At 40.7% G+C, this 56900-nt stretch overlaps 2 protein-coding genes across 2 annotated transcripts; both read left to right on the top strand.

The window, feature by feature from the left end:
* The first annotated feature begins 496 nt into the window (after nt 1-496).
* LOC131936547 (arginine kinase-like) lies at nt 497-7775 on the top strand. Its single transcript, XM_059293579.1, is given in 5 exon segments — nt 497-638; nt 3798-3992; nt 6024-6205; nt 6661-6804; nt 7511-7775. Coding segments are annotated over 5 exon segments (852 nt in total). The 5' UTR covers nt 497-572.
* Nucleotides 7776-23727: 15952 nt separating this feature from the next.
* On the top strand, nt 23728-49753 carry LOC131936562 (arginine kinase Oct f 2). The gene is made up of 7 exons (XM_059293601.1): nt 23728-23816; nt 25198-25398; nt 25916-26097; nt 26212-26355; nt 27454-27690; nt 47609-47716; nt 49166-49753. The coding sequence occupies exons 1-7, from the start codon at nt 23760-23762 to the stop codon at nt 49335-49337; spliced, it is 1101 nt and encodes a 366-aa protein (XP_059149584.1). The 5' UTR covers nt 23728-23759; the 3' UTR covers nt 49338-49753.
* The last annotated feature ends 7147 nt before the right edge of the window (nt 49754-56900 follow it).

Here is a 56900-nt window from a genome sequence, read left to right as displayed (position 1 = left end):
GGGCTATGACGTAAAGTACAAAGTAGACTCGCGGACTAAGCAACAATAAAATATGATTATGCTTTCAAACTGGGATTGAAGGAATTAGTACAAACTTTTGAGACGAAGGGGGCAAGTAAAATTTTGATTTTGATGTCTAGTTATAACATGTATGCAATTGATAATATATTAATATGTCTCTTTCGTGTGAAAGGGGGCGTTTTAATAAGTTTTGCCTCGAGCGCTAAATAACCTGGCGCCGGCACTGTGTACACCTGTTTATGGGACCCCGACATTCATGTCGTAGACTGCCAATCACAGTCGCCGTACCTGGTTTACACTTAAAATAAAGTGTCTAACTAATGATCTAATAATTAGTTATCTGTGTGTTCTTTTAATCTTGTTTAATTTCATTCTCTCTTATCTTCAGTGATAAAATGACGTAATTAAATACTGCGTTCGTTCAACTTTCGTGTTTTTTTAAACAAATGATTAAAGTTGATTAAAAAGCAGGATTCGAACGCAAAATCGACCATTTTGTTGTAGACCTAATTAATTTTTTTGAAATTTTGCAAATTAATTAACGAAACACTATGCCGTGGTGCTGCATACCCCAAAAGCCGGCTGAGAATGTTAATGAGTTGTACGATCGTCTTAAGGTGAGTGAACGTGAGTGTCATTCAGTTGTACGATCATGAAAGCATTGGAAAGGTGAGTGAATGAGAATGTCAATATACGCTAAGCTTGCAGTGAGTGACTAAGAACGTCAATGAACCGTACGCTAAGCTTACTGTGGGTGACTAAGAATGTCCATGAACTATACGCTAAGCTTGCAGTGAGTGACTAAGAATGTCCACGAACTATACGCTAAGCTTACTGTGAGTGACTAAGAATGTCAATGAAATGTACGCTAAGCTTGCAGTGAGTGATTAAGAATGTCCATGAACTATACGCTAAGCTTGCAGTAAGTGACTAAGAATGTCAATGAACTGTACGCTAAGCTTACTGTGGGTGACTAAGAATGTCAATGAACTATACGCTAAGCTTGCAGTGAGTGACTAAGAATGTCAATGAACTGTACGCTAAGCTTGCAGTAAGTGACTAAGAATGTCAATGAACTGTACGCTAAGCTTACTGTGGGTGACTAAGAATGTCAATGAACTATACGCTAAGCTTGCAGTGAGTGACTAAGAATGTCAATGAACTGTACGCTAAGCTTACTGTGAGTGACAGACGTTCAAACTCAGTCTAGACAAACGTCAACAATGGGTATTGTTCCTTATGAATATTTGAACCCCCCCCCCCCCCCCTCATCTCCAGACACACACACCCTCACCCCCCCCCCTCCTCCGACTGTCTCAGTATCGATCCTTCGTAACGATTAGCCTTACCCATTAGGTATCGTTTCCGTCCGTATCGTGTATACGATTATGTTGATCGGATACAGCTGTGTGGTATCTACCACAATAGAATAGAATATTACAACAGTTTGAATTATTGACAAATTTATGAACTAAATACTAATACAATATTACAATAGCTTTATTTAGATATGATTTTAAAATTAAAGTTAGAATATATCTGAAAAGACAATATCGTATCAATATCAACTTTTCTGAAGCTAAGTTATTAACGAAATAATTATTATTTTGTGGACGTTTTTGGATAAAGTATTCGATACTATTTGTTTTGGCTAGTATTGCTACTCTTCTGTAACCAATCCTAACCCTAAACCTGGCTCTTACATTAAGTTAGGCTAAAAAACCTCTCCACTGTATGCTTTTGTCTTTTTTGACATTTTAACCAACTTTTTCTTAGATTAGACGGCAGTTTGAAACTTTCGTCAAACTGCGCGTTTTTAATGTATGGTTTTAAAGGATTTATGTGACAGATTTTATAAAGTCTTTCTAAACACCCCACGTATCTCGTTCACATCAAACTGTCGAGAAGAAAACTGTGCTATATAATTTGTATTGTTGTAAAGTTCGCCTTCATACATGAAGGTCTACGGGACTAGTGAAGTAGCGTTCGCTTGTTAACTTATTGACTTTCGCACTTTTTTTAAACAGCACGAACATGTTTTATTTTATTTTTTTCAAACCTCAACCTCCACATTTAGGTCACGTGACCGTCCAATCGATGGCGACGAGACGACGGAGATAATAAAAATGTCAACAATGTTTGCCGATACCCGATCTAATCAATCAGACAATGCTCGCATCTGACGATAAACTTAATGCTAACTTGCAAGCTAACCTTTACTGTATGACGATAAACTTAATGCTAACCTTTACTGTATGACGATAAACTTAATGCTAACTTGCAAGCTATCCTTTACTATATGACGATAAACTTAATGCTAACTTGCAAGCTATCCTTTACTATATGACGATAAACTTAATGCTAACTTGCAAGCTAACCTTTACTGCATGACGATAAACTTAATGCTAACTTGCAAGCTAACCTTTACTGTATGACGATAAACTTAATGCTAACTTGCAAGCTATCCTTTACTGTATGACGATAAACTTAATGCTAACCGAAACTTAGAGGCTAACCTTTACTGTATGACGATAAACTTAATGCTAACTTGCAAGCTAACCTTTACTGTATGACGATAAACTTAATGCTAACCAAAACTTGCAAGCTAACTTTACTGCATGACGATAAACTTAATGCTAACTTTACTGCATGACGATAAACTTAATGCGATCTTGCAAGCTTACCTTTACTGTATGACGATAAACTTAATGCTAACCGAAACTTAGAGGCTAACCTTTACTGTAATCGGTTCGATTGTACCCCTAACTCGATACCCCATGTGAACGATATTTTTTGGTTTATTTCAGTTTAAAAATAAATTTAAAAAAACCTTAACATCAATTTATTAATGAGAGATCAGTACAACACAAATGTCAACATGATCTTGTATCAAGGTTGAACTAACCTTGTGACTGCAAAATATAAAATAGAAAGCAAAATTGTCAGCTGAGTTGTCTAAAAGCAAGATTGTCAGTAAAGTTGTGTAACCATGGCATTCTGAAGCGGAATGATGAATCAGTAGTGTAAGGAAAAAACGCAGGAAGTCAAGAGATTGCGCATCTTAAGCCGAGATATTGTGCATCTTCAGGCGGCTGTATAAATGGGTTGATCTTGCATTTTAATCTTTCTGACTCTTGAAATATAACTATCATCTGACTCCTATAATTTAAATAGCATCTGACCCTTGTAATGTATATCTCATTTAACGTGAGCTTGAAACTGCCCAGGCAGAATAGCATTTAATTTAGACAAAAAATTATACAAAATTAAACTGCGATGATAGAACTGCAATTTAAATATACAAAATTAAAATCTATAAACTTAATAAATAAATTAGGGCTTCATCATTTTATGCTATTAGAGTAAGCTAGAGAAGGGGTCAAATTAACAATTAAAAAACGCGTTGGGGATCGGGAAGGGAGGGTTATAACCTGAAACTCCGCACCGGAACTGCGTGATCGAGCGGTAGCGCACACAACTGCTAACCCAAAAGTCTAGATATCAAACCCTGGTTCGTGTCCGTAGGACGTCTCTGAGTCCACTCAGCTATGATAGGTACCTTACTCATGATAGGGAAAGTAAAAGCGGCTTGGTATAGTACTGACAACAATATCCCTTTATATGTTGACGTTACAGGAACTCTACTTCATCTGTCATTTGGACAGCCAGAACCAAAAGGGTCACTTTGTTAACACACCGTGCAACACCCAACCCAATGACACTAACATTGTAAAATGCCATGTAAAAACTCATGTAATAATTCTCTCCTGGAGCAGGCAAGCGACAGCAAGTCACTTCTGAAGAAATACTTGACACAGGAATGTTTCGACAAACTGAAGAAGAAGAAGACCTCCTACGGCGGGACTCTGGCTCTGTGCATCAAGTCAGGTTGTATCAACACGGACAGCAGTGTGGGCATCTACGCCTGCGACCCTGACGCCTACAACACCTACAGTATGTTGTTCGATCCGGTGAGTGGGTGGACGCTGAAGTAGGTGTGTGGTTGGTTGGCGGACAATGAAATAGGTGTCTAGTGGGTTGGCGGACGTTGAAGTAGGTGTCTGGTGGGTTGGCGGACGCTGAAATTGGTGTCTGGTGGGTTGACGGACGCTGGAATTGGTGTCTGGTGGGTTGGCGGACGCTGAAATTGGTGTATGGTGAGTTGGCGGACGCTGGAATTGGTGTATGGTGAGTTGGTGGACGCTGGAATTGGTGTCTGGTGGGTTGGCGGACGCTGGAATTGGTGTCTGGTGGGTTGGCGGACGCTGAAATTGGTGTATGGTGAGTTGGCGGACGCTGGAATTGGTGTATGGTGAGTTGGTGGACGCTGAAATTGGTGTCTGGTGCGTTGGCGGACGCTGAAATTGGTGTCTGGTGGGTTGGCGGACGCTGGAATTGGTGTCTGGTGGGTTGGCGGACGCTATAATTGGTGTCTGGTGGGTTGGCGGACGCTGGAATTGGTGTATGGTGAGTTGGCGGACGCTGGAATTGGTGTATGGTGAGTTGGTGGACGCTGGAATTGGTGTCTGGTGGGTTGGCGGACGCTGAAATTGGTGTCTGGTGGGTTGGCGGACGCTGGAATTGGTGTCTGGTGGGTTGGCGGACGCTGAAATTGGTGTATGGTGAGTTGGCGGACGCTGGAATTGGTGTATGGTGAGTTGGTGGACGCTGGAATTGGTGTCTGGTGGGTTGGCGGACGCTGAAATTGGTGTCTGGTGGGTTGGCGGACGCTGGAATTGGTGTCTGGTGGGTTGGCGGACGCTGGAATTGGTGTATGGTGGGTTGGCGGACGCTGGAATTGGTGTCTGGTGGGTTGGTGGACGCTAAAATTGGTGTCTGGTGGGTTGGCGGACGCTGAAATTGGTGTCTGGTGGGTTGGCGGACGCTGGAATTGGTGTATGGTGAGTTGGTGGACGCTGAAATTGGTGTATGGCGGGTTGGCGGTCGCTGAAATTGGTGTCTGGTGGGTTGGCGGACAATGACGCTGGAATTGGTGTATGGTGAGTTGGTGGACGCTGAAATTGGTGTATGGCGGGTTGGCGGACGCTGAAATTTGTGTCTGGTGGGTTGGCGGACAATGACGCTGGAATTGGTGTCTGGTGGGTTGGTGGACGCTGGAATTGGTGTCTGGTGGGTTGGCGGACGCTATAATTGGTGTCTGGTGGGTTGGCGGACGCTGGAATTGGTGTATGGTGAGTTGGCGGACGCTGGAATTGGTGTATGGTGAGTTGGTGGACGCTGGAATTGGTGTCTGGTGGGTTGGCGGACGCTGAAATTGGTGTCTGGTGGGTTGGCGGACGCTGGAATTGGTGTCTGGTGGGTTGGCGGACGCTGAAATTGGTGTATGGTGAGTTGGCGGACGCTGGAATTGGTGTATGGTGAGTTGATGGACGCTGGAATTGGTGTCTGGTGGGTTGGCGGACGCTGAAATTGGTGTCTGGTGGGTTGGCGGACGCTGGAATTGGTGTCTGGTGGGTTGGCGGACGCTGGAATTGGTGTATGGCGGGTTGGCGGTAGCTGAAATTGGTGTCTGGTGGGTTGGCGGACAATGACGCTGGAATTGGTGTATGGTGAGTTGGTGGACGCTGAAATTGGTGTATGGCGGGTTGGCGGACGCTGAAATTTGTGTCTGGTGGGTTGGCGGACAATGACGCTGGAATTGGTGTATGGTGGGTTAGAGGTTGCTAATATAGGTGTTATTTGGCTTGGCGGACGCTAGGTTGGTGGACGCTGAACAGGTCACGTTTCACATGATCGTAGCCAGGTAGCTGTGGCTAGACAATACACACACGCACACGCACACACACACACACACACACGTTTAGTGTGAAAACGTCGTGTCATGTAATATTTCCCGACGTCGCACGGCTACTTCACTTATACAATTATTTGTAGCCTGCATTGAATAAAATCAATAATTTTCGAATCTTTTACTATTTAATACGCACTAAACTGTTGCATACCAATCAAGCTAATTAGCCCCTCTGATCGGAACATTTCAGATCATCAAAGAATATCACAAAGTGACGACGATAGACCATCCCGTCTGCCACTTCGGCGATGAGAAGGACTTGGATTTCGGTGACCTTGACCCCAACTACGACTACATCTACTCCACCCGTGTGAGGGTGGGGCGGAACCTGGAACCCTACCCCTTCCCGCCCCTCATCTCGTGGGAAGCCAGGTATTGCTGTCTAATTTAACGCGCTCTTAAAACATGTGGTTTAATCCTTCCTGATTCTAATCATTGACGTATCTTTTTGTCTACAAACTCCCTTCATTTGACCGTTATGTTGGTCTACAAGTTCCCTCTGTTTGACCGATGTTTGTCTACTAGTTCTCTAAACTTGACCGTTATGCAGTTCTAAAAGTTCCCTATACTTGATCCCTATATTGATCTACAAGTTCCCTCTATTTGACCGCTGTTTGTAACTAGTTCCCTATACTTGACCGTTATGTTGGTCAACAAGTTCCCTATACTTGACTGTTATGTTGGTCTACAAGTTCCCTATACTTGACTGTTATGTTGGTCTACAAGTTCCCTATACTGGACCGTTATGTTGGTCTAAAAGTTCCCTATACTTGACCGTTATATTGGTCAATAAGTTCCCTATACTTGACCGTTATGTTCCCTTGCAGGTTGGAGATCGAAAAGAAAGCTGAAAACGCCGTCATGTCGTTTATGGGCGAGTTCCAGGGCGAGTACTACCCCCTGACGGGCATGTCCAGATTTAGGAAAAATATTCTTACAGACCACCATTTTCTCTTTAACGACAACAACAGGTAGGATGTCTGTAGGATTTACAGTGCTCGGTTGGTCAATGAGATTCTACATTATTTAAAGTTTCTCTGTACCTTTGTGGTTTACTTGTCTAGCTGTTTCTTGGCTGAATATGAGAGCTCTTTTGTGTTGTCAACAGTAATATTGGGGGTAATTTCCGTTAACAAAATTGAGCATCACCTGTTAATATGTTGTTCGCCGTATAGCCTCTAGACTCCGACTAGCCTGCTTTTCTATGTGGATATGTTTCCCAAGCCTTTGTCGATATAATAACAGTCGTATAGGAAATAGCAGTTATATTTTATTTTTTGAGTTCTCTTTCCTCATCTGTTTTGTGATCCAAACTGGGTTTCTATAGTTGTCTACCTTAAGTTCATCCGCTTGACAATACCGTTCCCTAGAACTCAATTTTGACAAATATCTCGAGTTGTTTTTTCCAAAAGTTCTCCTTAAAAAATTGCACCACACTAACATGATATTGCAAGCAAGTATATCTACATGTAAAAAACATATATATATATATATATATATATATATATATATATATATATATATATATATATATATATATATATATATATGTATATATATATATGTATATATATATGTATATATATATGTATATATATATATGTATATATATATATGTATATATATATGTATATATGGATATATATATATATATATATATATCCTGTATGTATGTAGGTTTTTGGAGGCCTCCGGTGCCTACGCAAACTGGCCCTCGGGGCGGGGTATCTTCCACAACACCAAAAAAACTTTCTTGACGTGGGTCAACGAGGAGGACCACCTGAGGGTCATCTCGATGCAGCAGGGCGGGGACCTGAAGGAGGTGTACCTGAGGCTGGTCATGGCCCTGGACGCCTTCCAGCTGAATGGGATGAAGTTTGCCTGGAGGGCGGGGCTGGGGTGAGTGACTCACGTCCCTATCATTCTGTTTGGTGATCATTAATTTTTTTTTGTTTTCTTTCAATTTTTAATTCTAAATTTATATTCATTTGGATGTAGCCGATTAATTGATTTTTTTTTAAATTTATAAAATTTAAAGCAACCAAAAATAAAACCTGTCCATGTTTTTTTTTAATTGGCATTATTTCGTAGACACACAACCTTTTTGACCTGGTCCCATTATGTCGAAAACACTGACTTGACCCCCCCCCCCCCACCCCCCTCTCTCTTACCCCCGGGGGAAATTACCTTTGGTTACATTTAGGAATCACACTCTGAAGTTCACCGAGTAACTAACGCCATCGGCTTTGTTTCCACTTTCTAGTAGCTTTACTACGTGGTGACCAGAAGAAAAAAAAATCATAAAGGAAAGTGATCTCCCTTGGGGTGAAATAATTACTTCCCTTTTTTCCCGTTAACAGGATTATCTCCCCCTCACCCGCGTAATATGTTTGTCTTTATGCTTACAGAAATATGTAGCTAAATTGCTAAATATTAGCAATAAGCAATAAATAAATCAACCCGATTATAATGGATTTATGTGCTACATTAAGTCATTAAACACTGGGTACTGAATATGAGTGTGTGATTATCAACACATCACTGTAAGCGGTTTTGTGATCATTTGTTTTCGCATGCAATCATAAAATCGTTTTCCAACATATACGCAAAGTGTGACATTTATTTCCATTTCCCAATTGAACTTAATAAATGGTTTTGTTATTTATTTCCGTTATCAAATGTAACTACGTAAATGGTTTTTTAAATTAATTTCCGTTATCAAATGTAACTATGAAAATGTTTTTTTTTTTTACTTTCTCGTATATACGAAGTATAGAGAAAGTCTTTTAATCGTGCAAAAAAAAAAATCGAGATTTTTACGAATCTCGACGTTTTACACCTCACTGATACGGAAAAACATAATTTTTCGATCTTGTCCGTATGTCTGTGTGTGTTTGTGTAAGTGTGTATGTATGTGTCTGTCTGTGTGTGTGTGTAAACACGACAACTTGAGTACCGTTACAGCTAGGTAGATGAAATTTCATTAATAAGTATTTTATCAAAATCATAGATCCGTTACAACTTTTGAGCGATTTCTGATAACCGGAAGTGGTACTTTTTCTACTTTGAATTTTCAAAAGCCTCTAACTTGCGTACTATTTCAGATAGATAAATGAAATTTAACAAGTAAGTAAAAGATCTATATCTCTACCTTCTGTCAAATTTTATAGTAATTTCCATTGACCAGAAGTAGTAATTTACGCTATTTCCGATTTCTCAAAAACGCAAGTGAATTTATAAAGTACTTTTAATATTCCGCACAAATATATACATCTTTATTCGGCGTTCGCGTGGTGCGCAATTCTTTTTTATGAGATTCTATTCTATTTTTAAAAGTTTAAGTATTTAAAATGGATTAAAAATCATAACTATGTCCCGAGTTACCATCCCCTGTTGTTTTATATACGAATATTCGAGAAAGTTTAGGGGAGATCACTACCAGTTTATTTAATTTATCTCCGTTTCAAATGTAACTATGTAAATGGTTTTGTAATTTTTTTTTACATTTGCCAGTTGAACTATATAAATGGTTTTCGAATGTATTTCCGTTTTTCGATGCAACTATAAAATGTTTTTTCCAGTTTTTCAACGCAAAGTGTGAACATTTAGTTCCATTTGCCAATTGAACTTAAATGGTGTTGTTAATTATTTCCTTTATCAAATGTAACTTTGTTATTTATTTCCATTTTTCAATTGAACTACATAAATTGGATTTCGAATGTATTTTCGTCTCATACAACTACATAAATGTTTTTTTGTTATTTATTTCCGTTTCCCTATGTAGCAATATAAATAACTTTCTAATTTATTTCCGTTTTGCAATTCTGTTTGTGATTTGTTTTCGTCGTTAGATGCAACTATATTAATATTATCGTAATTTATATCCGTTTTCCTATGTAACTATATAATTCGTTTTTGTTGTTTCTTTCTGTTGTCAAATACAATTCCATTAATCGTTTGGCAATATTTACTTCCTTAGTAAAACAAAAATTCTTTTTATAGATTAGAAATGAAAATAATTGTTTCATCTTTTGTTAGGCTGACAAGTTTTGTCAGTCAAACAAAACAAATTTAACTTTGTCAGATGAACAGGACAACTTTAACTTACTGCCAACAGATTTCCTCACATATTGAATTTATATATAGACTCAGACATCTAGAAATACACGATACATTGCTATTTAACTAATACAGACCCTGATATCACACCCGCTAAAATTTATAACAAACGGTTTCATAACTTCCGTTATGTATATTATGTATACTTTACGCTGGTAGATAAATATCTGTTGATATATATATATATATATATATATATATATATATATATATATATATATATATATATATATATATATATATATATAAATATAAATATAAAAGCAAGATGTAATCCTATTTAATTAACTGGACCAATAATTAGTCACGTGTTCATAAATCTTCTGCTCTCTGATGGCCTGTGAACGCGTCATAGGCAGCAGACAGACTGCTCTCTTTGTGAGTGGGGGAGGGGAGGGGGGGGGGGGGAAGAGGAGACTGGGGGGGGGGAATAAACGTGAGTGGAATAGAATCATACTGGCTGCATTTTGGACATTGACCGGATGTTGAAGGATTGTGGGATTTACAGGAGGGGAAGGTTTTGGTTGGTTCATGTTGACACAAGAAATATGGTCGTGTTGACATGGTGACATGGTGACACAAGAAATTTGGTCGTGGTGACATGGTGACATAAGAAATATGGTCGTGTTGACATGGTGACATGGTGACACAAGAAATATGTTCGTGTTGACATGGTGACATGGTGACACAAGAAATATTGTCGCGGTGATATGGTGACATGGTGACACAAGAGATATGGTCGTGGTGACATGGTGACATGGTGAAACAAGAAATAAGTTCGTGGTGATATGGTGACACAAGAAATATGGTCGTGGTGACATGGTGACATGGTGACACAAGAAATATGTTCGTGTTGACATGGTGACATGGTGACACAAGAAATATTGTCGTGGTGACATGGTGACACAAGAAATATGTTCGTGTTGACATGGTGACATGGTGACACAAGAAATATTGTCGTGGTGACATGGTGACACAAGAAATATGGTCGTGTTGACATGGTGACATGGTGACACAAGAAATATTGTCGTGGTGATAAGATGACATGGTGACACAAGAAATATGGTCGTGTTGACATGGTGACATAAGAAATATGTTCGTGTTGACATGGTGATATGGTGACACAAGAAATATTGTCGTGGTGACATGGTGACACAAGAAATATGTTCGTGTTGACATGGTGACATGGTGACACAAGAAATATTGTCGTGGTGACATGGTGACATAAAAAATATGTTCGTGTTGACATGGTGATATGGTGACACAAGAAATATGGTCGTGGTGACATGGTGACATGGTGACACAAGAAATATGTTCGTGTTGACATGGTGACATGGTGACACAAGAAATATTGTCGTGGTGACATGGTGACACAAGAAATATGTTCGTGTTGACATGGTGACATGGTGACACAAGAAATATTGTCGTGGTGACATGGTGACACAAGAAATATGGTCGTGTTGACATGGTGACATGGTGACACAAGAAATATTGTCGTGGTGATAAGATGACATGGTGACACAAGAAATATGGTCGTGTTGACATGGTGACATGGTGACACAAGAAATATGTTCGTGGTGACGTGGTAACACAAGAAATATGGTCGTGTTGACATAGTGACATGGTGACATGGTGACACAAGAAATATGTTCGTGGTGACATGGTGACACAAGAAATATGGTCGTGTTGACATAGTGACATGGTGACATGGTGACGTTGTGATATGGTGACACAAAAATATGGTCGTGGTGACATGGTTACATGGTGACATGGTGACATGGTGACACAAGAAATATGGTCTAGGTGACATTATATCAATTTTAGGGGTGACATTATAAAGGTTCGGAGTGTTACAATCAACGTCATTATAAATGTATCTTCCTAAACAGTTTACATATCTGCAAAAGTACAGGTCCCATTTAGGGCCTGAAGGTCAATACGGCAGGTGAAGTAGAGTTCACCTGATCCCCTTAAATAGCCACATAACAGCATAGAGCGGTTAATTCAATATAAAGCTGCATTCACTATCAACATCGTGAGCCAGGTATCCATAAGAGCTGAGTGAACTCAATGACGTCATTCTAGATCTCACATAAACTTAAATATTTCATTAGCGCACAAAGGAGCCAACAATCCCCAAGTAACAATACAATGTAAAGTTCTTTTTGTTTTTTTTGCTGTCCAAAGGATAATAAATGCAACTTTGATTTTTTTTTTGTCGAGTTCTCAATACACTCCCCTTAACTAAATCAACCTTACCATGTCTATGCGTGGATTCGGTGTTCTGAGCCCAAGATTCAGCACTTTTTTGTTCCCAGCATCCGTTGTTGTTTTTTTTCCAGTGTAAATATTACTTGTCTGGGGTCATCTTGACCTCCCAGACAAGTCTGTAAAAGTGGATTCGATAACCTGGGCGAAGGTGAAATATATCCGGCATTTTTTTGTAATGAATGGGTATTGTCCATACAGGATGAATTACACAAAGGGAAAGAACTCCGTTTGTCTGGTTTATTGCATGAACTTGTAAATACAATAGGTTTTCTTATTGAATTGACGTCTAGTAAAAAAAAAGTTTTTATAATTTACTTTTCACAATAGCAACAATTTTTTAAAAGTTTATTTAAAAAGATTATAATTTTTTTTTTCTATGGATGACGTCAGCAAGGGAATAACTGAAATGTGAACACGGTGGAAGTTTTGTTGTAGGGTAGCAGGGGTGGTGTGGGGGTGGGGTGGGGAATAAAGAGGGGAGTTTGTGGGTTATCTGGGGGGGGGTCACGAACTCATACTTAAGAAACAAAAAATATCTTTGTAAAGTGCTAAAAAACGAACCCATACTTAAGAAACAAAAACTATCTTTTTACAGTGCTAAAAAAACTTTTATTTAAGGTGCTTGTAACTCCTGGCTAAGATACGGAAGGGATTGACCCAAGCCCATTACAGCAGAACCCCCGTCACCCATTCATTCATGCTAAGTTCCCATAAGTCCCCAAACTGGGGTCTCGCCCCGGCTAGGGAATAGGATGACGGTAACCCCATTAACGGGCCGTGCCTGTATATCCAGGAGGATTTCTGCTCCGGTCTTGTCGGTGTGTTTCCCCCCCCCCCCCCCTCTCCCTCCCGGAATATAGCTGTGGATATCATTGTTTTATGTTTCTTTATGTGACCGAGCGTAGTTGCATCTTCTGCTCGACAACGCCAAATGTAACGAGTCTATTTGCCTGTAGTGCCAAATGTTAACGAGTCTAACCACTCATTCTACACAACATCGACCACAGTATAGATACTCGAAGATGCAGGTTCACTATTGATCCTTTTATTACATGAATCAAAGAAATGCTTCACAATAATATAATGAATCAAAAGAAATGCTTCACAATAATAGTCTGAATCAACTGACCCCCAACAGTCCTCACTAGTCTTCACATAACTGAATGCACATGTCTATCGTCCTTATTAACACAATACGGCTAACCCGTTCAATAACCAACTTGATACTGTCACACTCCTACTGACTGACTGACTGATCCCCCGATCTCCTACTCCTCCGTTCTCAGCCGTCGCCTTCCTATATATCCCTTCGTATTCGTAATCGGATTCGTAATCGTAATCGTATTCGTAATCGATTCTAATCGTTGCATCAGAATGTTAATTACGCCGCTTCTGTCATACAGTCCGATTAATAAGCCATCTGCACTGTTACGTCAGCCTGTGAACTGCACCGCGGCTTTGTGATCGTTATCAGCCTAACACCTGCACTATTGCGTTGTTATCGTCTCTGGTAACTACACCTAGTTACATCCACCGCCGCCTTTTTTTGTGTGTTTTCAACCACAAACAACGCTTGGTAGGTGCACTTCTTAAATGTCAATCGCACCATCGTAAAAAAAATTTATTGTTCCATTCACTGTCAATGTCGTCACATTCGTAAAAGATTGACAGTTATCCCTATTTCACATGTCAAATGTGTCTTCATCATATTCCTCAGACACAAAGCAGTTCTAGAAGTCACATCCACCCTTTATCGTTTGGTGCCTTCACCAGTTCACTTTTATAACTTTTTGAACAGTCTGTTCTCATACCAGCGCGACCATGAAAGAATTGATGGTTGCTGACGAAAAATTTCGTATTCTTTCTGTTTCTCACACTTCTCCGCGGACCACTTATCTGATGGTCTACTGTCTCTCTGCTTCTGGGAGGAACGGGATCCTCTTTGTTGCCGTTACCCTCCACTTGTGTATCGCTGTTGTTCTGTTGATGGTGACATGGTTCCGGGATGGGTATGAGAATTTCCGTTATAGTTTCCGGTTCCCTAATTGTCTTAGGTTTCCTTGTGTGTAACTGCTCTTCTTGACTATGACAATATTTCTTTAATTGAGCAATATTCGCCCACCGATCCGGTTTGGTGTGATTGATGGGTCTTATCTTAAAGGGGCCACCTGCTACTTTAGGCATCTCCACGACTTGCCATATCTCCTGTCCCCAGAGGTCGTGGATTTTGTTTCTGCCTAACGGGTGGCTACGCAGTAATACCCTGTCGTTCAGTTTGAGTGGCGGGTCCTTTGTCTGTACCGGCGGTTCCCTTCGCCGTGCTTCATGTTCTAGTCTTTCCTGTACTACCCTGTACATTTCTCTAATTCGTCTCATATGTTCATTCACATATTCTAGTGCGGTGTATGAGCCAGTCATACTTTCCTTTTTCCCTAAGAACAAGTCAAGAGGGAGTCGAGCCTCCCGTCCGAACAGTAACATGTGTGGCGAAAAGCCGGTTGTGGCATGGGGGGTGCAGTTGTATAGATATACCAACTCTGGGAGAAAATCAGGCCAACGTTTTTTCTGTTCAGGTTCTAGAGTACGCAGCAAATCATGCATGCTGCGGTTGAACCGCTCGCACTGTCCGTTTCCTTTCGGATTAAATGTGGTTGTTCTAGATTTGTTGATCCCGTAGTGGCTTCACAGTTGGTTAATTACTTCTGACTCGAAGGCCCTTCCTTGGTCAGAGTGTAATTGTCTTGGTATGCCATATTTGATGAACCAATGTTCTATTAAGACCTTTGCCACTGTTTTGGCCGTCTGATCTCGTGTGGGCACCGCAACAGTCCATTTGGTGAATACATCAGTCATTACCAACACATGTTCCGTCCCATCCGATGATTGCTCCAACGACGTAAAGTCCATAGCCACATTCTCTAGTGGTTTTGTCGCCAGTAAGTGTCCTGTTGGCTGTCTCATTTTAACAACTGGCATTTTCGCATGCTGACACCTCACACAAGCCTCACAATGGCGTTTGACCTCCATCTCCATATTGGGCCAGTAACACCTCCGTCGTAATATTTTGTGAGTCCTGTCCTGACCCTGGTGTCCTGCCCTGTCATGTGCCAACCTTAGCACTTCTTCTCGTAACTGTCCAGGCACCACCACCTGGTGTATTGTCCCATCTATTTGGTCATGAATTCTCCGCATGAGAACACCATCCTTTATACTGAGACGGTCCCACTGACTCAGTAGTTTCTTTGTTTCCCGACCAAACTGTTCTCTTTCCCTTCTTCTTGGGAATTTTTGTTCCTGGACGTGTTTCAACAGCGGCTGTAAGCCACTATCCGTTCTCTGGGCATCTCTTATCTCTTTGTGATTAAGGCAATTAAAATCACTAATGTCCATATGTCCGGGCTCTGTGGATATGTGCTCCACCACAGTCTGCCCGTTTTGCATCACCTCTACTTCTTCAATAGAAAGGTGCAAGACTTCTACTTCTTTTTCTTCATCTGCTATAAGAAGTGTATTATTTTCAACCTTTTTCATTAGTTCTAATACTTGCTTTTCTAACTGTTGATTCAATAGCCTTTCTTTTTCTATCATTTCTTCTAGTTTGCCAACACTGTTCTGTTGTCTCATGTTTTTATTTTCTTCTTCAGCTAACAGACACTTTAAAGATGAACATTTCTCCTGTGCTTTTAATTTGCATGAACTTTCCCTATCCAGTTTCATGGTTAACATTGAGATCTCATTCTTAAGTTTACCAATTTCTTTCTTATCATCATTTTTCTCTGCCAACAAATTGTTCACTTGAAACTTTTCCGCATCCAAGTTCATTTCACAGTTCATTTTTTCTATTATTAACAAGTCTTTTGAATTCTTAAGTTCTTCCACCAAGGCTATAGTATCTGTTAGCTTAGTTTCACAATTCTGAAGTTCAGAACGCTTCAAATCTAATTTTCCTTGTGTAATTTGAAGTTCTTTTTCAATATCTGATAATTTCTCTTCAAGTCCTGTTTGAGACTCTTTCATTGTTTGTCCCATTTTGTTTCTTAAGCCATAACCTCGCCACTCTGTAGCCTTGTCTTGCCTTACAGAGGGCGATCGTTTCACCGGACAGTACCGTGCCACATGTCCGGGTTGAGAGCAGGACAGGCCGATTGGTCGACCGTCAGCCGTCCACCGGAGCGATGGACCAGCAGGTCGCGGCTGTCCAACCTGACTATGTTTTGTCCCGTTTTTGCCCTGATTCTCAGCTGTTGACCTGCTTTCTAACCTCTCCAATCGTTGGTCAACCTTATCCAGGTGGGCCAAGAGTTGAGCCATCATGGTTTCCATCGTGCCGGTCCCTTTGGGTGGGGATTGTTTCTGTTCCGGCACAGAGACTTTGTCTACCGAACAGTTCGATTGGTCCTCATCCTCGGACCTGCGGATCGCTGAGTTCCTGACCTGAAGGAAGGTCAACTGTGGGTCTTTGTAGACCTCTTCTTTCAAATATCTTCTTGCCATAGGGGTCGCCAACCCCTCGATGAAATGGTCCCTCAGCAGGCGCGCATCCATGTCGGGTATTTTGCCTTTTACAGCTTCAAAGGCCCTGTTCATTCGGTGTGAATACTCCATCACACTCTCCGCCATTCTCTGCTTTATACCTACAAACACCGATAGCAGTTGCGATCCCGACCGTCTCTCCCCAAAGGTCTCCATAATTAGATCCAGCACCTTATCTGGATCTGATTGGATGGTTTTATCGTGGCATTTGACCTCTGCCCTAACCGTCTCCCCTATACTGCCCATCAGCAGTCTTAATCTTTCCTCTGGTGACATGTATCTCGAGGCCCAGGCAGCCCTGACCTCTTCACTGAACCTGTTGGTTAAGGTTGGATCACCGTCCCCGTAAAATTTGTTAATGTGGGACTCACTGGGCAGGACCACAATATGGATCGGCTTTTTGTCCAAATTTTGTCCTGGTCCATCTGGAGGCAAAGGGTCATCTTCACCGTTGCCTATCTCTGGGCTATCTTTATCTGACTCAGATTGTTGGGCCAGCAGGAGTTTTTGTTCTTTTCTGATATTTCAAATACCACTCCTGCGTCTGTCATTCACATTAAGGAAAAATGTTGCAGCTATGCAGCAGATAGTGTTGCCCAACAGGGAGATCATGACACATTTCCAGTGTCTAAGAGTTACATCCATATCTTGGTTGCCATCTTTGCCCAGTATTTGTCCAACAACCCAGTTGGAGATACCAATGACAATTATCTGGATGCTGGTGGTCAGCCCCATAGCTGTCCCCAGGGTAGTTGGTGCTACAACTAGGGGTATACTGAGCCACATGCTTGCAGCAGCAAAAGAGCATGTGACACCAAGCCAGAATGATAATGAAAGGTGTCTCATCTCTGTTCTTTTCAATTTCCTCGATTCTGATTTCAGTTTTCCCTTTTATTTATTTCCTTCAAATAAAAAAAGACCTTTCTTACCGTGTGTGTATGAAAAATTTTCCTCGTTCCTCAATTTTCACTGTTCCTGAATGTCCGAATTCACACACACACTAAACACAGTTATGAACTAGGTTGACTATGGGTGCCTAAAGCGGCTGGTCTAATTGACTCATCCTGTCCGCAGCGCCAAATGTGACCGAGCGTAGTTGCATCTTCTGCTCGACAACGCCAAATGTAACGAGTCTATTTGCCTGTAGTGCCAAATGTTAACGAGTCTAACCACTCATTCTACACAACATCGACCACAGTATAGATACTCGAAGATGCAGGTTCACTATTGATCCTTTTATTACATGAATCAAAGAAATGCTTCACAATAATATAATGAATCAAAAGAAATGCTTCACAATAATAGTCTGAATCAACTGACCCCCAACAGTCCTCACTAGTCTTCACATAACTGAATGCACATGTCTATCGTCCTTATTAACACAATACGGCTAACCCGTTCAATAACCAACTTGATACTGTCACACTCCTACTGACTGACTGACTGATCCCCCGATCTCCTACTCCTCCGTTCTCAGCCGTCGCCTTCCTATATATCCCTTCGTATTCGTAATCGGATTCGTAATCGTAATCGTATTCGTAATCGATTCTAATCGTTGCATCAGAATGTTAATTACGCCGCTTCTGTCATACAGTCCGATTAATAAGCCATCTGCACTGTTACGTCAGCCTGTGAACTGCACCGCGGCTTTGTGATCGTTATCAGCCTAACACCTGCACTATTGCGTTGTTATCGTCTCTGGTAACTACACCTAGTTACATTTATAACCACTGAAAATCCACTCAAAACCGCATCATATTGTTATTCAACATTTCCTTAAACTATCAAAAATCTGCTAAGTATTATGTTTCTACATTTTTTTAAATACGCTGACTCTCCTAGCGTCATTTTATATTATCATTAAATCTGCGAAAGTTCGATATTTCTAATTATACAACAATTGTTTTGTGAGTTTTTTAAATGTAAAATTTACTGTTTCTATAACCCGCTAAAATGCACAATGTAAGAGTATTTTAAGCACCATAGAGGTTTTTTGTGCAATATTTTTTGTCTTCCCTAAGTGAACATTTGTATGGAAACAATTTGGCTGTTACGTATTCGATACATATCTGTTTTTGTAACCCTAAAATTGTTTGTGAAAAAAACACGCTTGAATTATTTATCTCTTTCAGTGTAAACTATTTCAATAACACAATGTTCTTGAAAATAGTGATAACACTAGCCAAGTGACTAAAACATGTTTTTCTGATGATAACAAGCGCCATATATATATATTGTTTGGTTAACTACATGCAAATATATCCTGCTGACCATTTGGTCAGTCTTGTGACTTAATGTAACCCAATTTTTAAACCCACCGATTAGAGCCAACGGCAACTTTTTAAAACGTTTCAACTTTGGTTTCGCTTGGAGAAGCAAGATGGCGGAAGGCATGCAGTGAAAAAAAAAATTGTCAAGCATAAAATATTTTTTTTCGTTATCGTCGTTTGAAGCAGGTTTGTGTATAACGTCATCAAAACATGCGAGGAAAAGGGGAGAGAATTAAAGGAGGACGTTATTCTTATCACTGTATCGCGTTATTGATTTCCTATACCTCGAGAGAGAGGCGGAGGTTCAGTTCGTTTTAGAATACGTAGTTAGTTGGTGTGTGTGTGTGGGGGGGAGGGGGGGCAAGGCGTACAATTCTTTTTAGAATACTGAATTGTTTTCAGTTTTTTAGGGAGCTTCATTTAGGCAACGGGGTAGTAGGGGTAGGTTTATGATGCTGTTGTTTATGTTGTTGTAGTAAGTTTATGTTTCATCACTACCAGAGTGAGTGGTCATCACTACCACAATGTCCGGTCAGCACTACCACAGTGAGTATCTAGGGGGGGGTGGTCCACCCCTCTCTCACCTGCCTCCTATCGCCACCCTCCTCACCTTATTACTAAGCCAGCTAAACCTGGACCCAACTCACCTAACCGAAATCTTTCCAAAATACAACCAGCCCGAGGCCACGAGAGCCTAGCTCTAAAAATAATCTACGGAAAATCCCACTCGAACAGCCTGGAAACCGAGGGAACAAAAAAAAAACCGAATTGCACCACAAGAGGTTTCTTTTTGTCCCATCCTTGTGCACAACTCGCATCGGTTTTCTCGGAGGTCCGCTAGACCGAAATGTGCAAACACATTGTCTCCAAGGTTATGTTTTTTTTAAAGATGCGGGTTCGTTTTTTTTCGAGAGAATATTCGGTACTTCAAAGACAGCATTATTGACAATACCGTATGGTATTGCTGTTGTTGTTTTTTTTCTAATGGTACTGCTATTAGAGTCAAGTAAAACTGGTTTATGACTTTTATATGCTAACATCTGACCTTTAAAGTATTCCATTTGCATCGTCCTCTACATGTAGAAAAAAATACCTTCAAAACAAATGTAATATTGGCTCCTAATGTTGCAATTATTATTCCTAACTCCCCCCCCCCCCCCCCCCCCCCCCCCGTGAATAATTTTTTTCTACCAGACATCAAGACTACGATTACTTGATAAACCCGATGCTGCTAGTAAGACTAATATAATAAGTAGACTTGTATTATGATAATAATATACCAGAAACTTGACTGAACAATTAAAGTTCGACGCCAGCCTGGTAAAGTTATGCTAATAAAAGGGTCACAGCTTTGTTTAATTATGGATTGCCTGTCGAGAACACTGCTATTTGAGGTGGCCAGTTATTTGATCGATTCACATTCACAAGAATGTCTTAGGTCTCGTGAAAACCTTACAAGAAATGTGTTTTTAGAAGGTACAAAATGAGCATTAGAATTGTTGAAAACATGAGCTAACGATGGCTTGTAGATGATTGATAAAGTGTGGGCGGCTTTGGATGATATTGTTTGGTATTTCTGGCTTTTAGGGCGTCTTTGTTTTTTTATCCATTACGGCATTGTTTGTAGTCGTTAGGGCGTGACTTGTAGTAGTTAGGGCGTGGTTTGTAGTCGTTAAGTCGTGACCTGTAGTCGCTACGGCGTGGTTTGTAGTCGTTAGGGCGTGACCTGTAGTCGTTAGGGCGTGGTTTGTCTTTAGGGCGTGGTTTGTAGTAGTTAAGCCGTGACCTGTAGTCGCTACGGCGTGGTTTGTAGTCGTTAGGGCGTGACCTGTAGTCGTTAAGGCGTGGTTTGTAGTCTTTAGGGTGTGACTTGTAGTCGTTAGAGCGTGGTTTGTAGTCTTTAGGGTGTGGTTTGTTGTCGTTAAGGTGTGGTTTGTAGTCGTAAGGGCGTGGTTTGTAGCCGTTAAACTGGTTTGTAGTCGTAAGGGCGTGGTTTGTAGCCGTTAAACTGGTTTGTAGTCGTAAGGGCGTGGTTTGTAGCCGTTAAAATGGTTTGTAGTCGTAAGGGCGTGGTTTGCAGCCGTTAAAATGGTTTGTAGAGGTTAAGGCGGGATCACTATCACCAGTTGTCATTCATAGCCATTAAGGATTTAATGTAGGTAATTATAATTACCGTCATACATTTCTGCGGAAGACTAGTTTTTGTGAGACATTGTGTTGAACATGTTGGCTTGACGTTGTGCGGTTTAAGAATGTGTTGACTGGATTATGTACGGTTTAAGAATATGTTAGCCAACAGGGATGTCTTGGGAGATGTCAAAATTAATAGCCGAGGATAGGAAGAAATGGAAGGAAATGGTGGAGGCCCTATGCTCCATAAGGAGCAAAGAGGACTAAGTAAGTAAGTAAGAATATGTTGGCTTGACGTTGTGCGGTTTAAGAATATGTTGGCTTGACGTTGTGCGGTTTAAGAATGTATTGGCTGGATCATGTATGATTCAATAAAACTGTAAACTTCTCTGTTAACTATTGTCCACATAGTTTGTTCTGTTCATGCTTTACTAACAAAAATCGGTTACCGTCAGCTGTTTTTTTTTCACCATATGCACCTAATACCAGGGGCGCAGCGAAGGGGGGGGGCGTGGTTTGGGAGCGCACGGGGTGACACCATTTAGGGAGGTGACACCAAGGCAAAATATATAGAGAAAGATGATAATTCCACTTAATTAAGTGATTAATTCGAGTGTTACATAGTCTTTTAAGAGGTGCAAATAGAAAGTTTATGGGGGTGGGGGTGCAAATCGAAAATTGAAAGTTTGTCCCCGGGAAAGGCTGCTACGCCACTGGGGGGCGACACCATTAAGTGCCACACCGGGTGACACCCGACCTCGCTACGCCACTGCCTAATACAACCCATACTACTATACAGGGGCGGAACTACAGTGCCGCCAGACCCCGCGATGCGGGGGGGCCCACGACGTTTAGGGGCCCAATTCCGACCAAAAAAACAATGAATTGTCTTTTCATAAATAATGTTTTTCGTGCACCTTGATAGTGGTTTTGTAAAAAACAAACAGGTCTACTGTAGCAGTGATTGTTCTACAGTAACTAACACACACTGTTGCGTAGAAAAATATAATATCTACAAGAGCTCTGCTTTGAAAGATAGGCAAACGTTCACACTACTTCCATGACTTACTGCCCTTCATTAAAACACAAGTGCCCACAAAGCTCATTTAAATAGTTTTGTACTATGTAAATTAAAGAGCCATTTATTCTCTTATTTATTATTTAAATGAGGCATACTAAAGAATTCTATAGCTATAAAAATGAATGTATTCAAAACTATTAATATAAATACAAAAAAATCATAAAAATAAACATAACGCGAGAAACCATTGCAAAATCAAGCTTACGTGTTTATATAATTTTGACCAGCCAACATTATTTGGCAATTTTCGGTAACCATAAGACGTAATACAAACATTTGTAAAACACGATTATTACGGGTCCGAAATGAGTTCGGACTTATTGTTGCCTGGTTCGTTATCTCAGAGTGGTTATATATTGCTATAAAATTGATTAAAATACTCAGGTAATACACTATTTAAAATTTAGTGGAGCGGGCTACTTGTATATATATATGTATGTATGTATGTATATATATGTATATATATAAATATATATATATATATATATATATATATATATATATATATATATATATATATATATATATATATATATATATACATATATATATATACATATATATATATACATATATATATATACATATATATATATACATATAGGGGGGGGGCCAAAATTTTTTTTTGCGGGGGAGCCTTTTTTTTCTAGTTCCGCCACTGCTACTATAGTAGGCTTATATTGTTGTGTAGCAATGTTATTAAGTTCTTCTAAACAATATCATACACTTTTTAAATAGCCGAAATTCTTACGAGCTAAATGAGTTTCTTTATTGCTTTATGGTTCTGAACACATGCTATTATTTTATCACTACAGAAAAAAAAATATATTAAGATATAAAGTTTTAATGTATATGTTCTGTCGATATTCTTGTAAAACAGACTTTAAAAGTAGCCTATTTAAACAGTAAGAAAAAAAGTCTGCAGTAAAAATATAAAGACAAAATTAAATTAAAATATTATAACGAAATGTGTATTCCATTTAACTAGTTAAAGACAAATATTGTGTCAGTATAGATGTGGAAGATAGTTCGGATCTCATTACTGAATGTTTAAATCCAGATCATTCTGTTGTATTTTAAATAATACTTTTGAAAGTGAATTCCAAGAAATTATTTCAATAGATAAATTAGCTGAAAGATAATTCAATATTTATAAGATTTTTTTGTCTTAAGTACTCTATGCCTATGTATGAAAAGTAATCGATTTTTTTCAAACTATTTTAACAGATTTTTATCGCATCGGATATTTTTGAAAGTATCGTTGATAGGCCTAGGTTTAAGGTTAGGGTCAGACCCGCGGTTTCTGTAGGTGGGTTACGATAAAGGTATCATTCATAGTAGTTGTAACAAATATAATACCGTCAATACAAGCCTCATAATAATTGTTCCGTATATTTAAAAACAGGATTTACTATTTTTTTTTTTACACCATGTCGTGTTTTTAACTACATACACACTCTGGAAGTGACGTGTACGCACTTTATTTAGAAATCTACTAATAAAGACGTGCGCCTAAACAAAAATGTGCTCATGTTTAGGGGGGCAAGGCGACCCTGAAAATCTCCAGAAACTGCTCAAAGTAAGAATGTTTGTAGTGTTGGTGCGGGAATGTGTGAAGGGAACATATGTATGGTGTATGTGATGTTGTTATATGTGGTGTTGGTGGGGGATGGGTGAGGGGAACATATGTATGGTCTATGTGATGGTGCTGTATGTGGTGTTGGTGGGGGATGGGTGAGGGGAACATATGTACGGTCTAGAAGATGGTGCTGTATGTGGTGTTGGTGGGGGAATGTGTGAAGGGAACATATGTATGGTCTATGTGATGGTGTTGTATGTGGTGTTGGTGGGGGAATGGGTGAGGGGAACATATGTATGCTCTAGGTGATGGTGCTGTATGTGGTGTTGGTGGGGGAATGTGTGAGGGGAACATATGTATGGTCATGTCTTAGGTGATTGTGCTGTATGTGGTGTTGGTGGGGGATTATGTGAGTTTATTATCACAAGCGGACTCTATGACCGACCTTTAGATTCCCCGCTAACATACATTGCCGCTACGCCGTACGTTTACGTCTTTATGGTTTCCCTGAGTCCTTAAATCATAGCTGAGTCCACTCAGCTTATGTGGGTACCCGACTCACTCGACAAAAGATAAGGCAGCAGTAGTTAATGCTTACCACACAATCCTCCCAACGCTTAGATTAATTAGAAAGACTACGTCAATAGTTTTGCATAAATTGATCGTACACATAATAAATAACGAAAGATGGAGCATTCTTTATCCTTTCCCCCACCCCATTTTAACGATTATATTGCATTACATTAGACCCCCACCCCACAAAATTATACAACATTTCTAGGGCTCTGCTACAATATATCGCTTAAATAAACATTGGGGCATATTCTAGAAAAAGTCGTTTGTAAGTAGTATTAGAAACAATAATTGCAAGCTTAAAGTGATATTCAAAAGAATGAAAATCGTATGATCCTGATGTGACAATCATTTGACACATTCCTTAAACGGTAGAAGATATTAACTTACAATAAATTTTTAAAAATTCAAATGCGGGTTTTATTTAATAATGCCTACGACATCAATCGTACTCAATGTATCAAAAAGTTAACATAACGATAATCCACACCCTTCCAACGCTGTAATTAACACGTGTACGATCAAGAAATTACTGGATTAAAAAATTTAGTCGTGGATTAGTGTCTGGTCATCGATGACTTTTCTAATCCGCCCCCCCCCCTTTCTTCCAATACTCACTAATTACTAAACTTAAACTCACAATAAAAGATATGATGGAAGTTTACATTATTTCATCGTAGTAGCATTTCGCGAAAGCACACCGTCGTAGGTTTAAGCGTGTGTCTGTAAAAACCTGCCCTGTTAAAATAGCGTAGCGCGCTCGACGCTTTCCTCTGGCGTTCACCACCTTTGGACTCCTGTGTTCAAGTTTGACGTGCGGAACGCCCACTCCCTTCTGGCCAAACACTTCACCACGGATGTCCTCAACGACCTCAAGCGGAAGAAGACCAAGTTCGGCGGCACGTTGGCCCACTGTGTCCGGGCCGGATGTCTTTGTCCGGAGGAGACCGTGGGGTTTCTGGCCTGTGACCCCGACGCCTACACGACCTTCAACTCGCTCATTGACCCGGTAAGTATCAAGGTAACAGGTGTGTGTGTGGGGGGGGGGGGGGGGGGGAGTCAGTTCTTCAATCTGAGCATAGTTGTCAAATTTAGCCGGAATTTCTTTTTTTACAAGCTTTTATTTAACTCACTTCCTCTGTCGTCACTCTGTCGTCAGTCTAAATCGAAACGCAGGAGTGAAAATTCGGACACCTCTACTTGACCGATTCGATTCGCAGTTGGCACGTGGATCAAGACATGAAGACAATGCATAGTGACATGAAATTTGACTTAATTGGATGCCTAATTATTTTTAATTTTTGGCATTGTTAAGTGAAGTTATATACAGGATGTAGTAGAGTTCGTGTTCTTGTTTGTCCTCAGCACTGGAAGGGAAATGTGTTGTCAGCAGTCTACCTTGACGCCAAACATTAATTAATAACGTTATGCCAAGTTGCAGATAACGCCGAGAAAGTGGTTTCCCCGTCAACAATTCTCGTCTCTGTCATGCTAGTAGTGTTAAACGTGCCGCGTTTCTTTTACAGATACTCTTGGAATATAACAACCTGACTCAACTCAAACACCCGAAGCCAGCGTTCGTCAGTGAGGAGAGCCTGGAGTTTGATTTCTTGGACACTTCCGGTCAGTTCGTCCAGTCAACACAGCTGACCATCATGAGGAACTTCAAGGACTTGCCGTTTGCTTCTCTCATGAAGAGGGAGCACAGGTGTGTGTGCGTGCGCGTGCGTGTGTGTGCGTGCGCGTGTGTGCGTGTGTGTGTGTGTTAGCCCACCACTACCGCCAGCCCACAACTAACCTTTGACCCGCCACTACCGCACAGGTCTGAAGTGGAGAAGAGATGCATCTGTTGTCTGTCCCTGATCACTGGAAACCTGATTGGATACCACTACACGATCGGCCAGATCAACCCCGAGGTCAAGGACGTCCTGGAACCGTACGGTCTCGTCATCAAGGAGACCAGCGAGTGAGTAACTCTTTTCAACCTCCCATGCCTGGTGTCTCACAGAGTCCTTCATCACATAGTCTCTCGTTCCCTCACATGCATCGCGTGCTATCAAGATCCAGCACATTGACTAGGTTTACTCACATCCCTGAGGTTCCTTCACATCACGTGCTCTCACATCCATCGTTCCATTTAAGTTTGTTGCTTAGGTTCCTCGTTCCCTGAAAGTTCTGACATTAAGTTCCCTAACATCGATTTCCCTTAAGTTCTCTTAGGTTCCTCGTTCCCTGAAAGTTCTGACATTAAGTTCCCTAACATCGATTTCCCTTAAGTTCTCTTAGGTTCCTCACATCTCTCAAGTTCCCTCACATCTCTCAAGTTCCCTCACAGCTCTTAAGTTCCCCCACATCATGTTCCCCCACATCAAGCTCCCTCACATCAAGTTCCCCCACATCAAGCTCCCTCACATCAAGTCCCCGCACACCAAGTCACCTCACACTCAATCCCCTCACACCAAATCTCCTCACACCAACTCCCCTCACACCAAGTTCCCTCACATCAAGTCCCCTCACACCAACTCCCCTCACACCAAATCCCCTCTCACCAACTCCCTCACACTAACTCCCCTCACACCAACTCCCTCACACCAACTCCCCTCACACTAACTCCCCTCACACCAACTCCCCTCTCACCAACTCCCTCACACCAACTCCCTCACACCAACTCCCTCACACCAACTCCCTCACACCAACTCCCCTCACACTAACTCCCCTCACACTAACTCCCCTCACACTAACTCCCCTCACACCAACTCCCCTCACACCAACTCCCTCACACTAACTCCCCTCACACTAACTCCCCTCACACCGAATCCCCTCTCACCAAATCCCCTCTCACCAACTCCCTCACACTAACTCCCCTCACACCAACTCCACTCTCACCAACTCCCTCACACCAAATCCCCTCACACCAAATCCCCTCACACCAAATCCCCTCACACCAAATCGCCTCACACCAACTCCACTCTCACCAAATCCCCTCACACCAATACCCCTCACACCAACTCCCCTCACACCAAATTCCCTCACACAAGTTCCTGAGTACCCTCACAACCCTCAGGTTCCACAGAACGGCCGGCGCCTACCGCATGTGGCCCGCCTCCCGCGGTATGTACTACAGCGAGAGCGGCCAGTGGGTGGCCTGGATCAACGCCGACGACCACCTGCGGCTGACCACCTTCGCCAAGGACAGCAACCTCAAGGAGCTGTACCGCAGGCTCGTCGAGGTCATGAAGTTGTCCTTCACTAAGTTCGGCAGCGTTTACAACGCGCATTTCGCCAAACAAGAGGGATATGGGTGAGTAATGGATGGGTCAAGGCCATGAGTACTCGTGGGTCCAAGATTGTGGGTAATCGTTTGGGTCAAGGTCGTGCGATTATTGGTTCAAGGCCGTGTGTAATCGCCGGGTCAAGGCCGTGGATCAGGAAGTAGCTCAAGGTCGAGAAAATGAACCGTTCAATAGGTCAAGTTCAGCTAATGTTGGGTGATCAACAAAACATGCTTGAAGCTTGCGTTGTGTTCTACTCTAAATATAAGAACAACGCAAATCTAAATAATATTAGTTTAAAAATTAAACGTGTCTCCTCATCCCCCCCACCCCCCTCTTTTCCATCCCCACCCAGAGCCATCACTTCCCATAGAAAATTATTTCATTTTGAGAATGGTATTGAAGTTGTGTGTTTAAAAACATTTAACCCCTACCCCCCATCCCCGACCCCCCTGAAGCTTGGCTTCTCCAACTCTATCTTCTACAAAATACATTTTTTGGGAGGTGGAGAGAAAAGAAGAGTTTGGGGGAAGATGAGGACGAGGAAAATCAATGACGATAAAAAAAAAAGACTGCATGAATGATTAATGAAAGGAACAGGTATTTCCCGTTTCTAAACATAAAGTGATGGTTGAAAAAAGAAACATGGATTTTCCATTTCTAAAAAAAACTGATGCCTTATAAAAGAAACAAGGATTTCCCGTTACTTAAAATAAAAAGATCGTTTCAGCTAACAACTTTTTTTTTTAAGTTATTGTAAAACAATATTTTACGGATTACCGTATGTAATGTAGCAACACGCGGTAAATGAGCATTTTAAACATGGCGTGTGAGTCTAGCAGATAGTGTAATCAATAGCCAGTGTACTCAATAGCCAGTGTATCAAATAGCCAATGTAATCACTAGCCAGTGTATCAACTAGCCAGTGTATCAAATAGCCAGAGTAATCAATAGCCAGTGTATCAACTAGCCAGTGTATCAAATAGCCAGTCTATCAAATAGCAAGTGTATCAAATAACTAGTGTAATCAAATAGCCGGTGTATGAAATAGCCAGTGTATCAAATATCCAGTGTATCAAATAGCCAATGTATCAAATATCCAGTCTATCAAATAGCCAGTGTATCAAATAGCCAGTGTATCAAATAGCCAGTCTATAAAATAGCCAGTCTATAAAATAGCCAGTCTATCAAATAGCCAGTATAACCAATTGGGCTAAAACACCAGCTATTGATTTAATTGAAACCAATAGGCCATGGTTTAGCTGACTGCAAAGTAAACAACGACGTAATTACGTCCCCTAGAAGATTCCCCCATCCCCCCTCCCTCGCACCCGCCCCAGTATTTTCCTATGCTTCCTATAAACAACTTCCAAGTTTTGATTACAATTTCCCATCGAAAATTTTTATTTTTATTTCAATAAAAATAATCGTGTAAATACGACTACAAAACAAATTCATGTGCTACACAATGATTTAAAGATACACCATCTCTATCACACATTAGATCTGTTTTGCACAGGGACAGCCCCCGCGCTAAATTAATGAGCAAACAATTAACGTAATTTAATTGCGTTTTAATGGACGTTAATTTACTTTCTGATGATGGATCATTACGACGGCCAAGCGCATCATTTGTGAAGTTAAAAATAGAATAGCTCTTATGACCTTGGCCTCGATATCTGCCTGGAAGTTGTTTGATAGGTCGAGTTGTATTTAAGACAGTAAATTTATCGTTTTTGGTGGGGTTTTCAGTGTTTATGTTTTAAATGTCTTACAAGTATTTTAGCTTTTGGTCACCTAATCACCTCACTGATGAATGGATAATGTTTAAAAGAGAAAAACTGGATTTTAAGATATTTTTGGATTACAACTTTTAAAATACATGAACCATGTGTGTAACAGAAAATATAACACTAATTGATAATCTTCGTAATAATAGTTTGAAAATAATTTTTCTAACCCTGATTACGTATTTATCCCATTATACAATTTATTCCCTCTGAATATTACCATTTCTCGCCTGTGGTGTATGTTATTATAAGAAAGGTTGTGTTCACAATGATCCTAAATTAACTATAATAGTATATCCTAAACATAATAGTACAGCATAAACATAACAGTAAAATGCTAGAAGGACTTCATTTATGAAAGTAGTCGTGGGACTAGTATGCGACATTTATATCTTATTATATCTGTTAGATAATAGTTTTGGGAGCTCTCCTTTAATCCTCTACTTGTCGCCCGCCACCCTCTCCACTTAATCCTCAACTTGTCACCTGTCCTCCTCTCCTTTAATCCTCTACTTGTAACCCTTCCCCCTTTCCTTTAATCCTCTACTTGTCACCCGCCCCCTCTCCTTTAATCCTCTACTTGACACCCACCCCCCTCTCCTTTAATCCTCTACTTGTCGCCCGCCACCCTCTCCACTTAATCCTCAACTTGTCACCTGTCCTCCTCTCCTTTAATCCTCTACTTGTAACCCTTCCCCCTTTCCTTTAATCCTCTACTTGTCACCCGCCCCCTCTCCTTTAATCCTCTACTTGACACCCACCCCCCTCTCCTTTAATCCTCTACTTGTCGCCCGCCACCCTCTCCACTTAATCCTCAACTTGTCACCTGTCCTCCTCTCCTTTAATCCTCTACTTGTAACCCTTCCCCCTTTCCTTTAATCCTCTACTTGTCACCCGCCCCCATCTCCTTTAATTCTCAGTTGGTCGCCAGTATCTCCCCACCCATCGAACACCACCCCCAACAGCCATTAGATTAAGTTTGAAATTTATGTTTACAGAACAACGCCTAGTAATGAGAATTTTAAATCAGAGCTTTGTCATGAGATTTTGAAACAATTGTTTATAATTTTCAAATAATTTTTAAATAATTCTTTTTATAGCTGGACATAAACAAATATCCCGTGATTTCATGGGTACATGCGTATTTTGACACACAATCTACAGACATTCCGACCTCTAAGCCATAAATGTTGAGGAAAATTATATCTGGAGCTATTTTTAGAAAGCCATCCATCTATGCTACATCAAGCGATCATGGAGTTAGTTAAAAAACTGTCATGGAAGTCTAAACAGAGATAATCGTTGAATCAGGGGCATTAACTGATGCTACAGCCCGATACGTTTTTTGAATAAATGTCTGATGTAACTTCATTCAAAGCTGGAAAATGCTCAAATCTTTCCAAATATCCCTAATCTTCGTCTAGCTTTTTTTAAACAATATTTTTTAATATAATATACGGTTTCAGTGGTAATTATTTTAATTATACCTTGCGCAATAATGTTGTAAAAAAAAGCACTTTGTTCAACTGCTATTGTGTTCAAACTTTTGTCCTATTTGAGCGTCAAAGGTCAGTGTGATCTAGATGTGAAGGTCGTTATGACTCCTCGCGGCCCTTACGTTCAAACATGCAGAAATCTGCTTGTTTGGCTGGAAAGTTTTTTCCTCTTCCCTAATCTGGTCGCTTGTGTTGAAATGGATTTGCTGGGTTGAAATCTTGTAACACACTTTTGTTGTGTGCCTGAATGAATCTCCGGTCCAATAAAAGACATCGGGCTCTGGATCTTTAACTGAGAGCTTAATGCGCTTCAGCTTTACGGTTATGTTGATCGGAAAATGTGCTTTAAATCTCCCAATGGATTTTTTAATGTAAAATGCGGATGTTGAAATTCTAGGAATAGGTATATAGATCTATATTCCTAGAATTTCAACATGTTATAAGTCTAGGGCTTATAACATTTTTATCGGCACGTTTTACTGAAAGAGTTTAGAGATGACACTATGTTAAGTGTTGTGCTGGAGTTGTCAGTTTATCAATAAATGTCAGTTCACCATTAAATGTCATGTTGCCACTAAATGTCAAGCTACCAATGTCATGTTACTATTAAATGTCAGGTTACCATTAAATGTCAGGTTACGATTAAATGTCAGGTTACCATTAAATGTCAGGTTACCATTAAATGTCAGATTACCATTAAATGTAAGGTTACCATTAGATGTCAGGTTACCTCTAAATGTCAGGTTACCCCCCAATGTCATGTCACCATTAAATGTCAGGTCACCCTTAAATGTCAGGTCACCATTAAACTGCACCACTAAACGCTACAGTCTATGACCACAACTAAACCGCTGTATGTTTCTGTCGCTCTAATACTTGTACATGTAGTCACCACTAATGGGATTATATTTGTAAGGGTCACCCTGTCCTTTTTCTCCCGGGGTGGGGGGAGGGAGGGAAATCACAGTGCAATTCACGACCTGAAGTTGTTAATTATAGAGGTTTAATTAGAAGATTATATATTTTATGCGACCTCATTAATTATGATTTTTTTTGTAATTGCATAAATTTAGTATTTCAAAATGAATAATAATTAGGAATTTAAAAAATGCTAGGGTGAGCGAATGGTGATGTAATATGCGGGCGGTGTGGTGGTGTGAGTGGTTTGATGATGTGGATGTGGTGATGTGGTGGTGTGAGTGGTTTGATGATGTGGATGTGGTGATGTGGTGGTGTGAGTGGTTTAATGATGTGGATGTGGTGGTGTGAGTGGTTTGATGGAGTGGGTGTGGTGGTGTGAGTGGTTTGATGATGTGGATGTGGTGATGTGGTGGTGTGAGTGGTTTAATGATGTGGATGTGGTGGTGTGAGTGGTTTGATGGAGTGGGTGTGGTGGTGTGAGTAGTTTGATGATGTGGATGTGGTGGTGTGAGTGGTTTGATGATGTGGATGTGGTGGTGTGAGTGGTTTGATGATGTGGATGTGGTGGTGTGAGTGGTTTGATGATGTGGGTGTGGTGGTGTGAGTGGACTGATGATGTGGATGTGGATGTGGTGGTGTGAGTGTTTTGATTATGTGGATGTGGTGGTGTAAGTGGTTTGATGATGTGGGTGTGGTGGTGTGAGTGGTTTGATGATGTGGATGTGGTGGTGTGAGTGTTTTGATTATGTGGATGTGGTGGTGTAAGTGGTTTGATGATGTGGGTGTGGTGGTGTGAGTGGTTTGATGATGTGGGTGTGGTGGTGTGAGTGGTTTGATGATGTGGGTGTGGTGGTGTGAGTGGTTTGATGATGTGGGTGTGGTGGTGTGAGTGGTTTGATGATGTGGATGTGGTGGTGTGAGTGGTTTGATGGAGTGGATGTGGTGGTGTGAGTGGTTTGATGGAGTGGGTGTGGTGGTGTGAGTGGTTTGATGATGTGGGTGTGGTGATGTGGTGGTGTGAGTGGTTTGATGATGTGGATGTGGTGGTGTGAGTGGTTTGATGATGTGGGTGTGGTGGTGTGAGTGGTTTGATGATGTGGGTGTGGTGGTGTGAGTGGTTTGATGATGTGGGTGTGGTGGTGTGAGTGGTTTGATGATGTGGGTGTGGTGGTGTGAGTGGTTTGATGATGTGGGTGTGGTGGTGTGAGTGGTTTGATGATGTGGGTGTGGTGGTGTGAGTGGTTTGATGATGTGGGTGTGGTGGTGTGAGTGGTTTGATGATGTGGATGTGGTGGTGTGAGTGGTTTGATGGAGTGGATGTGGTGGTGTGAGTGGTTTGATGGAGTGGGTGTGGTGGTGTGAGTGGTTTGATGATGTGGGTGTGGTGATGTGGTGGTGTGAGTGGTTTGATGATGTGGATGTGGTGGTGTGAGTGGTTTGATGATGTGGATGTGGTGGTGTGAGTGGTTTGATGATGTGGGTGTGGTGGTGTGAGTGGTTTAATGATGTGGATGTGGTGGTGTGAGTGGTTTAATGATGTGGATGTGGTGGTGTGAGTGGTTTAATGATGTGGATGTGGTGGTGTGAGTGGTTTAATGATGTGGATGTGGTGGTGTGAGTGGTTTGATGATGTGGATGTGGTGGTGTGAGTGGTTTGATGATGTGGATGTGGTGGTGTGAGTGGTTTAATGATGTGGATGTGGTGGTGTGAGTGGTTTGATGATGTGGATGTGGTGGTGTGAGTGGTTTGATGATGTGGGTGTGGTGGTGTGAGTGGTTTGATGATGTGGATGTGGTGGGCATAGGGTGTACATGCAAAGAACCCCCCACCCACCAACCCCCAACCATCCCCAGAAAGCAGGCTATATGTGCTACAACCCACTCCACTCCCTAAACAATCAGGCTGAACCCACTCCCACCCCCTCCCCTCCCAACAGCATGAGCAGGTTTATCCAGATATTGATTGTGTTCCATGAAACATCGGTTTTAAATTTATTCCTCTCCCGCCTTGCGCATAGCATGTTGATCAAGTAGATTGTGATGTTGATCAAGTAGATTGTCATGTTGATCAAGTAGATTGTCATGTTGATCAAGTAGATTGTGATAGGAAGTCATGTTGATCAAGTAGATTGGGATGGGAAGGCATGTTGATCAAGTAGATTGGGATGGGAAGGCATGTTGATCAAGTAGATTGGGATGGGAAGTCATGTTGATCAAGTAGTTTGGTATAGGAGGGCATGTTGATCAAGTAGATTGGGATGGGAAGGCATGTTGATCAAGTAGATTGGGATGGGAAGGCATGTTGATCAAGTAGATTGGGATGGGAAGGCATGTTGATCCAGTAGATTGTGATTTGAGGGCATGGTAATCTAGTTGATTAGGATGGGTAGGTTATTCAAACATTCAGTCGGTGGTTAATTAAACATTCAGTGGTCGACCGACCAGACAAGTCTAAACCTTGAAAATATTGTTTGCCTTTGAACTATTTGTTTCCGTAAAATCAAGAACAGCATTCATACACATATGCTGAGCAGGAGCCTCAAATACGTTGATATGTGGACATGTACTAAGTGCAGGCTGATTGGCTGTTTGTTGTATGGCCCCGTGATCTACCGTAACCATGGTAACGAATCTAGCGGGTTGGGGGGGGGGGGGTGGTGGAAAGTCAAGTTCCTTACAAACACATGAAGTCAGTACTCACCTAGCTTTGTTGTCCCACCTCACAGTGTCAAGGCTATTGGCGTCTGACCAGAAACTACAAGAAAAAACAACAAGGCCTGATGTATTTTTAGAGTGTCTTAGCTTGTTGTAAAAGACAGAGAGAAGAAATTATAAGTTACTTTATAAATTAGTTTTTAAAAGCTGAAATGTTTGGTTCCTCTGTGCAAATTGTGAGATGTGGTGTATGTTATAGTCATATATGTCGTGCAGGACATATGGTGCTAAAGTCCTCTATACCAGTCAGGACATATGGTGCTATAGTCCTCTATACCAGTCAGGACATATGGTGCTATAGTGCTCTATACCAGTCAGGACATATGGTGCTATAGTCCACGCAGGATGTATGGTGCCCCTGTCTTAGCGTTTTAGGCTCTATTGATATACGTGTTGTTTTATTAAATTTTATGTATATACACATTTCATCGTATACATAAATGTACGCTCACATACATAAATGTGTGTACATTTATTTTTCTATTCGGGAATGTAATGTTTGTCATTATCAAATTTGATATGATTTTTATTTTTATTGAATTCCATCTTTAGTTAATGTCATTTTATCTAGTTTCATGCTAAGATGTTAATCATGGACAAATAATACACATCAAGAAAAGGAAAAGAGGAGAGTGTTTTCATGTGGAACTTCTGATCTGTTATAATTTTTTTTTTCAAATTAAACAATGGCATTGAACAAATTATTCTGCAATCAACTGGGGATTATAAAATAATGAGATATGTCATTGAACCACTCAACTCAAGTCGGCCTTAAATGTAAAGCACCATTTCTCTAACTTAATGTCATTGGAATACTGAAGTAGCTTCCCCTGCCTAATACGTTTGCAAGTCGCCTAACATTTCTGTGGTAGTCCTTCACTAAGAGGGTGTTATTTGTGTCCGTTGCTGATCCTGCTTAAGGCGTGATGTCTAGTGTGAGTACTGTATGTGGTATAAGTGTGCGTGTCCACTCCTTAAGACACTCTCCGTATAGTGATTGCTTAGCGAAGTGCTTTAAATTGGGCTACCCCTCTTCTCTCGTACCCTTTACACAGAAAAAAAAAACAATTTCAAAGAACTAGAATCGTTAATATTTTATTTTCTTAATTTCGACATTAATTTGTGCAATAATGTTTTTATTTAACTATCGAACTTACAAGGGGAAGCTACTCAGTATGCTTCCCATCCAGAACCGACAACTCGTGAAAGATAAATCCCATTTTTACCAAAGTCACCTCTCTTTCCTGCACGCAACATCCGCCCTATGCCCCCCCCCCCCTTCCACCTATCCCAGAATACTGACTGCCCAAATCGATGATATTATTTTGATTTGAGTTATCAAGAAATTATACATGTGCGTATACCGTCAATAGATAATCGTAATCAAGAAAATATACATGTGCGTATACCGTCAATAGACAATCGTAATCAAGAAAATATACATGTGCGTATACCGTCAATAGACAATCGTAGTCAAGAAAATATACATGTGCGTATACCGTCAATAGACAATCGTAATCAAGAAAATATACATGTGCGTATACCGTCAATAGACAATCGTAGTCAAGAAAATATACATGTGCGTATACCGTCAATAGACAATCGTAATCAAGAAAATATACATGTGCGTATACCGTCAATAGACAATCGTAAACAAGAATATAATAATGTGCGTATACCGTCAATAGACAATCGTAATCAAGAAAATATACATGTGCGTACGCCGAAAATGTACAAACGTAATAGAAAAAATATTCCCGTGCGTACGCTGAAAATTGAAAATCGCAATCGGAAAAATGTACATGTACATACGCGCAAATAGACAATCGCAATCAAGAAAATATACATGTGCGTAAGCCGAAAATAGACAATCGCTAGCCGAGGCTATACCGAGCGTTAATTACATCTTATCTTCCGATTTGGTTACTTTTAAAAATAACGACAGCCGTTTCGTAGAGCATTTCATCAATCATTAATAAGTGTAGGTTTGGTAATGGATTTCTGATTTTAAACTATATCTTTAAAGAAATAAGCAGTTCAATTTGTAACGACAGCAATTTAGAATTGAATTAATACAAGATACAATAGAAGATGTCACAGACTATAATGAACCTAATTACTAGATTTCTAAAGTCATAAATTGATCAGAATAGATTTTTAAATGAATAGGTGGCTTTTAAAGTACTATGATAGTTTTCCAAGCTGTAATTGCCATCTTCGTCCTACTGCAGATAGAAAGAAAAAAATTTAAAAAAAAATATCGATGCCATATAATTTAATCATGCAACTATTCGAGTTTTGTTTCTAATTGACTCGCAAAACTTGAGTAGATTCGTCTTACTGCTGTGCTTTGTATTGGCCCACATGTTCTTCATATGCCTCAATGTATATGGTCACGTGACCAGAACAATTCTATTTTTAGCCACACTTCACCCATGAATTGGGCATTGATGCTGTCGGATAAGTTTTAGCTTTTCATCCACTTATATCCAACAATTGTTTAGATATTCGTCATTGCATTTTTTGTTCTTGCTTTAACAATATCCTAACGCACCGTGCTGTGTGTTCATGTAAGTGATTACATGTCTATGATTACTTCATGTATCAGCCTACACCAATGTGTATCATCTGATTGTATCTTGTCCTGGGTGTGTGTGTGTATGTGGTGAGGGGTGGTGGGGGGGGGGGCTCATTGCGTGCGCTACAGCACATAACTAATGCTTATATTTTTATCAAGTCAAATCCCCATACAGGCGCTATTGATTTTATGCTTGTACGAGTATCGGTATACAACTGTGTGTACGAGTATCGGTATACAACTGTGTGTACGAGTATCGGTATACAACTGTGTGTACGAGTATCGGTATACAACTGTGTGTACGAGTATCGGTATACAACCGTGTGTACGAGTATCGGTATACAACTGTGTGTACGAGTATCGGTATACAACCGTGTGTACGAGTATCGGTATACAACTGTGTGTACGAGTATCGGTATACAACTGTGTGTACGAGTATCGGTATACAACTGTGGGAGGTCACTCCGTCCACCGACCCTACCATTCTTACAACAACACTTTGGTAATTAATTCAGATGTAATTATTTAATTAATTATTTAAAAAAAACAAATTAAGGTATAGATATCCTAAAGCTGGCATAATTTTCTGGAAGTTTTGTCTGTCTCAGTTCTCTCTGCTTTTATATTGAAACTTGTTTCAAATTGCAATTAATTTAATTATGTGTGGTGATTTTTTTAATGTTTTTTTTTATTTATTTTTTTAGTTGTAGTTCATTTTTTTAAAATCATCCGTGTTACGCGGCACCGCTGTTGGTTTCAAAATACATCTAGTCCTTTTGATGTAATTACCGATCGTAAACAGCCATCCTTGTTGTTAATTTTATTTTCAAATGGCAGCCATTTTTCTTGAAACTTTTATTCAAATGTCAGCCACCTTTCTAGAAACTATTGTTTAAATCACACCCATCGATCTACCGTAAGATTGATCTGATAAATACCACTTGCGTGAACAGAAAAAAAAAAAACACCTTTTCGTGACGGTCTCCCTCCAACCTGCACACCACGGTTTGCGCACCAAGTTCGCATCGTGACGCAATGCTAGCTGCAGTAATAACGTTTTTTATCTTCATTACTTTGACAGATGGACGCCCCAGCCCTCTCCATCAAATTATGCATGCGCGTGTCCACCAATGTCTACGGCGCCGCCATCTTGCTTCGTCTAGCCGGTGTTTATGGGCATTAACACTCGAATTATTTTATCGGGAGTTTTGGAAATGTAATACAAAAATAGCCCAAAGGCTCTTTGCCAACTATTTATATTTGATTATAAGATTGTTATTAAAACACTGTAAGGAAAGTACAGTATAGTGTGAGGTTGTTTTTCTTTGGTAGATTGTCGATAGTAGGGGGGTCAAGGTTATGATTAGGTTAAGGGTCAGAGTAGAGTCACGGAAAGGGTCAACGTTAGCGTCTGGGAAAGGTCATGATTAAGGCTAGGGTTAAAATCATAGTTATGAAAAAGGTCTGGAATAATGTCAGGGGTAGGGTTTCGGTAAGATAGTGATATATTATTCAATCTTGTCTGTAAATATTGTGATATATCATTCAATCTTTCTGAAAAGATTGTGATATATCATTCAATCTTTCTGTAAATATTGTGATATACCATTCAATCTTGTCTGTACAGATTGTGATATAAGATTCAGTCATGTCTTTCAGGTGTAATACCCAACAGCTGTTGGCATCTATCTAATGTGTATTGTGGAATTCGAGTTTTACTTTACACGAAAGCTCGAAGTTTTCATCATGTGAGATTTAGGAAGAATATAAACAGTGGCATAAGGTGAAACAGGAGAGGTGGATAAATTAACCAACCAGGGGCAGACAACTAGTAAAATACTGTGAAATTATGGGATATTGTTACAGACAGCACAGGAGAGCGAAAGCATTATGTAGCGCCAACAGCCTAGGAAAACTTGGACTCTCAGCTCCCAGGTCATAAATCATTGTATTATGTATGTGTTGCATCCCCCGTCCACACCCCCTCTTTACCCCCCCCCCCCCCCCCCTTCGTCGCGGGCCCATTCGCAGACATCGGGCAGGGATAAAGATAGCCCCAAGGTCGAAGTGAGTCTGATTTATGACCATCCCCCTACGTGTCTAGAATTATTTGCTTATTGATTTTTTTACAAAGCATTTGTTCCTATCCACGTCATCGCTGTGGTGATGGTGGTGGTGGTGGTGGGATGCTGCTGGTGTACGTCACATGGCACTGCCGTCTGTCTGAGGCAAATAATCTGTCTGATGTCTGTCTGTATTAAGGTGTCTGTTTGTGGTCTGTCCGCTCTACAGAATCTGTCTGATGTCTGTCGTATTAAAGTGTCTGTGGGTCTGTCTCTACTACAGAGTCTGCGGTCTGCCTGCAATACAGAATCTGTCTGCCGTCTGTCTGTCTCATAGTATAATGTCTGCGGCCTGTCTGTAGTACACAATTTGTTTCAAGTTTCTGTGTGTAGAACCTATCAGATAATCTACATGTATTTGCACAGTGCAGCATACACGCTGTATGTGTTCTTTTCTTGCCACTCTTGGGGTTAAAAAGTCGTTACATATTACACACATTACACATATTATACATTACACATATTACACTCTCTCAGCAACATTATTTAGGCGTGGTGATCAGTATGTTCAGCGATATATGGAGAGCTTAAAGATACGGACTTTGTTGAAAATAACATCGTGAATGTTTTAAATGTATAAACAAAATTTTATTTAAAGTAGGTAGGCCCCTATATAAAAATAACCGAATTTTTGAATGTACAAACACACGTTTAATCACGCAACCGGAAGTGTTTATAGTTCTGCCGAGAACGCATAAAACAATGACGTCACATGTCACTTGTTTATACTACCGAAAGGACACAAAACTAATGGCGTCATCTTTCAATTTTAGAATATGAAGAAATGAACTATTTCATTCAAATCTGATTTAGATCTATAGATCTACTTATTAAGGCGTACGCTATGAAATGTATACAATTTTCTCTGCCAAAAGTAATACAAATTACTTTTAAAAACCACAGAAATACCATGGAACAGCCGGGGTTTTAACGGAATCATTTGAGTCTCTTAATCAGTGTGTGCATTTAATATGGTGTTGTGCTGACTAATAATGTATATAATTTTATTTTTCTAATAAGTATTGGTAGCCTTTGTTATTTTAAATGTGCCGGATTTTTAGCTATTTAGTTACTTCTTTGCTTTGTCACTAACATCTCAACGTATAGTGTTGCGTTTTGAGCAACAACTATTTTATAAATTATTTTTTTCCAACATTTAAGGGCCCCCATCATTTAAGGGCCGCACATTTTTTTCATACATCGTCCCCTGGCCCAAACATTTAAGGGCCCCAAATTTTTTTGTTACACCGTCCCCCGGCCCCATGATTTAAGGGCCCCACATTTTTTCATCTTGTGCTCAAAAAATGATATCACCAAACATTTAAGGGCCCCATCATTTAAGGGCCCCACATTCTATTGTTACACCGTCCCCCGGCCCCATGATTTAAGGGCCCCACATTTTTTCATCTTGTGCTCAAAAAGTGATATCACCATACATCGGTTCCCAGACTCGAATATTTCCCCGACCGCTCGCAAAGATCAACATCATTTTAACGTTTCTTTATGTCTTAGGTCCCCTCTTTGTACAAAGCACACAGGGCACTAGAGAGATGCCGCCTTTATGCGTAGATGCCCGCGGGTGAAACGACATTGGACAAAAGTGTTGGACCAACGAAAGGAAATTAATTTTTTTGTGACGACGGGCCTTAATAAATACCCTCTTGCAAATAGCCATGGAGACCCATTTCTGGAGGATTGTTTGCGTTTCGTCCGAACATTTAGGAATATTATTTTCATTACGTAATGCTGACGTCATTTCCGTTACGATTTTTTTCTCTCTCGTGGGTAAAACTGATTGAAAGTTTTGTTGTATCATTGTTGTATCATGGTTGTATCATGAAAATGTTAGACTTCTCTGCCCCAAATACTTACCTCCCCGTCCCCTTCACCATTACCTCCCCCTTTCTCCTGTAACTTATAACTTTCTTGTATTGACTTGGTTTATGTATCACTTGAATGACTATCGCAGACAAGCTAATCCGGCTGATGTTGTAAAGAGTTGTGTTACTTTTGGGGACTTGAAAATTTTATGACATAAACAATGTATTGATCTTTTCAAATGGAGTTGTCAGGGGTGAATTGTCTACAACGGTAGGCAGGGATGAACTGTCTGGGGGAGGGGTGAACTGTCGGATGGGGTGGGGAGGGGTGAATTGTCTGGGGTGGGGGAGGGGTGAACTGTCTGGGAGGGGGGAGGGGTGAACTGTTTGGGGGAGGGGAGGGGTGAATAGTCTGCTGGGGGAGGGGTGAACTGACTGCTGGGGTGGGGGAGGGGCGAATTGTCTGCTTGGGTGGGGAGGGGCGAATTGTCTGGGGGGGGGGGCGAGTTGTCTGGGGGTGGGGTGAATTGTCTGCTGGGGTGGGGTGAATTGTCTGCTTGGGTTGGGAGGGGCAAATAGTCTGCTTGGGTGGGGAAGGGCAAATTGTCTGGGGGAGGGGCGAATTGTCTGCTTGGGTGGGGAGGGGCGAATTGTCTGCTTGGGTGGGGAGGGGCAAATAGTCTGCTTGGGTAAGGGGTAAACGGAAAAAAAGTCACAGGAAAAAAAAACAGAAAAAAAGTCACAGTTTTTGCTAGGAAAAAACGTCACGGAAAAAAAGTCACAATGGAAATTTTTTTTCGGAAAAAAAGTCACAGAAATAAAGTCACAGAAAAAAAGTCACACAGTTCTCTTTAGAAATATTTTTATTTATTTGTTAAGAATTGTAAAATTTTGTATGTTTATTGTTGTGGGTTGTATTTTTGATAGCATAAATTATTTATAGACGTTAAAAGCATTATGGTTTATAAAAAGTTGTGAGTAAAAATACTCTAAGATAATTTACACATCAATCTCAACTTTTGTTACGTATTTAGTTAAATACGCGGTAGAAAAGTTAACTATAAAAGAAATTTAGGCACATCATTGTGTTTTGCATATGTTTTGCCGTAGGCTGTTCTCTGGTCGGCCTTCCCTCAGTAGGCATTGTCCGAACATATTTTGTGTTGTTGACGTTTTGTGTCAATGACAGCCTTTGAACCTTGTCGGCTCTCTGTTTTGATCCTAAGTTTTGTTATGTAATGAGCGTGATAAATGTGGGCAGTAAAGGTGGTTGAACTAAGCATAACTATTGTTGCGATGAGTTGAGGGCAGTAATTCAGATGACCTTACCATTTCACGGTAATTTAATTTAAAAAAAACCCACGAAAACAGTGGACATTCTATTCAATGCTATAAATATTATGTTTAACATAATTACAATCTACATAATTCATACTAAATATTTTTAGATGAATTATAAAAATTACTATGCGTATACAACATACACACATTACATTACATTTAATTAATCCTAAGTTAATTTGCACTCTCTGAATATTTAATACATAAAAGTATTAACAAATCCCATGCAAATATATATTTGTGACTTTTTTTCCTGTGACTTTTTTTCCTGTGACTTTTTTTCCTGTGACTTTTTTTCTGTTTTTTTTTCCTGTGTTTTTTTTTCCTGTGACTTTTTTTCCTACAATCGGGTAAGGAGGGGTGAACTGTCTACAACGGTGGTGAAGGGTGAAATATCTGGGGGAGGGGTGAATTGTCTGCTTGAGTGAGGAGGGTAAATCATATAATCGGGGTGGCGAGGGTTTAATTGTGTAATGGAAGAGGTGAGATTGTGAACATTTTGCTTGGGGTATCATCTGATGGTGGGTGTAGTGAGGTGAATTGTCTACAGGAGGTAGTGAGGGATGAATCATCTACTGGCGTAGGTGAAAGGTGAATTGTGTATGGTGAACTGTCCAGTGTATCATTGACAAATGTTATGTTTCCTCCTTATGTTATGGCTACACGGAATATTATTATAGACATGGCCGTTTATCGATTTGTTTTTTTTCTGATCACATTCCCATGTTTCCAGTTTGTTCCAATAATAGTTTTTCTTCTGTAAGTAGGCGCTGACTGCAGTAGTCAGCCACACATTTTAGCCAACAGCCGCCGTACACTACCGTATACACAATTTGGGTAGAACATCCTGAGTCATGCTGACACTACCGTATACACGATTTGGGTAGAACATCCTGAGTCATGCTGACACTACCGTATACACGATTGGGGTAGAACATCCTGAGTCATGCTGACACTACCGTGTACACAATTTGGGTAGAACATCCTGAGTCATGCTGACACTACCGTATGCACAATTTGGGTAGAACATCCTGAGTCATGCTGACACTACCGTATGCACAATTTGGGTAGAACATCCTGAGTCATGCTGACTCTACCGTATACACGATTGGGGTAGAACATCCTGAGTCATGCTGACACTACCGTATACACTTTGGGTAGAACATCCTGAGTCATGCTGACACTACCGTATGCACAATTTGGGTAGAACATCCTGAGTCATGCTGACACTACCGTATGCACAATTTGGGTAGAACATCCTGAGTCATGCTGACTCTACCGTATACACTTTGGGTAGAACATCCTGAGTCATGCTGACACTACCGTATACACTTTGGGTAGAACATCCTGAGTCATGCTGACACTACCGTATGCACAATTTGGGTAGAACATCCTGAGTCATGCTGACACTACCGTATACACTTTGGGTAGAACATCCTGAGTCATGCTGACACTACCGTATGCACAATTTGGGTAGAACATCCTGAGTCATGCTGACTCTACCGTATACACAATTTGGGTAGAACATCCTGAGTCATGCTGACACTACCGTATACACGATTGGGTAAAACTATACTTCGGGAGTCGTTTTATTTATTTCAAGATTTGGTTTGACCGCGGGAGATGAATGCATGTAACCGAACATCGCCGAAGTTGAAACAGTGACATTCTGTCTGATGGGTCTGATCAATAGGCGACATCTCTTTTTAGATCGCTGGTGTTAACGTAAACAATAAAAATGGTCTTATATACTATACGTATTTAGTATCTCTATTCAAAGCTTTAGAGTATTATGATTTTATTAAAAATGTAATGGGGTAGGATATGTGAAAATGTGGTAAATGTGGTGGACTTTGTTGTATTTTTTCTCTGGAATTTTTAATTTAAACTTAGTAGAAATTTAATTAAAAACTAAAAACGCCCGCGAGTAATAATTTTCTTTTTAAAATCTGGTTTAATTTCACGCTGATGTAATTTAAAAAAAAATAATCTTATTTGAATGCAACGTATGATCCCAGATATAACTTTAAAATCAACGCAAAAAATGTAACCTACTTTTGAGAGGATAGCAGAATTTTAGGATCAATCTAGGCGAATACGTTTCACTGCCGTGGATTGTAAATATTGAATTTCATTAAGCGGTGAGATAAAAAATGCGCAACGCTATCCAAATAGCCTCGAAACCGTTCAGGTGTTTCTAATTCCACCTGCGATTTCCCCGCGTCTGGTAGATCAAAGACCCAGAGAAATAGTTCCAGAAAATCGAGCAGGTTGTTGACACCGCTTGTTAGCGGACTATTTTTAGCGGATTAATTTTATTTCTGTGTGAAGCGGTTCTCGTCTTGAATGGGTGGGGGTGGGGGGGGGGATGAAAAACGTAATTTGTTTTATCGATAAGGATAATAGATTGGTGCGAGCAGGTAGATTTGAGTTGCCTCCCTTGCACGTGTCATTGTTCTGATTGGGATCCATGTCGCCATCCTTTGTGCGCCTTGTGTCTGTCTGTCTGTCTGTCGGTCTGCCGGTTAAAGTAAAATAACCTTAGGGCTCGCTCAGTTTTGTTCTCGGATAATTCTGTTTTGTGTGGGAATTCTGTTTTCTCTCTACTTTCGCTTTGTGCACGTTTAGAGCGGACTCTGTAGACATCAGATGCCAGGAGTTCCAGAGCTGATCTCGTCAAACACAACTACATTTTGTCTGTCTCACCAGAAGGGCTGGTCGGTTTGTTGAGGAGCAGGTCGTTTTTAAGTCGTATAGTTAGGGCTAGGGGTGGGGGGGGGGAGGGGTTAGTTAGAAGCAGGGTGTTTTAAGTCGTATAGTTAGGGCTATGGAGTGGGGGGGGAGGGGTTAGTTAGAAGCAGGGTGTTTTAAGTCGTATTGTTAGGGCTATGGGGTGGGGGGGGGAGGGGTTAGTTAGAAGCAGGGTGTTTTAAGTGGTATTGTTAGGGCTATGGGGTGGGAGGGGGTTTAGTTAGAAGCAGGGTGTTTTAAGTCGTATAGTTAGGGCTATGGAGTGGGGGGGAGGGGTTAGTTAGAAGCAGGGTGTTTTAAGTCGTATAGTTAGGGCTATGGAGTGGGGGGGAGGGGTTAGTTAGAAGCAGGGTGTTTTAAGTCGTATTGTTAGGGCTATGGGGTGGGAGGGGGTTTAGTTAGAAGCAGGGTGTTTTGAGTCGTATTGTTAGGGCTAGGGTTTTTAGTAAAACCCACTTTTAGAACACCACACCTTAGGTAAACCTACCTTCAGTAGACAACGAACTAAAACCTGACCTTAACCCTAGACAACTAAAGACACTTTCTCTTATCACTTGCCAACTATATTAAATGACTTGAACACACAGAAATATGTTGTTCGTTTGACCACACAGAAAGGATGTTGCTCGTTTGACCACACAAAGATGTTGTTCGTTTGAGCACACAGAAAAGATGTTGTTCGCTTGACCACACAGGAATATTGTTTTTCTTTTGACAACACAATGATTTTGTTCGTTTGACCAAACAAAAAAGCTGTTGTTCGTTTGACCACACACAAATGCTGTTGTTCGCCACTAGATTGTTTGGCGCTGACATTTAGAAATTTTCTCTTCTACAATTAAAGTTCTGACGTTAGCGTTTGGAAATTATTGCTGTCACTACTTAACTATTTTAACTTAACATTTAGAAATTGTTTCTGCTACCTTCAAACTGTATTAACTTAACAATCAGAAATTATGTCATTTAATTATCTGCCCTTGACATTCAGAAACCAGCAACGATCGATCGACTGTTAAAAAAAGCTACCTAAACTTTTCAAACTGGGCATGGTGTATCGTATCGAGGTTCTAAATCGACTTCTAAGATAGCTAAGCCGGGATTTTTCTTTTAGTGCAATCCAATATCGATGGGTATAAAAAAGCTTCTCTGGCAAAATTATTTACGAGCTTAAACATAGGCTTGTACAGAAAAAATTGTAAATATTTATTTCTTGTTTGTAAATGACGTCATCAGGAGATTGAGTTCAAGGCCAGAAATCTGTAACGTGATACGTTTGTCGTTTACAGATATGTTGAAATATGTTGAAATTGTGAAGACGTCAACAAAAATTTTGAAATTGTGAAGACGTCAACAAAAATGCTGAAATTGTGAAGACGTCAACAAAAATGCTGAAATTGTGAAGACGTCTACAGAAATGTTGAAATTGTGAAGACGTCTACAGAAATGTTGAAATTGTGAAGACGTCAACAAAAATGTTGAAATTGTGAAGACGTCAACAAAAATGTTGAAATTGTGAAGACGTCTACAAAAATGTTGAAATTGTGAAGACGTCTACAGAAATGTTGAAATTGTGAAGACGTCTACAGAAATGTTGAAATTGTGAAGACGTCTACAGAAATGTTGAAATTGTGAAGACGTCTACAGAAATGTTGAAATTGTGAAGACGTCTACAGAAATGTTGAAATTGTGAAGACGTCTACAGAAATGTTGAAATTGTGAAGACGTCTACAAAAATGTTGAAATTGTGAAGACGTCTACAGAAATGTTGAAATTGTGAAGACGTCTACAGAAATGTTGAAATTGTGAAGACGTCTACAGAAATGTTGAAATTGTGGGAAGACGTCTACAGAAATGTTGAAATTGTGAAGACGTTAACAAAAATGTTGAAATTGTGAAGACGTCTACAGAAATGTTGAAATTGTGAAGACGTCAACAAAAATGTTGAAATTGTGAAGACGTCTACAGTTATGTTGAAATTGTGAAGACGTCAACAAAAATGTTGAAAATGTGAAGACGTCAACAAAAATGTTGAAATTGTGAAGACGTCTACAGAAATGTTGAAATTGTGAAGACGTCAACAAAAATGTTGAAAATGTGAAGACGTCTACAGAAATGTTGAAATTGTGAAGACGTCTACAGAAATGTTGAAATTGTGACAGACAGCATCCGTTGCCAGCACTTGTCGGATGCTCAAATCAAACGTCAAGGTCAGACCCTAGGTCAAGGTCAGATCTGGGCTCGTAGGCTGGCCAAGAGCTGTCTCGCCAGTATGAATGGAGACATGTATCGCAGACTGTCTTCACACCGCTGATCATCATTTACCTGTCTCGTCAGCGCCTCATGTCTTATCAACTCATGTCACTAACGGTCAATTTTCATGTCACTAACTGTGAACCCTCTATTCTCCACCAGATACTTGACCTTCTGCCCTAGCAACCTGGGCACTGCCATGAGGGCATCTGTCCACATCAGGATCCCATACCTGTCTCAGTCTCCAGACTTTCACCACTTTATAAACAAGTAAGTTATAACGCAGTCTTTGTGTATCTATTTGTAGCCCTTTTGAGTCTCCAACTGTAGCCCTTATGTGTCTCCTACTGTAGCCCTTATGTGTCTCTAGCCCTTATGTGTCTCCTACTGTAGCCCTTATGTGTCTCCAACTGTAGCCCTTATGTGTCTCCTACTGTAGCCCTTATGTGTCTGTAGCCCTTATGTGTCTGTAGCCCTTATGTGTCTCCTACTGTAGCACTTATGTGTCTCCAACTGTAGCCCTTATGTGTCTCCAACTGTAGCCCTTATGTGTCTCCAACTGTAGCCCTTATGTGTCTCCTACTGTAGCCCTTATGTGTCTGTAGCCCTTATGTGTCTGTAGCCCTTATGTGTCTCCTACTGTAGCACTTATGTGTCTCCAACTGTAGCCCTTATGTGTCTCCAACTGTAGCCCTTATGTGTCTCCTACTGTAGCCCTTATGTGTCTGTAGCCCTTATGTGTCTGTAGCCCTTATGTGTCTCCTACTGTAGCACTTATGTGTCTCCTACTGTAGCCCTTATGTGTCTCCTACTGTAGCCCTTATGTGTCTCCTACTGTAGCCCTTATGTGTCTCCAACTGTAGCCCTTATGTGTCTCCAACTGTAGCCCTTATGTGTCTCCTACTGTAGCCCTTATGTGTCTGTAGCCCTTATGTGTCTGTAGCCCTTATGTGTCTCCTACTGTAGCACTTATGTGTCTCCTACTGTAGCCCTTATGTGTCTGTAGCCCTTATGTGTCTGTAGCCCTTATGTATCTCCTACTGTAGCACTTATGTGTCTCCTACTGTAGCCCTTATGTGTCTCCTACTGTAGCCCTTATGTCTTTTGTTGTTTATACTGACCCAGACCACAGCTAAACACTAGAGCATCTATCTCCCAAAAGCTTTTCTTTTCAAAAAAATATTCTCTTGAAAGGCAGATACCTTGTCGCGTAACTTTAATCTCTTTTTTGTAATAGTTACACATACAATCCATATACCCCCTAAAACCTATAACCCAATACAACCCTTATAACCCCTGTAATCCCTATGACACTATAACCCCTATAACCCCTATATGACCCCTGTAACCCTATAACCACTGTAACCCCTTTAACCATTGTAACCCATGTAACCCGTATGACCGGGTAACACCTATAACCCCTATAAATCCTATAACCCCCATAACCCCTATAACCCCCTCTACTCTAACCCCTATAGCCTCTATAACCCATATAACCCGTGTAACCTCTAAAAACCCTATAACCCCTACAATCTCTTTAACCCCTGTAACCCCAACAACCCATATAACCCGTATAACACCTACAGCCCACATGACCCCTATAACCCCTATGACCCCTATAACCCATATGGCCCCTATGACCCCCATAACATCTACAACCCCTACGACCCATATAACCCATATAACCCCTTTGACCCCTATATGACCCCTGTAACCCAGGCTGAACATGGACGTGCGAGGCATTGACGGCGAACACACCGAGTCACGTGATGGGGTCTTCGACATCTCCAACAAACGGCGGCTGGGGTTGACTGAGCTCGAGCTGCTGAAGGAGTTCAAGGACGGAGTCTTGAAGGTCATCGAGGAGGAGAAGAAACTCAGCGAAGAGTAGACTATCCCAAGGTTACAACACCAGTGGGGTCAAGGTCGCGGTTTGGAACGTTGAGTGGGGGTGTATTAAGGTCACAGTGGGGAATAGAGTATCTCAAGGTCACATCTGGGGGGTTATAATATGAGTAAAATGCAGGTCAGGGACGTGTCAAGGTCACATGTAGAGGAGATTTTGGACATTTCAAGGTCATTCATGGGCAAGTTGGACAGCACACGAGTGAAATTTACCTTGACATTTACTTGACTATACCAGTACAGCTTTTTATACAAATATATAATTTACCTCGGAAAATATTTACGAATAATTTACCCTTTAGTGATAAAGTTTACCTTTGTTAGGTGGGCGGGGATGGCGTAGTAACGTATGGAAATAATTGATGTTTTTATATAATGGCTTATCTATACAATAAACTGGTGTTTAATATAAAATTGCTTCATTGATTCACGTTTTGATGTCTGTATAATTCAATAACGAACAAAGCCAAGCCCAACTTCAATAGGCTGATGTAAAATCCTTTATTCTTCTTTCTTCCTTCTTCGTTCTTAACTTTTAGTGTTGGAAGGGATCGAGCTTTATCTGCCAGAGGGTTTGAACTCGAGACTTTTTTTTCGAATTTAAACCATACGTTTTTGCCGAATCGACCACGCCCCCAACACAATTAAGGATACGTGACAACTGGTTATGCGCCATTGAGGCCACTGACTCCGATTTCAGCCTGCTTTTCTTTTTGGATTTGCTTCCATAGTCTTTGTCCAACCAAGAACACACTACAAGGCAGCAGTTGTTTGATTTTGGAGTTGTCTCTCCTAGGGTTCGAGGGTTCGAACTCGAGACTTTCTGGTTAAGCAACCATGAGCTTTACCCACTCGAACACTGCGTCCCCCATCCTTTATTCAACAAGACTGAAATGTTTATAGGGCTGAGGGTGTATATATTGTAAGTCTGTCGCAGATTGTTGTAAATATAGAGAAACATTTGTCAAAATTCACCGGGGGGTATATACTTAAAGCCCCGCCGCTGTTTTATTTCCGATTAGCCATACCCGCCTATAACACAAAACTTGAAAACATTTCCTTGTGGGTATATTGTGCGAATGAATAAATGTGGCTATTTGATGTACACTAATCTAGGATATTCCGCAATTTTATAAGCAGTGTGGATTGTACATCTAAACCAGGTTGTATTTTATTTAATTATTTTTTTAAGTTTTTGAAAATCGGTTTAAAATTAGGTTAGGGTTAGCAAATTGTCTTTAAATTAGGTTATGGTTAACGAATTTTCTTTAAATTAGGTTAGGATTAGCGAATTTTCTTTAAATCAGGTTAGGGTTAGCGAATTATCAGGCTTGAAAAATCTCAACTTGAAAAACCTGGCTAATTAATCTGACCTGACAGTTTTATTTAATGGCTGCCTAATTGAGTTCCAGTTTCGGTGATCGATAACGGGGGACGGGTAAATGGGTACAGGGATAATACGCATGGGGGAACTTGTGGGGTGAGATGTGTTTGTGGGGGGGGGGGGGGTAACACATCACGAGGATGCATAGATGTGTAGACATCATGAGATGATGAGGAGGATGGGTAGACATCGTTATGGTGTAGGGATGTGTAGATATACCAATACCCCATGTCCTTTTAAACACTTGACAATGGCGTATTTTAAAAAAATCCCATTGCAATTTTCATAGTAAAATCATTAAACAAGCACCTGGAGAAGAACTCCTGTGGACGCTGAGTGGATATCCCGTGGATGTTGAGTGGATTTCCCGTGGATGTTGAGTGGATATCCCGTGGATGTTGAGTGGATTTCCCGTGGATGTTGAGTGGATATCCCGTGGATGTTGAGTGGATTTCCCGTGGATGCTGAGTGGATATCCCGTGGATGTTGAGTGGATTTCCCGTGGTTGTTGAGTGGATATCCCGTGGATGTTGAGTGGATACCCCGTGGATGCTGAGTGGATATCCCGTGGATACTGAGTGTGTGTTCTTGAGATCTACACAACACCCGTAAAACTCTATTCCGTGCTTGAAAACTAAGCAAACATACAACACCATTAAAATACGACACTGTCACACATACAACCCCACCAAAACTACAACCCCATCAAACCCACAACCTCCTGAAACCAACAACCACACTAAACCTACAACTCCACCAAACCATCAAACTTAAAAACCCAACCAAAACCTACAACACCCATCAAATCAACAACCCCCATCAAACCCCAAACATCACACACACATCCCCACATAGCCACCCCACACCCCGGCTATTAAAAGTGATTTTAATCGATGGCGGCCATTTTGTGTGTACATTCCTCATTAAAACAGAAAGCAATCAAGCGTATCCAGTCCCCTGACAACCCAGCCAATATAGATCTAGTACCAGCTAACATACAGCTGCAACCTTTGCTTCAATAACCCAGCGAATATAGATCTAGTACCAGCTAACATATAGCTGCAACCTTTGCTTCAATAACCCAGCCAATATAGATCTAGTACCAGCTAACATATAGCTGCAACCTTTGCTTCAATAACCCAGCCAATATAGATCTAGTACCAGCTAACATATAGCTGCAACCTTTGCTTCAATAACCTAGCGAATATAGATCTAGTACCAGCTAACATATAGCTGCAACCTTTGCTTCAATAACCTAGCGAATATAGATCTAGTACCAGCTAACATATAGCTGCAACCTTTGCTTTAATAACCCAGCCAATATAGATCTAGTACAGCTAACATATAGCTGCAACCTTTGCTTTAATAACCCAGCCAATATAGATCTAGTACAGCTAACATATAGCTGCAACCTTTGCTTCAATAACCCAGCCAATATAGATCTAGTATCGACGAAAAACATAGTGGACCATGAAACATATAGCTGCAACCTTTGCATCAACAACCCAGCCAATATAGATTTAGTATCGACCAAAAATTATAGACCAGCTAACATATAGCTGTAACTTTGCTTCAATAACCCAGCCAATATAGATCTAGTAGCAGCTAAAATATAGCTGTAACTTTGCTTCAATAACCCAGCCAATATAGATCTAGTAGCAGCTAAAATATAGCTGTAACTTTGCTTCAATAACCCAGCCAATATAGATCTAGTATCGACCCAAAACATAGTGGACCAGCTAACATATACCTGCAACCTTTGCTTCAATAACCAAACCAATGAGAGTGGCTCACTGTTCTACATCATGTGCCGCCTTACACTAGTAGAGTAGTATTTCCTGAAGTCCCCCAAACAAAGGGTTCGTTTTTGGCCAACAGTTAATGTAATCGTACACATGTAGAGTAACATTTTCTGGAGTAGGGGTTGGCATGTTCGGGTTGGAGGGTTAACATGGTCAGGTCAGTGTGGTCAGGTCAGCTTGGTGGGCGTGTGGTAGGGTCGATAAGGCTCATTGTTGCTAAACCGAAAAGTCTAAAGTTTGAACCCCCAGGCAGTTGAGGCTCAATAGCTGGAACGCAAATCCAAAAAGAAAAGCAGGCTGAGATCGGATTAAACGGTCAATATGACGCATAAGTGGTTGATACGTTAAACTTAATTGTGTTGGAGGAGATGCCTTCTAACATTTACAATTTAAAAAGAAGAAGAGATTTCCGATAGAAATCCAGAGGAGTCTTTTAGCCAACTGCTTATGGCGTCATACAAGTACAGTAACATTTCCTGAAGTAACCCTTCATACAAGTACAGTAACATTTCCTGAAGTAACCCGTCATACAAGTAGAGTAAAATTTCCTGAAGTAACCCATCATACAAGTAGAGTAAAAATTTTTGAAGTAACCCTTCATACAAGTAGAGTAACATTTCCTGAAGTAGCCCTTCATACAAGTAGAGTAACATTTCCTGAAGTAACCCATCGTACAAGTAGAGTAACATTTCCTGAAGTAACCCTTCATACAAGTAGAGTAACATTTCCTGAAGTAACCCTTCATACAACTAGAGTAACTTTTCCTGAAGTAACCCTTCATACAAGTAGAGTAATATTTCCTGAATTAACCCTTTATACAAGTACAGTAACATTTCCTGAAGTAACCCTTCACACAAGTAGAGTAACATTTCCTGAAGTAACATGTCATACAAGTACAGTAACATTTCCTGAAGTAACCCTTCATACAAGTACAGTAACATTTCCTGAAGTAACCCTTCATACAAGTAGAGTAACACTTCCTGAAGTAACACGTCAAATTAGAACCACGACTCCCAGAAACTGCCGCATAAGACAAATGTAGATGCAACATTCACAGGTCCCAATCGGCAATAAACCTTGACCTTCCGTGACCTGAGGGCACTTTAGGGGCCAGATATTTCTGAGAAAATGCGTTTTCCAATATCAGATTTCCTGTAAGCGCATTACAGGGGGAAAAGTGGGCAAAGAAACGATCCAAAACAAAAATTCTACGACGAATCGGAAGAAAAAATTCTATAATTTTATAACAATAGTTGACATCTGTGTATCTAGCAAGCATGGGTTACTGGTCTAAGGCATTAAACATCAAAATATATCACATACATACACTCATTTTCTTTGTTTCATTTTGTTTCATTTTACAACGCGTTTTTTTTTTTTCATTTTAATCTTTACAAGAAAAATATTTTCTGTATATTTACTTCAAATCTTGAAATCGTTCTGAAAAAAAAAAAACACATCACATCACTGAACTGATTATGAATCGGTTCTAATGACGAACGGACCCTTCAAACCTGACAGAACTTGATCCCAGTGACCTCCCTTACATGCATTCAAGAGAATCTACATTGCAAGGGAAATAATTAGATTTTTTTTAATGGTTTTCTTTTCTTTACTTCTATTCTCTAGTTATAAATTGGAAATATTTCCTTTCATATTTGTTTCTTTAATTTTCTGCATTTGTTTTTTTAAGGAAAAGAAGAAAAATTTATTTTCCACAGATCTATGTAGATGGATAAAACATAAAGATCAATATGGATATAAGAGCGAGCTTAAAAATGAACATCAAAAATTAAATATTAGAACACAAATGATTTATCATAATTGATAGAACCCTGTTTTAAATTTTTAAAGACAAAAAGTGTTAGAGCTTAACCATCAAACCCAAACTCAAACCCCATTTTTAACCTCTTATCGCTGGATGTTAATTATAATTTGAATTTATTTTTACTGTTGAAGCCCAATCTGGTACCTCTAAACTTCTAACCTAGCCCTAACTCACCAATCACCATTTGGCCCTTCACAGCTACGTGAATCTGTTCATCTAGTTTTTTCTATAAGTATCGATTCTTTCACGCCGTTTTCAGCGTTAGTGTTTGAGTTAGGGCTAGGTTAGAAGTTTAGAGGTACAAGATTGGGCTTCAACAGTATTTTACTGTTATACACAGGTGGTGACTCGTTCGACTGTTGGTGACTGGCTATACTGGTGGTGACTAGCTAGGGTGGTGGTGGCTAGTAAGACAGGTGGTGACTAACTAGACAGTTGGTGACTAGCTAGACAGGTGGTGACTAGCTAGACTGGTGGTGACTAGCTAGACTGGTGGTGACTAGCTAGACAGGTGGTGACTAGCTAGACAGGTGGTGACTAGCTAGGGTGGTGGTGGCTAGTTAGACAGGTGGTGACTAACTAGATAGTTGGTGACTAACTAGACTGGTGTTGACTAACTAGACGGTTGGTGACTAGCTAGACAGGTGGTGACTAGCTAGGGTGGTGGTGACTAGCTAAAAAGTTGGTGACTAACTAGACAGTTGGTGACTAACTAGACTGGTGGTGACTAACTAGACAGGTGGTGACTAGCTAGACAGGTGGTGACTAACTAGACAGGTGGTGACTAGCTAGACAGGTGGTGACTAGCTAGACAGGTGGTGACTAGCTAGGGTGGTGGTGGCTAGTTAGACAGGTGGTGACTAACTAGATAGTTGGTGACTAACTAGACTGGTGTTGACTAACTAGACGGTTGGTGACTAGCTAGACAGGTGGTGACTAGCTAGGGTGGTGGTGACTAGCTAAAAAGTTGGTGACTAACTAGACAGTTGGTGACTAACTAGACTGGTGGTGACTAACTAGACAGGTGGTGACTAGCTAGACAGGTGGTGACTAACTAGACAGGTGGTGACTAGCTAGACAGGTGGTGACTAGCTAGACAGGTGGTGACTAGCTAGACAGGTGGTGACTAGCTAGACTGGTGGTGACTAGCTAGACAGGTGGTGACTAGCTAGACAGATGGTGACTAGCTAGACAGGTGGTGACTAACCTGACTGGTGGTGACGACACTGGTAGTCTTCATGTATCGATCAATTGATTTGTATGCTTTAAAATTATATATGTAAACGTTACGTCGGAGCGCCGATAGGCTACAGTAGACAGTCCTCACTGTTCAAACAACAATGATGACTTAAGTCACACAGAACTAAAACATGACTTAGGTCTAACACAACACAATCACACAAAAACCGAGTTAAATCACACAGAACATCATCACACCAAAACATGACTTAAATCACACAGAAAACCATCACACCAAAACATGACTTAAGTCACATCTCCCAGCCTCCAAATACCAGCGTCAGACCGCGGATTTAGTTCCAGTGTCAAAACAGATTAACTTCCGTAATTTCCATTAATCACACCCTAGCGGCTGAAAATCTCAAACACAATGACCTACTTCGATAACAATCTTTCATTTCAAATCAACATTACTCATCCCTCTACTAGAGAATCGCGGGACCGATTGGTAGATAAATATTTATCTCCCCCCTATCACACAGTTTGAAAAATCGTTTTAGCCCCATAAATGTCTTATCATTTGAAGAATATATACAGTTTAGTTTTTGTTACGTACGTAAGTTTATTTTTTACCTAATCGGAAGAGTTCTGATCATAAAATGTTATTACTATCAACGTCTGTGTTGATGTTGAAGAAATGTTATTATCAACATTGGTGTTTTTTGTTGTTTTTGTAACATAACTTTACCAGTAAGTGTGTTGGTGTTGTTATTTATATTGATTAAGGTAACCCACACCCACCACCCACCATTGTTTCACATAGTCAGATAAAGACAGGCCCCACCCCCACCTCCATAGCTAAAATTACGATACTGAGTCGCTTCCCTTTACCTCTCCACATAGAAATCTTCAGTAGCAAATGTTAAGGTAATTTCATACTTTTCACATTGAAGAAAATCAGGGTCAAATTTCACACCCCTCCCCCCCCCCCCCACCCATCACCTCGATCAACCAATTTTAAGCTCGGTATCGATTTTATGGTTGTCGCGTATACAATTGACGGATGAAAACGATACCATGACCATCACCCCCCACCTACACACAAACACAACCCCAACACAGCCCAACTCCACATACTCGACCACACACCAGACGCCACACACAAGACCCCCACACAAACGACCCTACACACACACGACCCCCCCACACAAGACCCCCCACACACGACCCGACACACAAGACCCCACACACACGCCCACACACACACGACCCCCCACACACGACCCCCAAACACGACCCCACACTCACGACACCACACACACAACCCATACACTCGACCCCCCAAACACAACCCCG

This window comes from Physella acuta, unplaced genomic scaffold (assembly GCF_028476545.2).
Source record: "Physella acuta isolate Inbredline_101_S28 unplaced genomic scaffold, ASM2847654v3 ptg000180l, whole genome shotgun sequence".
In the NCBI taxonomy this organism is placed as follows: domain Eukaryota; kingdom Metazoa; phylum Mollusca; class Gastropoda; family Physidae; genus Physella; species Physella acuta.
The sequence above is the reverse complement of the archived record's forward strand: the minus strand, read 5'-3'. Positions and strand labels throughout refer to the sequence as shown.

Bases quoted from the DNA above. Each gene is read 5' to 3' on its own strand.
- LOC131936562 (XM_059293601.1), top strand. From the start codon at position 23,760: ATGTGCTCATGTTTAGGGGGGCAAGGCGACCCTGAAAATCTCCAGAAA. The intron at 26,098-26,211 runs GTGTGTGTGCGT...ACTACCGCACAG, and splicing joins CTCATGAAGAGGGAGCACAG to GTCTGAAGTGGAGAAGAGAT. The intron at 26,356-27,453 runs GTGAGTAACTCT...CACAACCCTCAG, and splicing joins GTCATCAAGGAGACCAGCGA to GTTCCACAGAACGGCCGGCG.